A 70,572-nucleotide genomic window follows, 5' to 3' on the forward strand; every position below is an offset into this window, starting at 1 on the left:
CCTAGTCGATAGTCATACAGCTGAAGCAAAGTCATATGCCGATGAAATCCAATGAAAGCGTCGCGTACGAACCACGCGCAGAAAGTCTACTGCTCGAACACATCGTGATCTCCAAAAACCAATGTTGACCCACGAACCAAAGTCAAGAGAAGATTCAAGATGCAGATACTATCCTGGTGAGGTGACGATTCGGGGGGCAAAAGAAAAAGGGCTTACAGAAACGAAACGAAACGAAACGAAACAGTGGTCCCCTTGAAATGCCCATTAGAGATGACGAACCGAATCCAATAGAACTTGAACGTTTATAGACAATTTGCTCATCGAAAATCAATCAGAACCTTCAAATTTCCATAAGACGATGAAAACTAACCCTTTTCCCCTCCGACGAACGAGGAGAGACGATCCGGAGAGAGAGAGAATTTGGATGGAAACTCTCGATCAATCCGTCCTCCCCATCTGCTAATTGTTGTGGGTATTGCCGGAGGACGTGCTGTCGTAGCGGGAGCCCACCATCATCATCACCTTGAACTCCTCGAAGCTGATCATGCCGTCGCCGTCGCTGTCGACGCCGCCGATCATTTTCCGGCACTCCGCCAGCGAGTTCTCCTCCCCGAGGCTCCGCATCACCTTGTGCAGCTCCTCCGCGGTGATGGACCCGTCCCCGTCAATGTCGTACACGGAGAACGCGTCCCGCAGGTTCTCCATCGCCTCGGCCGGGTCGACCCCCTTGGTGTTCAGCTCCACGAACTCGTCGAAGTCGATGAACCCGTCCCCGTCGGAGTCCACCTCCCGGACCATCTTGGCCAGCTCCTCCTCCGTCTCCGGGTGGCCCAGGCTGCTCATGATGGACCCCAGCTCCGACGCGGAGATCTTGCCGTCCCCGTTGGCGTCGAACTTCCGGAACACCTGCTCCAGCTCCTCGATCTGGGACCGGCGGCCCATCGACGAGGACCGCGACCCCAGCGGGGTGGCCGCCGCGGAGGCCCCCGGCGGCGGCGACGGGGAGGTGGGTTTCTTCCTACGGAACAGGGATCGGAGACCCATGATCGGAATCGAGGGAACGGAGGATCGGAATGGGGAATGCGGTATCGATCGATCGATTTTCTTTTTGTGGGGGTTTCGTTGGGAGGGAATTGGTTTTGGGGAAAGTGAAAAACAGAATCCCGATCGGTAAGCCGGTGTTCGTTGGGAATTGGAGGGGGAATCGTGCGGTTTTGATACGAACTATTTTTGGAGGAGGAGGGAGCTGGGCATTGTTTTTCGGTTTCTCCTCTCTGTGTCTCTGCGCTTGTTTGTGCCGGTGATTGCACTTCCAGATCTCGGTTAGGAATTGTTGTGTTCGTTGTATAAAGTCCGTTTTAAACATGCCGAAATGGGAGTAGTAGATCCATTTTTTTTTAACACATCATGTAACATAATAAATGGCTAATAAATGATTTTTTTTTTTTTTTTTTTGGGGGCAAAACCCAAAGAGTCTTGGTGAGTCTAACTTTACCCTTATTAAAAATATCAAGACAACTTCATTTCCCTTTATTATTATTATTATTATTATTATTATTATTATTATTATTATTATTTAAATTTTTACTCTCTCATCCCCAAAAGTTAGCCCAATAAGTAAGACTTTCCCTCGTATTTATAAATCGACAACCAATCAAATATGCTATCAAAGCCAAGGTTTGCCATCAAGTTTGGATCCAAACAAAGTTCTATGGGAGAGTTAAGGGTTGTTGTGTCTTCGACTCATGCTTGATATGTGAGGAGGAGATTGTTAAGATTGTTATATATTGATTGTTGAAAGGGTGGTTGGTTAGTTTATAAGTGTGAGGGAAAACCTTACCCCTTGAACTAACTTTTGGGGGTGAGAGAGGCTTCAAACCACTTAACAATATACAACCTAGATTCCCTAGTAGAAAGAATCCTCTCAAAGTGCTAGAGCTAATCAAGTCTAATATTCTCTTTGATAATATCACAAACCTCGTGGGAATATCAATATAAAATCTTCTAGATAAATAATGGGCCGAGTCTTCAATCACTTGGTAGGCCATCAGATTATCCATTCCTTCATCCTTTAACATGTCCCCCAAATGATGAATTTTTGGAAGAATTCAAATGGTTTTATTGGTGTGCATTTAATTGTCATAATTTTGCTATTCAGTTCTCAACAGCCAAAATGCCAAGTATTATCAACCAAACAATCAGAGATATTGTTGATTGTGGAAAGTACTACCATTTTGCAGAAATGATTTGTCAGTTTAAATCCTTAGGAGTATGGAAAGCTTTTTTCACAGAAGAGCTAAGCACATGTAGGGTGCGTTTTGGGAACCACTTTTGGGGAAAGCGCTTTAGGAAAATGCAAAGACCTTTGAGTTAAAGATGTTTTCCAAAATGTAATTGTGTTTGGTAAATTATACTTTAAAAGTCAATTTTGAAATAACTTTGGGAAAAATAGTGTTTGGAAAAACTACATTTACAAAGGTCTTGGTGATTAATAAAAAAAATAAAATAACTATAAAAAATAAAATAAAAGAGTTCCCTGGAGAGAGGTAGGCGCCGTCGGCCCTCGGGCGCCCTCGGAGACGACCGGCAAGGGCCGCCTAGGTCGGGCGACCTCCCGGCGAGGGTCGCCCGAGGTCGGACGACCCCCAGCAGCCCCTTTCGCGGAGGTCGCGCGACCTCGCGGCGACCCGAACTGGTCGCGGAGGTCGCGCAACCTCGCGGCGACCGATCAGATCTGGGTCGCGCGACCTCCGGCGACTGGATCTAGGTCACGCCGGTCGCCGCGAGGTCGCGCGACCTCCGACGATCTAGATCTGGGTCGCGCGGTCGCGCCCGGGCTGCGCAACCTCGCGGCGACCGGATTTGGGTCGCGCCCATTGCCGCGAGGTTGCGCGACCTCCGCAACCTGATCTGGTCGCGCCTAAGGTCGCGCAACCCAGAGCTGGGTCGCGGCGACGCGACTCGCGGGCTGTCGCTGGGACTCGCAAGCGGTCGCCGCGACTCGCCGGTGATGGTCGCCGCGACCTCGCCAACCTCAGCCAAGTCCATCGCCGGCCTCTCGAGCTCGTCCACGTCGCTGGAGAAGAAGTGAACAAGACACATGTGAACAAGTGACCTCCGGCCTTCCGAGAATCTTGAGCCCAAGGCGACCCTAGACCTCGCCTTGGGCTTTCAAACATTGCCAATGCCAACTTCCCCATAAGCCCCTTCGAAAATGGTTCCCAAACACCTCCACTTTGGCCCAAACATCTTTAGCTCCCCAAAGCCCCTTGAAAAGGGGTTCCCAAACGCAGTAGGCCAGATCCAAAGCTGCATACAACCATTTTCTATTAAAGGCCATGGGTGTTTAACAAACCATAAAACAATGTTTCTTGGTACTCGGCAGACATAGGAGTTTTGACCTATAAAGCTTTGCTAGGCTTTATAAACGCTTTCATGTTGTATTGGAGTCAATCCATGAGAGTACACGGAAATCCACTAAATCTCTAGTTAATGCTACTTTAGTAGAATTCAGAAAGGATAATTTGGATCAACTGTTATTATCATAGGACCCATGGGGTAGAACTCTCTCAAAGATCCTTTTGATTTTGAACTGTCATTAAGTCTAGGAAAACACACGTATCTCTTAGTGTGTAAGATTCTACAATGAACTTAGACCCAACGGATATTCCATTATGATCTAGAGATGTCTCGCCGAGTTCTTATTGGATTTTTGCGACCTACAGAGAAAAGTATAAAAGAAAAACAAAAAAAGATGAGAGTGAGAAGCTACTATACGCTATTCAGAAAAAGACAATATGATTAATGATGTTTGAATGAGTCACAATGTCATAAATGATTTTGGATGAGTCACGTTGATGACTCATATAGTAATAAAATGTCACATGATGACTTACGTGTTATTAATATTTTAGGATGAGTCATGATGATGAGTCATGATGTAATTAATGTTTTAAGATTTTTTTTTTTGGCCAGTCCAATTCTATTCCTACTCTACACTTACTCTCAGACTTTTGCCCGCTTCGTACATGGCGTGGAAATCAAAACCCATTATTGAAACTTACGCATCCCCACCTCATTCCCACCTATCCTCTAGAAGAGGGGGATTTGAACCCTTCACCCTCCTTTCCATATTGGAAGGGTGGCTACTGGAACGAATCCCAGTGGTTATGTTTTAAGATAACTCATGATCTTATCCTAGGTGTCTTAGTATGTTTTTATGAGGCATTAATATTAGATTAAGATACAACCTTGAACGTTTGGAATATTTTTTAAGCCGTTTCCCTTCCCTTTATTTCCCTATGTGGTACTCTACCCCCAACTCTCTCTCTCTCTCTCTCAATTGGCCTCTCGACAGTCGAGCAAGTCGAGTAATTTGGCGACCGGCCGACCTCAGTCCGGACAAGGTCCGAGGTGGTAATCGTCGTCAACCCTCTAATGGGTAAAATGGAAACGGTCGCGGCCGTCCTCCGAGTGAAGAGGCTAGACGTGCGACCAGCAGAGGAAGGAGGGGCGTGGAGACTGGTGGGCACGTCCGGCGAGGATGAGCACGAGATACGGCGACGGGAACGAGACGGTAGCAGAGTGATACGAATTTTTAATTGGGAACCACAATTCTGTCCCATGTGCACTGGTGACGGGTATTTTTTTTTTTCTTTTCCTCTTTTTGATATGCTGCAAAATCATGAAAAAGAAAAAAATGATAAGAACTTTTGACACGCCTAAGCGTCCATTACTCAAACGACAAGATGTACCAAATGACGTGGAAAAAAGCAACTGCGTCTCTGATCATTTCAGGAAAATTTGTGGTGTATCTCAAAAATGTTTTCCAGAAAAATAATAACATTATCCGGTATTTGATTGAAACTTGAATATTTTCCTCTATGGTGCATCTAAAATATTTTCTGTCATTTGATATGGCAAATTCGATTTGATTTTCCTAAATGCATTCATTTCTTTTACTTTTTATTTTATTTTTATTTTTTAATCGAATTTTTAATCTTTTTTTTTTTTTTTATTTTTTCCTTTTATTTTTTTCCTCCTCGTTCTTCTTCGATTGTTCGATCGTTCAATCGTCGGTGACAATAACTAACTAAAGGCGAGCTTCAACTCGCTAGCCTTAGGCCTCAAGCTAAAGGCATGTGCTCACCAATCTGCGAGTGGTCGCCTCAGCTTTACTCGAGACCAATGAGCTAGATGGTTGCCCATGATCGGTTGTTGGTCATCGCCATGGTTGGTGATCGCCTAGAAAGAAAAGAAAAAAAAAAGGAAAGAAGAAGAAAATAATAAAAAATTTGATTTTTTTTTTTTTTTTTTTTTGTAAAGAGGGGGGCTAGTAAGGCCCCGTTTGTTTGCGTTTCTTTTTTGTTTTTAAACAGTTTTTCTGTTTTTTGTTCTCAAACAAAAGGAACAAAACGCATTTGGGTGCGTTTCTGTTCCTTTTTGTTCTTTTGTTCCCGGAACAAAAAGAAACAGAAACAAGAAACACAAATTTTGTGTTTCTTGTTTCTAACACAAATGAGAAACACTTTTTTCTTTTTCTTTTTCTCTTATTTTCTTGTTCTTTTTCTTTTGGCTCTGGTCGCCGGCCTCGGCCATGGCCTTCGACCGGCCGACGAGGGCCGGCGGCTCGCCCGGCCACGGCGAGGCTCGCGCCCCCAGCGAGGCCGACGCCGTCGTCCCCGGCGAGGCCGACGCTCGCCGTAGCCGGGCGAGGGTCCGCCTCGCCATGGTCGGGCGAGCTCGAGCTCGCCCGGCCATGGCGAGGCCGACCTCGCCGGCCGGGCGAGCTCGATCTCGCCCGATCCGCGAGGCCGAGCTCGCCCGGCCGGCGAGCCTCGGCCTCGCCCGGGCGGTGGCCCCGAGGCCGCGCCGCCCGCCGCTGGGCGAGCTCCGCCTCGCCGGATCTGGGCGAGCTCGAGCTCGCCCGGCCATGGCGAGGCGACCTCGCGCGGCCCGGGCGAGCTCGATCTCGCCCGATCCGGCGAGGCCGAGCTCGCCTAGCGGCCGGCGAGCCTCGGCCTCGCCCGGCGGTGGCCGGCGAGGCCGCGCCTCGCCGGCCGGTCGCCGGCCAAGGCCTTGGCCGGCGACCGGCCAAAAGAAGAAAAAAAAATGAAAAAGAAAAAAAGAAAAAAAGGAAAAATAAGAAAAAAATAGAAAAAAATAAAAGAAATAAAAAAATTATCTAAATTTACCAAACATGTTTCGTTTATTTTTTATTTCCGAACAAGTTTACTAAACGCGTGTTTTTTGTTCAAAATTGTTCCCCTCTAACAAATACTTTTTTTATTTCATTCCCTAACAATTTTTAAATAAACACAAACAAACGCGCCCTAAGGGTGTAAAGATAAGAGAGAGTAAGTAGTGAAAATATATTCCTCCACTTGAAAAGCATATCAAATTTTCCCATATTTTTGAAGATTTTCTTTTATTGATGAAAAATATTTTTTCTAATTAGTTTATGTTTTGTGAAATAAACATAAAAAAATTTATAAAATATCTTTCTGAAAATTATTTTTCGTGAAATGAAGAATCAGAGTACTTTCGGTTTTCCACCGTTCCCCTCCAAGTGAACTGGCGTAAACCGAGAGAAGGGGAAAAGAGGATTTCTTCAGCTCTCCGCGAATCGAGAGAGTTAAAGACTGGAGCGGTGAAAAGCTTTTGTGGGGGTCGAGCGCCGGCGAGAATGGCTGCTTCCAAGACTGCCATGGCCTCCCTCATCCACTACCGCCCGCTAACCTGCGCCGCCTCCGCCTCCGCCTCCGCCTCCCAACCCGCGCGCCTCGTCCCCCACGCGCCGGACCTGATCAAATGGGTCCGGCGGGAAGGCGGGTTCGTCCACGAGGCCGTGAGGATCGCCCAGGACGAGCTCAGTGGCCTGGGCTTGGCCGCCGCCGACAAGATCCCCAAAGGCTCCGACTTGATCGCTCTTCCCCACCATGTGCCGCTGAGGTTCCAACCGGACGGCTGGGCCGAATCCGTGCTGGCCGACTTGGCGAGCAAGGTCCCAGGTACACGCCCGAGAATTGGGTCCTTGCTTTTAGCTGAGTCCGGTGAAGTTACCCTTCTTGATTGTGGTTTGTATTTTTAGGTTGAGCTGAGTCCGGTGAAGTTACCCTTCTTGATTGTGGTTTGTATTTTTAGGTTGAACTGTGTGTGTGCGCGCGCGCGTGCGTGTGCGTGCGTGCGTGCGTGTGTGTTTTAATGGATTTCTCTTTGCCTTTTTAGTTGGTTTGTCGTCTAATATAAGCTTGAGTTGATTCTTGATATGGACTTTATTTTGACTGGGTTCTGAATAAAAGACAAGTAAGTTAGTGAATTCCGATGGTGGTAATGTAGTTTGTGCTTCGAGGCGATGGTGAGATGTTGCATTTTCGTAAGAGGTTGCCTTTTTGAGTTTTAAGTCTGAGGCTTCATGTTGTGAGATGAGGTGAAGATTGTTGTTGCTTCGTTTATTACAACTTGCAATGCTTAGCTAAGAATGTTTCCTTCAGAGTGTTTCAAGATTGTGTGTAGGTCGAGTATGAATGCTCTGGATGGTAGCTGACAATTTGCGGATGAGGCATTTCTTTGCTTTTGCTGTAATATATCTCTCAGTCTAACACTCTGTCATTCGCATTTTTGCCATCATCTTGTGCCTAATGGATGTCACGATGTATCTTTATTGTGTCTTGAGTGTTGAGCAATGTGATCACTAGTAGTTGTGATCTATCAAGTGCAGTGTGAAGGCTTCATTAATTAACTTTTTATCTCTCTTCCCTTATTTTCCTCAGTGAATGGTTTGAACTTCCGATATTTTGGTTCTCTAAATATGTTACCTCCCTCTCTTATTGGAACAATTCTCTTTAATGTAAGTCTGTGGATAAAATCTTGGACAAAGTTAGTTTTCATGATGGATGGTGTATTACTAGCTCATTGACACTTAAGGCTGTGCATTTGGTAGACATTTTGTTTTTCATAGGATGTAGGCTGCGTCCATGCTACTGCATGACAGCTTATAGATTTTCTTTGCTCAACATATTTTGGTAACTATAACTTTTGAAATTAGGCTGTACTGAGTTTTGAATGAGTAAAATGGACATTGTGGGAGCATTGGCAGAGGAATTATGGGCGATGAAGTTGGGTTTAAAGCTTCTTGGAGAAAGAGCAAAGATTGGCTCCTTCTGGTGGCCCTACATCAGCAATCTTCCTGAGACTTACGGTGTACCCATTTTCTTTCCGGGAGAGGACATTAAGAACTTGCAGTATGCTCCTCTACTTTATCAGGTAGTCCTCCAAAATATTTTTGAAATCGAAAAGAAGTGGGCCTCCATCCCATGCTTGTGATTTGCAGTGTTTACTCATAATATGAAGTGCCTAAAAAACTGGGGAACTTTTACCACTGGACATGAATGAACTTAATTCTTCTGTACATGAAGCAACTCAGGAGAAGGTATCCGAGCCAAATTTTGCCTTGCTACCAAAGAAACAAGTAACCCAGAGTTAAAAAGTTTTGGATCCTGCTAGCTGCACCGAATCTTTCAACTTTTAGATTGCAGGGATGATAGGCATAGGCTTCTTGGAACGGGATCTGGTCAAGTTCCACCCTAGCAATCACTACTGAATTTTCTTGGTTGTATAGCAATAACACTGAGGGATAGTTAGCATTCTGTTCTTTCTGTGACCTATTAAAAGATTGACCTCTGTTTGTACATGAGGCAGAAACTTAGCATTTTACCTGTGAAACTGGTAGCTGCTTCTTCTTCTGAGAAATGATCGGATGTTGTGTTATTCGGACATCATGACCTTACATTAGAACTCATAGCATATGTATGTTCTTGTTGACCTTGGTGATGCCTTACACAAGGTTTCTTCTTCTGTAACAGTCATGTGATAAGCCTTTAATTCATGCCAGGTAAACAAGAGATGCCGATTTCTTCTTGATTTTGAGAAGGAAGTTAAGAATGCCATCAGCGATTTTAACATGATGGATCATCCTTTTGGAGGACAAGATATTAATGCATCTTCACTTGGATGGGCCATGTCAGCTGTCTCATCTAGGGCCTTTAGGCTATATGGAAAGAAGTCCCTAACAGGGGCCTATAGCGATGTGCCTATGATGCTTCCTCTTATAGATATGTGCAACCATAGCTTTGATCCAAATGCACGTATTGTCCAGGAGCAAGGTGAAGAACAACCAGAAATGCTAGTCAAGGCATGTTTGCATATTCTCGCTTTTGTTGTCAATTTTGCTTTCTCTGTTCCTTCTTTTTTTGGTGGGAAAAGGTTCCGTTCACTTATGGTCCCTAGTTTTTCTAGCCGTTATGTAGTTATGATAGTATTCGGTCTTGGTCTCATGTGTCACAGCTCTCTCCAGGTTGTTGCCGAGAAAGAAATCGGAGCAAATGATCCTTTGCTTCTTAATTATGGTTGTTTGAGCAATGATCTTTTCTTCTGGATTATGGATTTGTTATACCTTCAAATCGATATGACACTATCGAACTTAAGTATGACGGAGCTCTTCTAGATGCTGCAAGTTTGGCTGCTGGGGTTTCGTCACCAAATTTCTCTTCACCGGCTCCATGGCAGCAAGAGATCTTGTCCCAGTTAAATCTATATGGAGACACTGCAGATCTCAAGGTTTTATCCATCATCATATTTTTATTATGTTCCAGAAGAGTACTTTAAGTGATCAAACCGCTCGCATTTCAGAATTCATTCCCAAATTTGCCTTAACTTTGAGAATCAAGGGATGCCACATGACTATAGATGCATTTCTCTTACCCTTCTATTTGTAAGATCTTGTTGGCATCTATATTGGCTTGTTGATTCTGATCCTTTCTGACAATGTGCAATTTCTTTGTCGATTTTTCTTGAATTATAGGTAACTCTAGGAGGTCCAGACTTGGTAGAGGGCCGCTTGCTGGCAGCTCTGAGGGTACTCCTCGAAAGTGAAAATGAATCGGTGCAAAACACGACTTGAGCACTCTTAAATCTATTTCGGCTGAGGCTCCATGCGGAATTGTGACGGAAGTGGCCGCCTTTCGTACCATCATTGCTCTCTGCGTGATCGCATTGGAACATTTTCCCACCAAAATAATGGAGGACGAATCCATGTTGAAGAAAGGGGTTCCTGATACAACGAAGTTAGCTATCACGTTCAGAATTCAAAAGAAGTCGCTCATCGTAGATGTGATGAGAGACCTGTCGAGAAGAATAAAGTCGCTGCTGTCGAAAGAAACAGTCTCTGCAAAAGGCTAAGCGAAATCGTGACTTAAAGAGTTGTCCTCATCCTCGGCCTTTCTTTCAGATGAAAAGGAAAATAGCTTCTAGTTTTATTTTTCTAGGAATTCTTTTCTGGGTTCATTTGATTATGTGATGGTACTTCGCGCTAGTATTTTGGTGCAGATGATTCCTTGTAATGTCAAATTTCCTGTTCAAGTCTCCCAGTTTGAATGTTCTTACTGTCATTTTGCCCTTCGCTCGTCTACACCGGACCACCGCTAGCACTACATTATGCACGAACAACCGGTATCATACACCACGAGCAAACCTAGACGAGCTTCTGCCGGCTGCAAGGGACCCTGCCGTTGTCGGTCTGTCTCCGAGCCCCCACTGCTATCTCTCTCTCTCTCTAATCGTGCATCGAGTGTCGAGTCTAACCCGGCCATGCTGCTGACATTGCTGAGCCAAGGCCTGACCTAGCGAATGCCTTATACAATGCCGAAGGGTTGTGAAAATATTACATACGACAGTTGTGCCGGAGAAAATATTGGGACAACAGTGGCACGGTGGCGCTGGTGTACCGTTGGCAGAAAGAGAGAGAAGTGGGGAGAAAAAGTGGGGTTGCAATCTGTCTAATTGTAATTTCAAATTTGGATCGGAATCCTTCAAGATTACGATTAACTTCAGCTGATAAACCTATTCCTTTGGGCCAAAATGTCCCCATGTCTTTGGGCAATGTAATTTGGCGCGAGATTTCTCCTTCCACAGTATGCGAGTGATAGCCTGTCATTGCGTCAACTTCCCAAACGTCCAAACGCGAGCCCTTCCGTGCCCATCTGCAGCCAAAGCTCGCGTCCTCTCAGGCTCAATGCACAAGCTCTTCCCAACAAGTCGTTGGCATCTGAAAAATCACTTCCCCAACCTCAGATTCGTCGTTACCTCCGCTCGTTCCCGCCAGTACACCGATGCCCCGAACCCCGATCCCGAGCTCGACTTCTCTGGCAACGATGTGCTTGGGGAGCTCGAGTCTTCGAAACCAATCAACCCATTTCCAGAATGTGGAGTTGGGTCCGAAAGGATCGAATCTCATTAGAACCGCATGCCTGAATTTCGCCCGCGACAGATACGACGTTATGAGGTACTGAAAGTGATGACCCTTTGGTTGGTGCGCTTTACCTGTTTGATTTAATTACAAAGACATTGGGCTTTGGTGATGATGGTGAGGTATAGACCTCTGTGCCTTCTTGGGGAGTATATATTTGTGGGTAGGTAGGGAAGGGATTGCTCATACGAGCTTCAAGAAAGCTCAGAGTTTTTCCAGGTTCTTGTTAGATTTTGCATACCCACCATCATATTGTCATTTAGAGATCTAACTGTGTCACGTTTGACCGTCTTTCCTGGTCAATTTATATTTCGCTTGCTTTGACGCCAAGAGCCTGCTCTCTGTAGGAAACGGAACTCCACCCACTTCAAACCAGGCCAAGAATCACAACACTATGAAGGAAAGGAGTTTTCTTCTTTCTTTGTTCGTTTTGAAAACCTGAAGAAGAGAGAATAGATAGTTTTCCTAGGAGCTTGTGAATGGTCATGTTGTTTTGGATAATATCACCATGTTGTGTCAACTATGAAGTGATGGCCTATTATCATATATCTACAGATTTGTAATTTGTTTTTTTTTTTTTTTTTTTATGAACAATGAATGATTTAGAAAATATTTTCTTTGAAATGATTGTTTGTATCGTTTGAAATTATTAGTCAATGATAAATATTTTCATAATTGATAACAATAAATATCTAAATATTTTCGTGGATGATGAAAATATTTTCTTCATTCATTTTTGTAAGTGATACAAGCGACCATTTTTTAGAAACTAGACATTTTCTCCTGAGCTTTCTTTTATCCAGAATTCTGTTAGTAAGCTAAATGTAATATTGTTAAAAGCACCTTTGTTGGCATCTTAGTCCATCTTTTTCTGCATAGTGGCAACAACATGGTGCCTTGTGTGCATCCTCCTTTACCTAGAAAAGAGAATCCACAGGACTTGCCTTTAGGTTTCAAGCTTGCCCATCCACTATCAGGCCTTTCTATGTTACTATACCTTTCTCTCGAAATGAAGTATTTGACTAGAACCTGGAGCCAAAGATTTTCAATGGCACGTAACCTGAAAAGAGGCAATTCATATTACATTGGGCAAGTGATAATAATACATATTAAGAATTTAGCTGGTGATCAATTTGATGGTATGCATTCTGATTTGGAGGTTAGCTATTCAATGTATCTAATGACTGTCCAATGCAATATCATCACCAAATAGGTATCCGACAACATAGCTTTACTTGAGAAACCGGAGGTTTCCTCATTTGCAAATAGAAACAGTCGCTTAACTCATAGTCAGAAGGTTTTAACAAGACATTCCCTGATAGGTATTTGTCAAAGAAACATATTCAGGTCATAGCAGGGTGTGGATGCCCCAGCACTGACAGAAAGTGGTGAACTCTGCTAAGCGCTTGAGGGCACATGTGGGCATCGATGAGGGAAATGTGCATTCTCTTCTTAAAGACTTCCAGTAATCATTAGATTATATAGTTTCATCAGTCATACTCATTAGAGACAGTTGCTTTGCCAGGTTTGCAGCTCCTGCAACTTGAGGGGAAACTGTGAGAGAGCATTTGTGAAGGCGCGTGAAGATGAAGGAGGGGGCACGGTTGATGTTATGTAAATCTTGTTGACATAAGGACTTGACCCCATAAGCGATACTGTGGAGAATAAACCATGCCTGACTAGAACAGTTAAGGAATCAGTCAGAGCACTGCTAAAGCAAATGACAAAGTATGGCACCGATGTACTTGGCTCTGATTTGTCGAAATCCACACCAGCTGGTGATTTATCCTCGCATTCAAGTTCGGAAGAGAGAGGCTACAAAGATGTTCCAATGAAACAAGGAGATTGGCATTGCCCCAAGTATTGCAATTGTTAACATCCTATTGATTAATTTGAGTTTTGCTCCGAATATTTGATATAATTCTGCATATGGCAGGTGCAACTTCTTAAACTTTGCTAAGAACATCAAATGCTTGCGATGCGATACTTTTTCTCAGGAAAGATTGAATCAACTACTGGAAGACCAAGATCATCTTCTGCTAAAGAAAGGAGACTGGATATGTGACAAGTGATTGCTTCTCATGCCTTTTCTCACTTGTTCACTGATTTGTGGTGAGCAGAGCTCCTTGCTTATAGAAACTGTTGCATTTTGCTGATGCAATTTCTTAAATTTTGCGAAGAATACTAGATGTTTGTGGTGCAAAGAGAAACCCGCCGGAAAGGCAACTCAATCCTGGGGAGTGGGAATGTGAATCGTGAGTTCTTGCTAATCCATTATTTTAGTTAATTCCTACATCGAGCAGTTATAGTTGTTCATGAGCTGTTCTGCCCTTATGGTTCTGTGATTGGTAGGTGCAATTACATCAACTTTAGAAGGAATATGGTATGCTTGAAGTGTGATTATAGAAGGCCTAAAGCATCAAATTTAAAGGGCTTGTCTCAACGAGAGCATGATGCTGGAAATCACAATCAAGGTCATGGAGCCGTTGAAGATAGAAATTCTATGGGGTCTCTGAGGAGAAATAGTCAATTGCAAGTCACAAATAGGTGGAGATTTGTGGATGGAGAGAATGGGGTCACTGAGAAACCAAAGTTAACAAACTCATCGAACGAGGTTTCTGGAATTCTTGATTTTCCAATTGCAGGAGGCATGAGCGATGTGTCTCGTGACACAGAAAAGAGGGAAATGTGGAAAATGAAGATGCTGGAAAGAAGCAGAATGACTGCAGAGGAAAAGGCAAATCCAGAGGAGCCACGCTCATCCAGAATTTATAGGAAGTCCGAATCACCAGACTTTGAGGATGATGAAGAAATGGCTGAATGGTTCGGCAGTGGGAAGACGTGAGTATAGATGCCTGTACATGTAATTGGCAAGAATCAAATTCATTTGTTTCGTTGCCTCTATAGGTTTTCCAGGATACTGCCTCTTATTTTCCAGTGGACAGTAAACTATTCATCTCGTGCAATCTTGCTGTTGAGTTCCCATGTCTGTGATTGGTTCAGTCTCTGTGGAATGAGTTTAGTGAATCCATCGCACAAGTTACTGTCTCACAAGGAATATGCAAACGCATATTTTCAAATTAACATTATAAGAACAACAATTACACAAGGTTTAGTAGAGTTTAGGGGAAGAACCCAGTATTACCTTCAGTATTACAAGGAAGCATCTTATTCTTTTATCACCTCTTTTGACCTATGCACCTCTTCATCATGCTCTGAAGTAATTTATTAGACTCTTCCCATCCAACCCCTTGGTAAAGAATCTCCTCATGTATTCGTCGAAGGTGAACTGCCGATAAGCAGCGGGCTTATCTGAAGACACAAGCTCTGGGAACGGTCTGAACTCTTTCTCGTGATTGTTTGGGTAGAAGAAAACTGCTATCGACACACGTGGCTCTTGGCTGGGGTTGGCCAACACTCGGTGGTCCCCACTTTTGTACTCATTGTTGGACATGATCTGGAAAATTCAAAACTTACATAATAAGACTTCATTTCATGGTCGAATGTTAACCTAACTTAGGAGCTTTGTAGAAAGTCCTAGTCTTCGACGGGAGTTCACCTGGAGGATGTCACCGATGTTCACAACAAGAGCCCCTGGGATAGGCGCCAGATCCACCCACTCATCGCCATGCTTCACTTGCAACCCACCGATCTGGTCTTGCAGCAGCAATGTGATCATTCCTGAGTCTGTGTGGGACGTCAAGCCGACTGTCAGATCGGGTTGGGGACAGTATGGATAGTAATGCCCCACCATGACCCTCTTCTCCAAGCACTTCAATTCCTGTAGCTTGCCGAGACTTAATCCCAGCCCCTCGCTCAACAACCCCAAGAGGAGGCTCCCCAGCTGTTGAACCTGCTGATTCCACTCCAACACCTTGTTTCTGCACACCTCGGGGATCTCTTCCACGTCCGCTAATTTTGGCCCCAGCACTATACGGAGCGTGTCCCTGCATTATTATTATGAGTGAGTAGTTTTAGGTTCCATAAAGGTTAGAACCTGGAACCTCCTCATTTTTATTTGCCTTACATATCCTAAAATTTACTTTGTCATAGGTTTCGGAGTCAGTTCGAGGATCTACCAAGATTCCATCTGAATTATTAATTCAATATTTACAATGAATCATTACTTTTAATAACCACTACTTATTTCTGCAATCCATTAACCACAATTTATATTTAAATATATGAAGAATATGAAATATTAACAAAATAAAAAGTCTCATCATAAAATGAAAGCTTAGACTATTGCTCTCATCATCAGACACCACGGATTAAAGACAAAGATAAAAAAATTACTTAAAATTATTTCAGGTTCCATGTTTTACCTATTTAGAATTTGGGTTTCCAATTTTTAGAATCTAAAGCCTATCCTTGGAATCTAGAATCGAATAGATTGTCATGAGTCTAGTTCTCAAGTTATAGCTTCTATCCTAGAACCTTGTTCACCCCTAAATTCCGTGCCTTGATTGAACTAATTCTTTTCTTTGGTTTGTCATCGTCTTACTTTTAGTCATATATGATATATTAGTTTGTCTCATTTGCTAAACACTCGACACGATCGTATTGCTAATTGAGCTTTTATACAACTAATTATCATCAAAATCATGAAATAGTACGAAATCAATTGAAGTGGTTCGGGACCGACCTCCAGCTAGCCGCTTTGGAGAGGAACAAGTCGATGTTGGAGAAGAACGACACGCCGGTCCCCATCTCCCTCCGGTAGATCTTTGCCTTCGCCTCCATCGGCTGCTCATGGAAGGCCTTCACTGCGGCGATCGTACGGTCCAGGACCTCCGTCGGCACGCCGTGGTTGACCACCTGGAAGAAGCCAAGCTCGCGAGCTGCACGCCCCACTTCTGCAACGACGGAGGGCCGCCGGAAGGAGTCGCAGCAGGAGAGGTCGATGGTGGGGATGGAGTCGGGCCTGGGGCGGGCGGGCTTGAGAGTGGATAGGGTCTCGGGCGGGTGAATGAAGAGGGGGGGAGGGAGGTGAGGCCAGAGTCGAGGAGACCTTTGACGCCGAGCTTGGATTCTTCGAACCGCTTGAGCTCTTGGGCTCGGTCGAAGGCTTGTTGAGTGGTGTCAGTGACGTCCATGGATGGAGTCTCCGCGTTCTGGTTTGAGCAAGGTTCTGGGATCGGGTTGGATGAGGACGTCGCGTCAGGAAAGGGAAGAAGGAAGAACGAAGAAGCGAGGTGAGGGGGACATGAAGAGACACCTTCCACTTATATTTGAAAGATAGAGAGAGAGAAGTGGGGAGCAAAAGTGGGGTTGCAATCTGTGTAAATGTAATTTCAAATTTGGATTGAAATCCTTCAAAATTACGACTAACTTTAGCTGATAAACCTATTCGTTTGGACCAAAATGTCCCCGTGTCTTTGGGCAATGTAATTTGGCGCGAGATTGCTCCTTTTACAGTATGCGAGTGGTAGCCTGTCATTGCGTCAACTTCCCAAACGTCTAAACGCGAGCCTTCCGTGCCCATCTGCCGCCAAAACTCACGTCCTCTCAGGTTCAATGCACAGGCTCTTCCCAACAAGTCGTTGGCATCTGAAAAATCACTTCCCCAACCTCAGATTCCTCGTTACCTCCGCTCGTTCCCGCCAGTACACCGATGCCCCGAACCCCGACTCCGAGCTCGACTTCTCTGGCAACGATGTGCTTGGGGAGCTCGAGTCTTCGAAACCAATCAACCCATTTCCCCGATTCGCTCCGGGGATGGAGAATAACTTCCATCGGACGGAGTCCTCTTAGTCGACGGCGACGACGGCGGCGGCGGCGGCGGCGGCGGCTGCTCAGATTTCGCATCCGTGGCCCGAGTGGGTGGATTTGATGGTGCTTCTGTCGAAGGGAGGTTGCTTTGATGCGGAGGGCAACCCGTTCCAGAGTGTGGAGTTGGGTCCGAAAGAATCGAATCTCATTAGAACCGCATGCCTGAATTTCGCCCGCGACAGATACGACGTTATGAGGTACTGAAAGGAATGACCTTCGGTTGGTGCGCTTTACCTTTTTGATTTAATTACAGAGACATTGGGCTCGGGTGATGATGGTGAGGTAATAGACCTCTGTGCCTTCTTGAGGAGTATATATTTTGTGGGTAGGCAGGGCTTCTTCGGAGCAGAGTTCGTTATAAGCCTCGTTCTGATCGTTGTGAATGTATTGCTCATATGAGCTTGAAGAGAGTTCAAACTTTCTCCAGGTTCTTGTAAAATGCTGCATTTAAATACCCACCAGCATATTGTCATTTAGAGAGCTAACTCTGTCACGTTTGACTGTCATTCCTGGCCAAAATTTATATTTCTCTTGCTTTGAGGTTCAGAGCATGCTAGTTATGGGAATCGGAACTCCACCATCTTCAAACCAGGCCAAAAATCACAACATCGCGAAGGAAAAAAGTTCTCTTCTTTGTTTGTTCATTTTGAAAACATGGAGAAAGAAAAGTATGGAGTAGTTATTTGTGAATGGTCAAGTTCTTGGTGATAATATCACCATGTCGTGTCAACTATGAAGTAATGGCCTATTATCATTTATCCATAGATTTGTAATTTGTTTGTTTTGCAAAAAATGAATGATTTGAAAAATATTTTCTTAGAAATGAGCGCTTGTATCTTTTGAAATAATTAGTCACTTGTAAATGTTTTCATAATTGATAACTATATATGTTTAAATATTTTTGTGGATGATGAAAATATTTTTCATCATTTATTTTTGTAAGCGATACAAGTGACCATTTTTTAGAAATGTAGACATTTTCTCCCGAGCTTTCTTTTATCCAGAATTCTGTTAGTAAGCTAAATGTAATATCGTTAAAAGCACCTTAGTTGGCATCTTAGTCCATCTTTTTCTGCATAGTGGCAGCAACATGGTGCCTTATGTGCGTCCTCCTTTACTTAGAAAAGGGAATCCACAGGACTTGCCTTTAGGTGTCAAGCTTGCCCATCCACTATCAGGCCTTTCTATGTTACTATGCCTTTTTCTAGAAATGAAGTATTTGACTAGAATTTGGAGCTGAAGATTTTCGATGGCACGTAACCTGAAAAGAGGCAATTCATATTACATTGGGCATGTGATAATAACGCATATTAAAAATTTAGCTGGTAGTCAATTTGACGGTATGCATTCTGATTCAGAGGTTACCTATTCAATGTGGCTAATGACTGTCCAATGCAATATCATCACCAAATAGGCATCTGACAACATAGCTTTACTTGAGAAATCGGGGGTTTCCTCATTTACATATAGAAAGAGTCGCTTAACTCATATTCAGAAGGTTTTAACAAGACATTTCCTGATAGGTATTTGTCAAAGAAACATATTTGAGATAGCTAGTACGAGTACCTAGAGGGGGTGAATAGGTATACACAAAAATTTCTCGATGTTTGCACGATACTTAAACAATTAGAGACTTTGCAACAGTTGAAAATTCAATCGCAAGACTGAGTAAGGGAAAGAGAGAATTGAACACTCGGTTTATAGTGGTTCGGCTTGATTCAAGCCTACGTCCACTCTTACGCACCGACAGCCGATTGGCTGGATTCCACTATGATCAAAGAGTTGTTACGTTGTTGATCTTCCTTGATTTCTAGGTGTAGATGATCTACCACACTTGCTCAAGGCGTCACCAAGTATAAACACTCTCGGTATACAATTTCGCTCGCCTCAACTAACAATCAAAGGATCTTCGAGACTCTGGAATTTTTCTATCGATCACACACTTAAAACAACTAGAACGTCTTCCTTTTATACTCCTTCATGCCATCATAGCCGTTGGCACTTACCAAAGGAATTCCTCCAATCTACCCGTTGGACGGAATCAATCAAGAAGATCATCCGAGCTATATAAGGAATCGATGATAGCCCATCAATCTGTTCGCCCATACAATCGGGATCTCGGTTTCCAAGAATAGAATAATCCAAGATTATTTCGTCGACCATCGGATCTTCAATCGTTCTTAGATAAGATATAAAGAATCCGAAATGATTATCCAACCAAAGAATCTATCCCGAGAGGATAGGATCAAATCCTCAATCATAAACCTCGACTTTGGATTTCCTTCAACACTGGATTAGAAAGACGGGTGAGAATAACTTTGAGTCTTGAGTCTTGAGTCTTGAGTCTTGAGTCTTGAGATAACAAAGTCTTGAGACTATAAAATCTTGAGACTTTAACTATCGATATCCGACTTAGATCGATAGAAATGTTTTGTCGGCTTCAAAATATTCTGGAAAGATTTCTCCAACAATCTCCCCCTTTTTGATGGTGACAAAACTTTCTTGAAGATTTGAACAACTTTGACCTGCAAAAACATTTCTCAAGCAATATGGCTAACTCATAAAGATTAATAAACAACCAGACTCTGCATCCACAGCAAATTGGTTAGTCTTTCATGAGTAATACCATGTAACAATACTTGATATAAATGCAACCAGTCAAGCATCAAAATCCACAACCAATTCAGTCTAACACTCAAGTTCAAGTTCTCAAGTCATACTCAAAAATAAACATAACCACAAAAGTCAAATAAATAATGTTTGTTCAAATTGGTTCTCCCCTTTTTGTCATCATTAAAAGAGGGTGAGAAAGGAGTCATGTCCGCTTGGGAATGCGCACGATCTGGAAATCCCCAATGGACTGGACTACTCCTTCGAGCTTCTTCGATCTTCTCGCGAGATGAGCTACCTCTTCTCTCTTGGCATTGGCTTGAAGTTGTAGAGCGAGGTCTTTGTATTTTCTTCCGAGAGACTCGAAGATGCTTGTCCAAGACATGCTTCAAGACTTGGATTTCACAATCCAGAATATATATCTGGTTACGCATTTCCAGAAGAATATTCATGATACTACGAAGATCTACAGAATCATCCGTCTGTGTACTGGCATTGGCTTTCTCAGATGGTGTGTGTGCAGACGATGGCGCTTCTGAACGGTCTTGCAGATTTGGAATCGTCGTATCATCTTCTTCGGCAATTGGGAGACTGAGCTTCTTCGGGTCTTCGGAGATTTTCTTTGATCTTCAGCAAAGATGAGGTGGAGACCTCTCTTGCTCGCTAACTCCCCTGTCTCTAGGACATCGAAAGGGGAAGAGTGATGATCAATCTCTTGATTTCCCTTCTCTCAGTTTATCAGCAGACTGATCTTTTACTTCTTCTTTTTCTTCCTCAACTTCTTTCTCCTTCTCTCTCTCGTTCTTCTTCTTCTCTCGCTCTCGCTGAAGTTACGTCGAATAAGACACGAACGTCTTGTTCTTGTCGGTCTTTGGAATAGTGGGATCTTCATCATCATCATCTTCATCCTCATCCTCCAGGATAAGAATTCTTTTCCTCTTTTCGAAGAAGCACTAAATGCCTTCTTTCCTTTTCCTTTTGAAGCGACTGACTTTGAGATTTCACTTTGAATTTCTCCATTGCCTTAGAAAGTTCTTGCGGACGCATCTTCATTAACATTTTCAGCCCTACCACCATCTTATCACACGGTCGAACACAAAAAGTATGTGGCAGTTCAATATTCGGATGTCTGAAGATCTTGGTCACCGGACAGAGGATAAGGCAATTGTCCTTTGTCTTTTGACACAGTTCTGTACATATGGAAAAGAATAGTGTGCGGGAGAGAGAACTTCCGTCCTGAGTTGATCGCATACATCAACTTTGCTTCAGAAAGAGACACAGAAGTCTTTGAAGTAGACTTAGGTCTTAGACAATTGATCACAATCTTGTGAAGCACAATGTTGATAGCGTTCATTCTTGAATAGATAATTTTCTTATCTACATCCCTATCTTTGACAAGATCCGAGTAGTTCGAGCGGTGAGACTTTAATTGGGAGATAGCGTCCCCGTTCAACTCCAACTATGTCTGCCAACATATTCACATCTACCACATAGACTTTGTCTCGAACACGAATGAAATTCTATTCGCATCCAAAAGCTAAGATTTGAATAGAAATAAGCAGTCGATGATCATACCCGTCTCAGAGTCGGAGCGAAAGTCTCAAGTTGAAGCAAATTCAACTTCTCTCTTAGGTTCAAGTTGATGGAATCCGGGAAGTCAAAATCGACACTTCTAGGGTTGATTACCCCTCTTTTCAACAGACGTAATACACTTTTTCTTGATCCTTGGATTTAAACAAATCCATCCGATTTCCTTTCGCCTTTGCCGCCACACCCATTCTAGGTTCAAATTCAAGGAACATTTTGTCATCATCATTCGCGTCAATCGGATTTTGTCTCGGCATACGAGGATCTCTTGGAATATTCGCAAGAGCTTCCTCTGCTTTTCCTTTTGGGGCAATTCCCCATTCCTCCATTTTCTTCGAAAAAGATACTCATTCCCATAATTTTTGTCCTTAAGGAAGTCATCTATGTAGTTCAATGGAGTACACATGTGCTTTTCAATGCACAATAAAGTTTATACAAAAAGGAAGGCTTTTGAACTCTTCTTGGGTCGGCATCCTCGATTATCTCTTCTTCCAGTTATGACTTTCACTTTGTGGGGCGGAGATGCTGAATGACGTGGAGGAGAGCGAATCGGACTTTGTCGGCCGACCAGATAAGTCTTCTTCCTCGGTGAGATCGAAATGAGTCGGTCCCTTCTTCATTCTTTGTGGTCCCCCGTTCGCGATTCTTGATGATTTCCTTGAAGACGACATCTTTCTTTGTCTATTGGAGGATTCCTTCACTTGCTTTCCCAAGAAAAATGACCACTTTCTCGACGATGAACAAAGAGTAGAAACAAAAGATAGAGAAAGAGTGCTTTTTAGGGTTTTGAAGATTTGGGGAAAAACTGTATATATAACTTAGTTTTTGAAAAGGGAAGTTCAATCGGTGCAATGGAAAGTGAACGATTACTTCTTTTCAAAATCTATAACTGCCAAAATTATTAAACAAAAGATCGTACCTTTTCGACTAAATGACAATTAGTACCTTTTAGAAGAAATACAACTTACGGTCTTTATCCACGAATGTCCGAGTCTCGGGACTTAGAGTCTAAGAGATCGAGTCTTTAGAGTTGGTGAGTCTCTAGACTTTAACTTCTTCAAGCTTCAAAATGTTGAGTCTTGAGCGGATAAAGTCAAACCGATTCTTCTCCAAAGGCTTTGTGAATATGTCGCTAGTTGACTTTTGAATCAACAAATTGAATCGAGATTTCTCCATTTTGAATATGATCTCTAATAAAGTGATGTCGAATCTCAATATGCTTTGCTCTTGAATGAAGGATTGGATTTTTGGTGAGATTTATAGCACTGGTGTTGTCACATCTGATTTATGTGCATGAGTCTTCAATGCCAAAGTCTTGTAGCTGTTGTTTTATCCATAGAATTTGCGAACAGCAGCTTCCAATAGCTACATACTCGCTTCGTTGTTGAAAGAGCTACGGTGCTTTGTTTCCTCGAGAACCAAGACACCGTTGTTTCCAAGTAGTTGACAAGTTCCGTGTGCTCTTTCTATCGATTCGCAACCGGCCAGATCTGCATCCGAGTATCCTAGAAGATTAAAGTCTCCCTTCTTTGGATACCAAAGACCGATGCTTGAAGATGAAGCAACGTATTTGATAATTCGTTTCACGGCACGAGATGTGATTCTCTAGGATCCGATTGAAACCTAGCACGAGATACAAACACTAAACAAAATATCAGGTCTAGAAACGGTAAGATAAAGAAGTGAACCGATCATGCTTACGTACAGCTTTGATCTATTTTCTTCCCTTCTTCATCCTTGTCTATCTTCTCGAGAACATGACATTGGTATGTCGATCTTTTTGCATTTTCCAATCCAAACCTTTTGACAAGATCATTCGCATATTTTTCTTGATGGATGAAAGTTCCTTCCTTCATTTGTTTCACTTGGAGTCCAAGAAAGAATGTTAATTCTCCCATCATACTCATTTCAAATTCATCCCGCATAGACTTAGAAAATTTCTTGCAAAGACTTTCATTAGAAGATCCAAAAATAATGTCATCAACATATATTTGAACAAGTAAAAAGTTTTTGTTTTCCTTTTTGATAAACAAAGTAGTATCTACTTTACCTTTGACAAAACCATTTTGTAATAAAAACTTACTTAATCATCGTACCAAGCTCGAGGTGCTTGCTTTAGACCATACAGAGCCTTTTTCGGTCAAGACCGAGTCGCTTCTTTGGGTCTTCAAATCCAGCGGTTGTTCCACATAAACTTCCTCATGGATAAATCCATTTAGGAAAGCACTTTTGACGTCCATTTGGAATAACCTGAAATTTTTGTAACAAGCAAACGCAAGTAATAGACGAATAGCTTCTAACCTTGCAACGGGTGCGTAAGTCTCGTCATAGTCTATTCCTTCTTCTTGCGTATACCCTTTGGCCACGAGCCTTGCTTTGTTTCGTACGACTTTTCCTTTTCGTTCATTTTGTTCCCGAATACCCATTTGGTTCCAATAATGCTTTACCTTTTGGTTTAGATGTCAATTCCCGACATCATTGATGTTGAACTGTCTAAGCTCTTCTTGCATAGCTTCGATCCAGCTTTCATCGATAAAGCTTCTTCTATGCTTTTTGGTTCAATTTCGAGAGATGAGAGCCACGGACTAGATTCTTCATGCCTTTTTGATCCGTGCGGATTCCTTCATTAAGTTCGCCAATAATAAGATCTTTGGGATGACTGGATTTGTGTTTCCAGTTACCGGGTTGATGATCTCTTTCTTTATTTGATTCTCCATGATCGTCTTGATGATGGACTTCCCGAATCGAGATGCTTCTTGAGATGTAGACATTTGAAGATCTAGAGCGGATTCAGTCTCATCGTGCCGAGTCCGTCGGATTCATCTTGCACCGAGTCTTGGAATTTGACATTCATTGATTCTTCCACTGACTGGCTTTTTTGTTGTAGACTCGTAGGCTTTGCTTGATGTAGAATATCCAAGGAAGATGCCTTCATCGATCTTTCTTCAAACTTACCAACTCGATCATTTGCATTTTTCAAAATAAAGCATTTGCAACCGAACACATGAAAGTATGAAACAATAGGCTTCTTACCTTTGAACAATTCATAGGGGTTTTATCAAGAATAGGTCTTAAAAAGACTCTATTTATAATATAGCAAGCGATTGAAACGGCTTCAGCCCAAAATCGTGAAGAAATTTTACTTTCAATTAAAAGTGTTCTAGCCATTTCTTGAAGAGATCTATTCTTTCTTTCCACAACTCCATTTTGCTCTGGAGTATACGGAGAGGAGAACATGTGATTAACACCAGATTTATCACGGAATCTCGTAAAATCTTGATTTTCAAATTCACTTCCATGATCTGTTCTTATACTAGAAATAGCACATCCTTTTTCATTTTGAACCTTTTTAGCAAACTTTTCAAAGTACGAAAAGGTTTCTGATTTGTTTGCTAGAAAATATACCTGTGTAAAACGAGTAATCATCTACAATTACTAGACAATATTTCTTACCTCCAATGCTCGGGTTCTTGTTGGTCCGAAGAGATCCATATGAAGCAAATCAGTATTACATGATTAGTAGATACATGATTTATTTGTTTAAATGAATTTTTACCTGCTTTCCCAGAATGCATGGAGTACATAAGTCGAGACTTTTGGTATGGCGGTTTAGGTAGACCTCTAACAAGCTGCTTTGAAGAGATTTTGGCTAATTGCTTCTTGTTGATATGGCCAAGCTTTCTATGCCATAGAATTGCTTCATCTTGAATTGAAATTAAGCATTGTTCTTCATTTGGCTTTACATCAAGGAGGTAGATGTTTCCATGCCTTCGACCCATGAAAGACCGAGTCGAATCTTTGCTAATTCCAGAACAAATGCCTTCTTGAAAGAAGATCTTGTAACCGATCACACAATTGGCTAATGCTTTGAGTAGATTGTAGTTGAGTCCTTCCACTAGAGAGACATTGCTTATTGTGAGATTTCCAATTTTCGCAATTCCGAATCCCACAATACTTCCTTTGCTATTTCCTCCGAATGAAACTTTTCCACCATTCACTTTAATAAGCTTTATGAAACACTCTCAGTCTCCTGTCATGTGTCTTGAGCATCCGCTTGTCAAGATACCACTTTACCTTCTTTTGACAGAGACTCGCATTCAAAAAGAGTCTCAAGCTTTCTTTGGTACCCAAATTTTCTTGGGTCCTTTCATGTTAGTAGGATAAGCATTATTAGGCCATACTCTCTTCACGGGCTTCCAAACCATAGGACACTCTTTTTCAAAATGATCCCGATTACACACTTAGAACACCTTAAAGCATTTCGACCTACGGGCTTTACAAAAACTCTTTTGAAATGATTTTTATAAGCCTCTTTCGATGGTCTTTTCTTAATTCTTTCTTTTACTTTCGGAAAATCAATCAAAGGGATTGTTTCTTCTGTCATACCTAGACCCGACTTATTAAAGTAAGGTCTTTGGATTGAAAGAACTTTTTCAAGTTTTTCGGACCCTATTGAAAATTTCTTTGAAATATTTGATAAATCAGTTTTTAAGAAAGCATTTTCTTTTGAAAGATTGTCTTCACTCTCTTTAAGAGTAGAAACATTCAAGTCTAAATTTTTACCTTTTCTTCTAAAATGATTTCCTTTTGTTTTAAAACTGAGTTTTCCTTTTTAAGTTCGGAAATCCTTTTAAGAGAAGTCTTAAGACTAAAACATAACTCATTAATATATTTAGAGACTTTGACAGGGATTTTATAATTGCTTACCTCAAATTCACTGTGCGAGTCGATCCAGTCCGAGTCTGATTGCGCCATTAGACACGGGTTGGCATATTCCTCATCACTCTCTTCACACTCGTATCGCTCCAGGTTTCGGCTTTAAGAGCTTTTCGAAATTTCTCAGCTTTTCCTCTTTTCTTTTTCGAAGAGGACAGTTGGGTCGATGTGTCCCTTCTTTTTACATTCGAAGCAAACTACTTCTTTGTTTGGTTCCTCATCATCAACGAGACTTGGTCTGCTGTCTCCGAGAACTTTGTTTCTTTGGGATAAACCTTCTGCCTTTTCTATTCAGTTTTCTGAATCTTCTTATCATGAGGGCGAGCTCCTCATCATTCATATCATCTTCAGAATCTGCATCATCGAATCATCATTTGATTTCAGTGCAATAGATTTCTTACCTCTTGGATCTTCGTCTTCATTAATTCGTTCCACTTCGTAAGATCAAGAGTTCCAATCGGTTCGTCTACGAGATAATGGCATGATTCTTTGCGTCTCTCTTATTGAAGTCTTTATATGATTCCAATCCTTGGAGAGTCCACGTAGAAGCTTGTTCACCTTCATGGGATCAGAAATTTTTTGTCCTTGGTTCTCAAGACCATTGACAATATCTCGTAAAACGACTAAACATGTCGGTTATAGATTCTCCTGGTTTCATTTTGAAGGATTCATATTGACCAAGAAGAATGTTAATTCTGGTCTCCTTCACTCGATCTGTTCCTTCATAAGTGATATGTAACTGTCCCCCTGACTTCTTTTCTTGTGACACAAGAAGATATTCTGTTATATTCAGTTGGTGACAAAGCACAATATAAAGAATAAATTGCTTTAGCATCAAGTGCTTGTCTCTTGTTTATTTCTTCTTGAGACATTCCGCTGGTTTCAACGGTTTCTTTTCCTCTTTCAGGTGTTTGATGCAGCAGCAATAGTGATTCCTTTTTCCACTACGTCCCATTCCGAGGATCCTTTGATCGTAGGAAAGCTTTCATCTTGTTCTTCCAGATGTTGTAATCCTTTCCATCGAAGTAGGGAGGTCTGGTATTGCTTTGCCCCTCCATCAGCCCCGGTGCTAGCATACTAGCCATGGATCTTTTACTCTGAAGTAAAACACTTCAAACAAAGTAAGAACACGGCTCGATACCAATTGAGATAGCTAGTACGAGTACCTAGAGGGGGTGAATAGGTATACACAAAAATTTCTCGATGTTTGCACGATACTTAAACAATTAGAGACTTTGCAACAGTTGAAAATTCAATCGCAAGACTGAGTAAGGGAAAGAGAGAATTGAACACTCGGTTTATAGTGGTTCGGCTTGATTCAAGCCTACGTCCACTCTTTCGCACCGACAGCCGATTGGCTGGATTCCACTATGATCAAAGAGTTGTTACGGTGTTGATCTTCCTTGATTTCTAGGTGTAGATGATCTACCACACTTGCTCAAGGCGTCACCAAGTATAAACACTCTCGGTATACAATTTCGCTCGTCTCAACTAACAATCAAAGGATCTTCGACTGGAATTTTTCTATCGATCACACACTTAAAACAACTAGAACGTCTTCCTTTATACTCCTTCATGCCATCATAGCCGTTGGCACTTACCAAAGGAATTCCTCCAATCTACCCGTTGGACGGAATCAATCAAGAAGATCATCCGAGCTATATAAGGAATCGATGATAGCCCATCAATCTGTTCGCCCATACAATCGGGATCTCGGTTTCCAAGAATAGAATAATCCAAGATTATTTCGTCGACCATCGGATCTTCAATCGTTCTTAGATAAGATATAAAGAATCCGAAATGATTATCCAACCAAAGAATCTATCCCGAGAGGATAGGATCAAATCCTCAATCATAAACCTCGACTTTGGATTTCCTTCAACACTTTGGATTAGAAAGACTGTCGGTGAGAATAACTTTGAGTCTTGAGTCTTGAGTCTTGAGTCTTGAGTCTTGAGATAACAAAGTCTTGAGACTATAAAATCTTGAGACTTTAACTATCGATATCCAGACTTAGACTGATAGAAATGTTTTGTCAGCTTCAAAATATTCTGGAAAGATTTCTCCAACAATATTCAGGTCATAGCAGAGTGTGGATGCCCCAGCACAGACAGAAAAGTGGTGAACTCTGGTAAGCGCTTGAGGGCGCATGTGGGCATCGATGAGGGAAATGTATGTCCTCTTCTTAAAGACTTGCAGTAATCATTAGATTATATGGTTTCATCAGTCATATTCGTTACAGACAGCTGCTTTGCCAGGTTTGCAGCTCCTGCAATTTGAGGGGAAACTGTGAGAGAGCATTTGTGAAGGCGGGTGAAGATGAAGGAGGGCGCACGGTTGATGTTATGCGAATCTTGTTGACATATGGACTTGACCCCGTAAGCAATACTGTGGAGAATAAACCATGTCTGACTAGAACAGTTAAGGAATCAGTCAGAGCACTGCTAAAGCAAATGGCAGAGTATGGCACCGATGTACTTGGCTCTGATTTGTCGAAATCCACACCAGCTGGTGATTTATCCTCGCATTCAAGTTCGGAAGAGAAAGGCTACAAAGATGTTCCAATGAAACAAGGAGATTGGCATTGCCCCAAGTAATGCAATTGTTAACATCCTATTGATTAATTTGAGTTTTGCTCCGAATATTTGATACAATTCTGCATATGGCAGGTGCAACTTCTTAAACTTTGCTAAGAACATCAAATGCTTGCAATGCGATACCTTTTCTCAGGAAAGATTGAATCAACTGCCGGAAGACCAAGATCATCTTCCGCTAAAAAAAGGAGACTGGATATGTGACAAGTGATTGCTTCTCATGCCTTTTCTCACCTGTTCACTGATTTGTGGTGAGCAGAGCTCCTTGCTTATAGAAACTGTTGCATTTTGCAGATGCAATTTCTTAAATTTTGCAAAGAATACTAGATGTTTGCAGTGCAAAGAGAAACCCCTGGAAAGGCTACTCAATCTTGGGGAGTGGGAATGTGAATCGCGAGTTCTTGCTAATCCATTATTTTAGTTAATTCCTACATTGAGCAGTTATAGTTGTTCCTGAGCTGTTCTGCCCTTATGGATCTGTGATTGGTAGGTGCAATTACATCAACTTTAGAAGGAATATGGTATGCTTGAAGTGTGATTATAGAAGGCCTAAAGCATCAAATTCAAAGGGCTTGTCTCAACGAGATTATGATGTTGGAAATCACAATCAAGGTCATGGAGCCGTTGAAGATAGAAATGTTGGAAATTAATCCAGAGAAGACACACTATTTGTTGTAGTCAAACATCAATGTAAAGAAGATGATAACAATTTTATAATATCCTTCCTTTTACCAATCTTGGAGAAGAAGAAAATAAGATATCACTGAAAAATAACATAAAATTGGAAGCTCTATGCTCTCATCTATTTATAGAGATTTTTAGTTCATGTACAAAAGAGATACATGAATTAAATAGACGTATGTATCCACGAAATTCATGAATCAAGAGATACGCGAATCTAAAGGTACGTGAATTCAAGAGATTCGTGAACTCAATAAATACATGAATTAAAAGATATATGAATCTAGGAAATTCATGAATTCAATAGATACATGAACAGAAAAATTTAGGAATTCACAAATTCAAAAGAGATACGTGAACAAAAAAGACTATCTTAATTTATTGGCTTTCGTTGATCCATTAACCATAATTATAACCATAATTATAATAAGAAATTCTATGTGGTCTCTGGGGAGAAATAGTCAAATGTGATTCGTTGATCCATTAACCATAATTATAATCATAATTATAACAAGAAATTCTATGTGGTCTATGAGGAGAAATAGTCAAATGCGAGTCACAAATAGGGTGAGATTTGTGGATGGAGAGAATGGGGTCACTGAGAAACCAAAGTTAACAAACTCATCGAACGAGGTTTCTGGAATTCTTGATTTTCCAATTGCAGGAGGCATGAGCGATGTGTCTCGTGACACAGAAAAGAGGGAAATGTGGAAAATGAAGATGCTGGAAAGAAGCAGAATGACTGCAGAGGAAAAGGCAAATCCAGAGGAGCCACGCTCATCCAGAATTTATAGGAAGTCCGAATCACCAGACTTTGAGGACGATGAAGAAATGGCTGAATGGTTCGGCAGTGGGAAGACGTGAGTATAGATGCCTGTACATGTAATTGGCAAGAATCAAATTCATTTGTTTCGTTGCGTCTGTAGGTTTTCCAGGATACTGCCTCTTATTTTCCAGTGGACAGTAAACTATTCATCTCGTGCAATCTTGCTGTTGAGTTCCCATGTCCGTGATTGGTTCAGTCTCTGTGGAATGAGTTTAGTGAATCCATCGCACAAGTTACTTTCTCACATGGAATATGCAAACGCATATATTCAAATTAACACCATAAGAACAACAATTACACAAGGTTTAGTAGAGTTTAGGGGAAGAACCCAGTATTTCCTTCATTATTATAAGGATGCATCTTATTCTTTTATCACCATTTCTGGCCTATGGACCTCTCAATCACGCCCTGAAGTAGTTTATCAGACTTTTCCCGCCCAACTCCTTAGTGAAGAATCTCCTCTTGTATTCGCTGAAGGTGAACTGCCGAAAAGCAGCAGGCTTATCCGAGGACACAAGCTCCGGGAACGGTCCGAACTCATTCTCACTATTGCTCGGGTTGTAGAGAGTTGCTATCGACACACGTGGCTCTCGGTTGGGGTTGGCCAACACTCGGTGGTCCACGCTTTTGTACTTGTCGTTGGACATAATCTGGAAAATTCGAAATTTACATAATAAGATCTTCATTTCATGGTAGAATGTTAACGTAACTTACTCAGGAGCTTTGGAGAAAGTCCTAGTCTTTGACGGGAGTTCACCTGAAGGATGTCACCGATGTTCACAACAAGAGCCCCTGGGACGGGCGCCACATCCACCCACTCGTCGCCATGCTTCACCTGCAACCCACCGATCTGGTCTTGCAGCAGCAATGCGATCACACCTGGGTCTGTGTGGGACGTCATGCCGACTGTCAGATTGGGCTGGGGACAATATGGATAGCAATGCCCCAGCATGACCCTCGTCTCCAAGCACGTCAATTCCTGAAGCTTGCCAGCACTCAATCCCAACCCCTCGCTCAACAACCCCAAGAGGAGGCTCCCCAGCCGTTGAACCTGTTGATTCCACTCCAATACCTCGTTTCTGCACACCTCAGGGATTTCTTCCACGTCCGCTAATTTCGGAGCTAGCAATATCTGGAGCGTGTCCCTATATTATTATTATGGGTGAGCACTTTCAGGCTCCGTATAGGTTAGAATCTAGAACCTCCTCAATTTTTAAAAGTTGGGACTTACGTTACATACCCTAAAATTTATCTTGTCACAAGTTCCAAAATTAATTCTAGGATCAACCATTGGTTTCATATGTATTATTAATTGAACATTTATAATGAATCATTTTAATGACCGGCATTTGTTTATGCAATTAATTGACTACAACTTATATTTAAACAAACGAAGAATATGGAGCATTGACAAAATAAAAAGTCAAACCATAAAATGGAAGTTTAGACTACACCGCACCATCACACAAAGACATATTAAAAGAAACACAAAATTATCTCAAGTTTTATCTACCTAGAATTTGGACTTTACTTGTTCAAACAGGTTGTTAATTTTTGGAACTTCAAACATATCTTGCATATCTTGAAATCTAAAATTGGATAAATTCCCACCAGTTCTCAAATTCTAGGTCCTATTCTAGAACCCTACTCATCCCTGATTATAATTCCGTGCACCGGTTGAAGTGATTCTTTTCTTTCGTTTGTCATCGTCTTACTTTCAGTCATATATGATGTATCAGTTCGTCTCATTTGCTAAACACTTGACACGATCGTATTGGTAACTGAGCCTTTATGCAACTAATTATCATAAAAATCATGAAATGGTACGAAATCAATTGAAGTGGTTCGGGGCTGACCTCCAGCTAGCCGCTTTGGAGTGGAACAAGTCGTAGTTGGTGAAGAACGACACGCCGGTCTCCATCTCCCTCCGGTAGATCCTCGCCTTCACCTCTGTCGGCTGCTCATGGAAGGCCTTCACCGCCGCGATCGTGCGGTCCAGGACCTCCGTTGGCACGCCGTGGTTGACCACCTGGAAGAAGCCAAGCTCGCGAGCTGCACGCCCCACTTCTGCGACGACAGAGGGCCGCCGGAAGGAGTCGCAGCAGGAGAGGTCGATGGTGGGGATGGAGTCGGGCTTGGGGCGGGCGGGCTTGAGGGTGGAGAGAGTCTCGTGCGGGTGGACGAAGAGGGGTGGGAGGGAGGTGAGGCCGGAGTCGACGAGACCTTTGACGCCGAGCTTGGATTCTTCGAACTGCTTGAGCTCTTGGGCTCGGTCGAAGGCTTGTTGCGTGGTGTCGGTGACGCCCATGGCTGTAGTCTCCCAGTTCTGGTTGGAGCGTGGTTCTGGATCGGGTTGCATGAGGACGTCGCAATAAGGAAAGGGAAGAAGGAAGGACGAAGAAGCGATGTGAGTGGGACAAGATGAGTCACCATCCACTATAGTCACAAAAAATTAAATAAAAAAAAGAATTAAAACTTATCGTGACACCCACCCTTTCAATAATTGATCACTCATGATAAGTTATTATTTTTACGATATCCTAAGACTATTATATTAATAAAATCTGTTTGTCATTATCTTTACGATAACTTAAGACAGTTTTGCTTATAAAATTTGTTTGTCAAAATGGGATTGCGTAATCATAAATGGTTATGGCAAAAGAAGAAAATAACATTTGGGTCGTGGATGATATGAATAAATGACAAGGTGAAACATCATTGCAAAAATAAGAAAGCATTACAACAGTCTATTTTATTTCGAAATTTCTATTGAAGTGACGGCTTTATAAAATAACTACTTTCTCGTGCACTATTGCTCCATTTTCAAAGGATAGAATTGGACAATTACTTGGAGATACTAGGGAACGATGACACTTATGAAGACTACTATTTTTATTTTATTGGGAGGCTAGTGAAAGGATGAGGAAATAATGAACAAAAAAGGAACAATAAATTTATTAGACACTCTGAATCCTCAAAGAATTGGTTGGTTAGTCAAGTGCTTGATTGAAAATCAATAAATTTTTTTTTGGCGACTAATTCCGAACTTTTAATGCTATGAAGTCTTAAGTAAAGTTACGAAATTTAGGTGTCAACAAGTACAAGTTTTGAAATTAGAAATTATTAGGTTTATTTGCTATAAACGGATGGAGAGATCAAAATGTAAAACCACCTGTATTATAATATAGCAAATAAAAGGATGGAGAGATCAAAATGTAAAACCACCTGTATTGATAAGCGTAAAATTCATGGATTTACATTTTGATACCCTATAGAGAGTTACGTGTACTCGAATCATGATGCTGGACTCTTTTAATGCTATTAGATTGGAGCGAATAGTTTGTGATTAGATAGGTTGAAACATATTGAGATATATTTGAATGTTTTGAGAGTTAAGGATACCCTATAGAGAGTTACATGTACTCGAATCATGAGGCTGGACTCTTTTTTTTTTTTTTTGGTTAAGTCTCACAATAGTATGAAATTTTAATTGTTTTTTTTTCTCAAGTGACTTTTCATTGATATGATTTTTTTTTCTTATGCTGATAAACCTAATAATTTCTAATTTCAAAATTTGTACTTGTTGACACCTAAATTTCTAATAATTTCTAATTTCATTTTACTTAAAGACTTAATAGCATTAAAAGTTCAAAAGTTAATTAGTCGCAAAAAAAAAAAAAAAAAAAAAAACTTAAGGGTCGGAAATCGGGCTGGATCGGGCCTTGGCCCAGCCTACCCCCTTCCTTTTCCTTCCCCCGCGCGCGGCCCACCTGCCCGGCCCACCACGGTTGGGCCTTGACTACCCAACCAATTCTTTGACTTTTTATTAGAATATAGCTAATAAAAGGATGGAGAGATTAAAATGTAAAACCACCTGTATTGATAAGCATAAAACTCATGGATTTTCCATTTCATCTGGAAAGTGTAAACCATATGTAACCACAATTTAAATATTTAAACAAACCAATGAAAATGATGCAAACAACTTGTTTAGAGACCATAAGACTAATACACATTCTCTTTAATTAGATAGCAACTAGACATGTTTGGCTTAGTCATGATGCACGATAGGTGATGTTATGTACGTTCGATACATCATCCTTTTGCTGTTGTGAAATTTTATTGATAATCTAAGGGCAACAACTACTACTAATTAAATGAAAAAGAAGAGACAACACAACCAACTCATTAAGATAGTAAATTCATCGGGATTGGCAACAACTACTACTAATTAAATGAAAAAGAAGCAACAACTACTACTAATTAAATGAAAAAGAAGAGACAACACAACCAACTCATTAAGATAGTAAATTCATCGGGATTTCGGCGAGCATCAAATAAACGTTTCTTACTAAACACTCTTGGCCGACAAAAGTCGATGAAAGGACTCATTCAACGTTGCTTAGAATCACGTGGTTCCAAATTTCTTCCGAATTTAAACCAACATTATAAAGAAATAAGTCACATCGCACTAACTGAAGAAAACTTCCAGCTAATCAAATTGATTTTGGGTCGATTTTTCCAGGACGATGCTCAAGTTGTACCCAATTCATTGAACATCCATGGGAAAGAGCTCCTGTCCCGCGTTTGGGAAACGACAGGGAATTGACCGCTCCATCGTATCCGCATGAAAAGTCGACCGGGGCTGACCTGCTCATCTGAACCGTACGCTTCTCCCGCTTTGCCCGCAAAACGACAAAAACTGCTTTTAAGCTCAACATCTCCATAACTCTAGCCGGAAGTTTGATGAATTGTCTTAATGTTGGAAATTTTCTATAATATGAACTTACATTAATTAATTAATTTTTTATTTTAAATAATCGGATTAATGGATATTTCAATATTTATTGAACCCTACAGTGATTTGATTAAATTGGGTATTGACATCTATTGATAATGGGCCTAGTTGAGTAGCAAAGTGTAGGCAATTGTATTTAACTGAAGCCCATAATAGGAAGAACCCAATTGACGAATGTTAATTAGGGTTTGCTAGGTCCCTTCTATAACATATAAACCTATCAATTACTTTTTTTTTTTTTTTTTGGTTAGTCTTATTCTATTCCTACTCTACACTTACTCTCAAACTTTTGCCCTACCTCTTGCAGGGCGTGGGAGTTGAAACTCACTTTTGAAACTCACGCGTCCCCACCCCATCCCTATTGAGAAGGTGGGGATTTGAACCCCTCACCTCCCCCTTCCATGTTGGAAGGATGGCCACACTTATCAGTTGCTTTAATCCCATTGAAAACTGCTATATCGAAATAAATCATAGAGAGGAAGATCTAGTATTCCGATAGATCACTAATTATCAGAAAAGAATGGACCTAGACTTAGAACCGGGGAGGAAAGTAAGTATTTCTGCAGTATGCATCCCACATGGGCGAACAACCCCGTTCAAGCCCTTCAGGGACAGCCTTTTAGCGTAAAACTACTCGGCCCTTTAGTTCGAGCCTAGAGACACCCCGAGATGCCGGGATGGAAACGTTTCTAACCTACCCAAGCTGCATTTCTTGAAGGATCCTACCAGGCTGGAGAAGAAGAGAGAACTTAGAAAGCCATGGAAAGATTTTCACAAAGCACACACTTTACTTCAGGGGACTCTGCCCAAAACATTACACCCTCCTTGCCTTATATAGGCAATTAAGAGGTCACAAGGACACATAGGGACCTAGCTCACGGGTCCTGGAACAAACAAGGGCACCGAAAGGGAATTATTCGCACACTATGAACGAATCGTATGCGTGAACGGTACATTCCTAGCCTAGTGCTACAAGTAAAAGTGAACAAGTGGTTTGCTACGGTGAAAATGTACGGACTCAACGGTCTCGTCCGTCACGAGCATTGTAGCCGCACACCGAATCATCCGTGCTTTGTCTTCGAGGAGATGTGCCTCGTACTTACTTCAAGAGCTTCAAGGTCCTCTCGGTGAGAGGATTTGGTCCAATCTCGAGATGAGGATGTTTGTTCATGAGCCCGGTGTGATGCTTCTTCTTCAGCCCGTTTGTACTTTCATCTTCCCAGTCGGGAATTCTTGGTCAGGGGCCAATTGGATGGCTCTCATAGAAAGATGTGTCCATGCTTTGGAATTGTTCATAGGGATCCCGGGACGAGAGGTCCTCCAAAGCGTGCATAGGGGTCCCGGTGGACTGGACAATGTCATCTTCGCTTGTCATTTCGAGGCTCTTGGGACGATGTGGCTTGTCCGTATTGTCCGAGTGCTTCCTTAGCTTCGTGCTAGGTCATAATGATCCCACGTAGTGGGTGCATTATTCCAAATTTCTTCGGGAATGGTCTTGTTTTCCCGGCACGGGATTCTCCGGAGTTCTCGATATTCATTTTCACGAGTCGAACAGATGTAGGATAAGATCTATAAATCCTAGCTTCTCGATTGTTCAGGTTAGGTTTATAGGATGTGGTTCCTATTTCTAGTGGTGCATCGAGAATAGTACCATTATTTCTACAAAATTCCAAGGACGTCGAACAAACGGGATGGTGTGGACTTCGGGGTTTGGCGTTATCGATCTCGGTTCTCTTTCTAAGTCTTGTTTCCGGCATGTAGGAGGATAGAACCAATTTAGAAATTCTAAAAGATTTCTATCACATTCCTTTTGAATGTTTCTCCCGAGCAAGAATATCCTTGTGAGGTTAGCAATGAATTTTCTGGTTGGGATTTCAAAAGCTATCGATACTTATTGGTCAAGTACCATAATAACGTTTTGAGTTGTTCGGGGAAATCATCTTCCTTCCGGATAAGAGGATGAATGAATGGATAATTCATATTTAACCCGCAAGGATAAAGAATCGAACCTCCATTGAATCTGAATAGGTCTGTGTGGCTTTGCCACATAAGGTTCTCCATGTTTTCAGCAAGGCTATCATTACGAATCTGTGAATAATCTCCTGGGATATTTCCAGCTTTGTAGATCTCGATGTTCTCGATTTTGTATTTTACTCCATGGTTGAGCATATGAAAAGCAGGCCTTTTGATATACATGTTGATCTCGGCTGGTGCTTTTGGCCTTGATAGGAAATCAGCAAGTACATTTTTCTTTCCAGGAATATGCTTTGTTTCAAAGGAGTATTTTGAAAACCATTCTGCCCATCTAAGCAGTTGAGAATTTGGAATCTGTTTTTGTTTAAACTTGGTCATCCGAGGAAAGATGCCATGTCTAATTCCACCGGGAAGTGGTGGCCGATGAGATGAAACTCAAATTTTTTTATTCCATTTTTGATCGCTAAGATTTCTTTGAAAGTGGAATGGTAATGCATTTCAGCTTGGGAAAATTTTCCACTTTTATGGGCACAAAGGAGTCTCTTACCATCAATTTCTTCGAATAGAACGGCTGCCCAAGTATTCATCACGGCGTCGGTTTGAAGAATTCTTTTACCCGTTGATGGTATTTGTAGTGGCGGAGATTCCCGTGCATAATCTCCTTAAGCTCGCCGACTTGCTTTGGTGCGAGTCTTTCCCAAGGTGGGGAGTGCTTTTTTAGCATGATTTGCAAAGGGATCGAAGCTTTGCAATATTGGGGACGAAATCTCGAGATAATTAATTATCCCAAGAAATTGCTGGACTTGTTTCGTCGTGAAGTTGTCTTCAGAAACTTCGCAATTCTTGAGCAATATGTGGCCGGGGTAGTATGTACCTTTGTTGAGGTGCATACCAAGAAATTCAATCTCTGTTTGGGCAATGTTCATCTTTCTTTGAGAGAGCATAATGCCATGCTTTCTCGCGATTTCTGCAAATTGTTCAAGGAGTTGACAGTGTGACTGTTCATCCGGGCTGTAGAGCAGAATATCGTCGATATACACAGCGGCACTTGATAGTATTGGTTGGAAAATACGGCACATAGCCTTTTGGAAAAGGGATGGTGCTACCTTTAAACCAAAAGGAAGAACTTTCCACTTTGGAAGTGCTGGTTTGGGATACAGAATCCTGTTTTGGATCTGTCTTCAGGGTGAATGCCTAATTGCCAAAATCCTGCTTTGAGATCGAACTTGGAATAAATGTGGGCTTTGGTCAAACCAGTAAAGAGAGAGTCTCTGGATGGTAAAGGGAATTTGTCATCTTGGAGAAAAAGGTTGAGAGGTTGATAGTTAATCACTAATCTCATTTTTCCTCTGTTTTGCTCGGCTCGCTTATTGACATAAAAGGCTTCACAAGCCCATTGTGAATCGGAAACTTCAATAAGACCTTGCTGCAAAAGTTCCGAGCATTCCCTTTGAGCCAAAGCCAAATGTTCTGGTTTCATTCCCATGTGGCTAGCCTTGGTTGGATTTATGTCTTCATTTTTTGAAAGGAAGACGAACAAAGAACTCAGGTTTTTGCCATAAGGGATGAGAACATTTCTGGGCAAATTCTGAATGAGATTCGAACAAGATTCAAGCAACTTTTGCATGATTGGATCTAGTAAACTCATCTCAATGGAAAAGAGTCTTTGAATATTGACAAACTCAGAGAATTGGTCTTTAAATCTGAGACCTTTTCCAGGGATAATTCGAAGCTGAGAGATTTGAGTTATGATATCCCACCCAATTATCAAATCTTTATTGGGAAGGCTTGATCCAAAAATTCTTGTGGTTATGGAACACTGAGGAAAAAACTGGACAGTGACTGGTGTGGTTCTGACATTTGTGGAGAAAGTATCTCTGACGTGCACTGAAGTATCCGATGTAAGGAGTCCAATTCTTCGGGCGAACTTTTGTGTCTAGAATGGAACAACTTGCTCCCGTGTCGATAAGAGCAATGACGTTGACAGTTTGGCAAACTTCGAGGTGAGGATTTTAACGGGGAAATGGGGACAAAGTGAGTATGACTTGAGAATATGTCGGGATTTGGTTCTCAAGATGTGGGAGATATGTGAAAATATCTTGATTCCGAGTCGAGCTCGGAGTCACTAGCAGTTTGGTAAAAGGGATGGCACAAAGAGTTTGTTCGGTTGGTTCATCATCGCGAGAGAATAAGGATTCAATATCATCATTTTCAAGTGATAAACTGTTTCATTCTCTATTAGATGAATCGACCTTTTTCGCCTGAGGACAATTTTTGGCAAAATGTCCTTTTTTGTTGCAGATGTAGCAACGACTTGACTTCGTATGGCCTGTGCGATCCTTCCTTTTGCGTAGATATCTCCATTTCTTCTTTTTCCGAAAATGCTTGGAGCCATGTTTGGATTTCTTGATCAAGTATTTCTTGTAGTGCTTTTTCTTTCGGGAATACGGCCACAAGTACCATCACAATCTTGTTTGGAGCATTTGATCTTTAGCTTCTGAGAGGAACAAGCTCCTTCAAGACGCTTGTCATCTGTGATGTATGTTCGGACCATTCGACGTTTTAAGCATAATTCTTCAAGACATAGATGGACTTCTTGCTGAATTTCTCCCGAGGAATATCTTGTATTCTTCTTTGCTTTCCGAAGAAAGATCTTTCAACCATTTGTGATAGCTCCTTGGGGATAGAAGTAAGGAAGACATGCTTTAAATTTGGATCTGCTCCAATTTGGTAAAAGAGCTGAAGCATTAGTCGATAATGCTTATCAAGATGCTTTTTCTGAAGGGAGCAGCATCTTCTTTCGAAAAATTCTCTTCTTTTCAGCTCCTTGAGATCTCCCGGGGTTCCCACAAAAACATGATATAAATAAGTCAGGGCATGGCTGAAATTGGGTGACATTAGGAACGTAATTTGGTCTTGTTCCGAGAGTGACTGCCACCAGAATTTAAGGCTCCCTGTGAATCTTGTAACGAGTTGTAAGGACATCATTCATATCATGGTTGGTAATGGATTGTGTACTCAGCCAAGTATGAAATTCTTCAAGTCTTTCTGGCCATTTTGGATAAGGAATATCATCAATGGAGAAGAATTGTTTTGATGCCATAGACACATGTCCGGTGGAATCATTTCGGTGGGATTACTTGTCCGTCCAAATTGGATCGGCATAATTTGATTCCATTTCATAGTCATAGTCCGGAGGAGTGTCGCCATAAATATATGTGAGGTTGGTGGAACCATAGGGGGAGAATCAGTGGTATGATCTGAGAGGGATGGGAAAGAGGAAATGGATGATGAGTCTGATGTAGTAGAAGAAATTTGCTCAGCTAGCATAATCTGTTTTTCTGGGATAACAGTATCAGGCTCATGCTGTTGTGTATTAGGCTCAGTTTCTTGTCTACCCAAATCCTTCAAAAAGGATTCTAATGGATTGGATAGCATCATCTGGCCTGGCTTTTCCCTTATAACAATTGATCTTGATTCTGTTGGTGGCGTCTTTTGTTTCCCTTTTTCCTTTTGCAGGGCTTTGAGACGATTTCGTAATTCCACCATATCTGGTTCTCTTCTGGAGGTATCTTCTGGAATATTGGCAAAAACAGATACTTGTGGTGCTGGAGGTATGTACCCGGTTCGAACAGGAGGTGCCAGTGGATCAAAAGGTCTGAACCTTCCTTCCTCAAGAAGTTGAATTTGCTTCTTGAGCTTCTCTATTTCTGGTTTTGGGCTTTCAAGGTAGTGGTACCCAAGATGTTGTCTGATTCCAAGGCATGAAGCCTTTTACGAATTCAGAAAGTATCTTCTTGGTACTCTCATCATATTTTCGGAGATCTTGTTGCACATTTCCGATCTTGGAATCAATAGCCTTGAAGGCATTGTTTTGTGCTAACGAGTCTCGATTGCCGCTTTAGAACAACTTCGGCGGCGGAGGTTTTTTACTCCCATGTTCATCCACATCAGTAGGATTAGGAACTTTAGGAACATGGCGGTATCTGCCATGAGGATCAATAAACTCTTCCGTAGCAGGGAACGAAAGTTTTGATTCTTCCTTGACAAGAGGAGGAAAGTCAGTTTCTTGGAACATGGCTATTGAAGAAGTGGATGGTATTTTTGCTGGAACTTCAAGCGGGTAGGAATGTTTCTTGGCCCACTTAAGGATTGGCTTATAAAATGGAGAGAGAACTTGCTTTTGAGATGGTGGTGTTTTTGGTAGTTGTGGTGAGGCTTGAGATGTAGTACTAGACTCTGGTGGTGGAGGTGGTGCATAGGAAACCATGAATTGGTATTTGTCACATTCACCAAGAGTGTCAACGGATGAATCTCCGTCCAAGTACCTTTGGAAAATCTTATCTTTCGGCCTTTTCGTCGAGGTGGGGTCTTGTAAAGGATCTACCTCATCGGGGGAATTTGTACAATAAGAACATTGACAAAAAGGGTCCCAAAAGCAATGACCATATTTGTCTTTGTAGTAATGAACTCAAACAGTCGGTGTTTTACAATCATATATGGATCCAGTTTTCATGATTGATTAGTTATTCATGTGAATAATTTTCTACATGTGGTATCAGAGCGTAGTTATATATGATTGTTGAACCCAATTCTTTTTTTCATGGTAAGATTCAAAATCTTCCTCTTTGAGCCGAACATGGGCATTACTTTTTTATGTGGATTTTTTTCTCGATTGATCCTGAAACCATAGGGTTTTTGTTCTACACGTCGAGATCTTTCCAACCATATATAATTTGCAAAATTTTGTTGAGAATTGAGAGAGAATTTTAAATTTGAAATTCTAGAGTTTATACATGAAAAAGTTCTAGAATTTTCAAATTACTTGCAATTGATTGATGTTTGTGGTAAATTATTGCATTAAGGTAAGTTTTTTTTGGGCTTAAATTTGTGGAAATCTAGATTGTAGTCATGGGAGTGTTAGATCTGAATTTCTTGAACTTGAATATAGTCGATTCAGATTGCTCTTGATTAATTAGTTGTTCATGTGATCTCTCTGCGTGCTTGCTATGTTCCACGATCCGTCGGAGCGAATTAGGGTTGCGTGCGTTGGGCTGACCGTTTTCGTTGTGCAGATGACGATTCGAATGCTAGTCTGTGTTTCTTTCGCTTGCTCTCACGTGTGTATTCTATGTTCGCGGTGGATTGTTTCCCCGTCGTCCCTGTCGTCCCTCTGGGCAGATTGTGTCAATCGAGATGGGAACCGTGGTCAGCTTAGGTTTCCAGATAATTCCCCTAAAAAACCCCATGATTAATCGCGGCCCTAAGAAAAGCCCTCGATATCCTATCAACCCCAACAAAAAAAAAAAAAAGGATCGGACAAAGAGCTAGATCGAGGAGGAATTTGGCGATCTGTGCTTACTGCGCTTGATTTCAAGTTTTCGTTTTTTTTTTTGGTGGGTGCTTAGGATGGATTTTCTCTTTTGGAAAAGCGACGATAGTTTTGCTTTGAGTCTGTCTTCGGTATGGGCAACCAACTCTCCTACATGATTGTGTGATTGTGCGGGGCATCGATACGCAAGCGCATAATTGAATAATTGGCTGGATATTTATAGTAGCAATTCGTAAGCTTTGTGGCTGATTTTACTCCTGAAAGTGAAAGCTGTTCGTAAGCACTCGTTTTGTCTTTCTATGCAATGTGGCATCACTTTCTTATCGCAGTTTCTTGAGCTTTAATTAGCTGGGTTCTCCATTATCGTGCTTTCTTTTGCTCGTAAATCATAGAAAGTTTACCGATGTCCATTTTATCATTAGAAATATCGATCACGTGGACAATTTCTTGGATGAGAATGAACCAATCGAGTTTTTAAGGAGGACGGGTTAAATGGTTGAGCTGGAAACCTTATGGGTATTCCAGCATAATAATATTGATGAATGGTTCTCGAAAATGTGGAATGTTAGAGTTAGAAAGATGTCAAATTTCGGGAGGATCGGGGAACGGTAGTGATATTGGTGTTTCCAGGACGAGAAAGTGTTGCTGCTGTCTTTGATAGAAAGCTTCCATACACAAGAAAACTTTCCTCTGTGAGGCACTTGGATCGTAGTAGGAGGAATTGCTATCAAATTAAATGTTGAAAGACCGTTTGGCTATCTTGAATATAATGAGCATTTGAAACTAAATGGAACAATTTGAGCATCCTAAACTGCTTGAAAGGAGGGAAATACGAGATAGTTGTTAGAGTTGTCTAGGGTGTATGGATGCGCCCACTTGGAAGCAATTCCAATCTATCCTTCTTCAAATACTGTGTGCTGTAATGTAGAGATTGGGGAGTATGGCATACCGACTATGCATGTAAGATCTTAGGGTGCCAAGGCATTATGCGATATGTGTGCGGTGGCAGTCGCTAGAAATCGCAGTTGATGTGCGAAAGTCTTTTACGTGTACACTCTCTTTGGCCAATGCTCTTTGAAGGAGACTTAAAAGGTTTTGAATCCTAATATTCCATGGCATCCGCACTTTTATCTTATTGTCAAGTGTCCACATCTATTTTGTTTGGTGCTTTTAGATTCTTCTGCTAATGCTGGACTAGATCTGTGAAACATAGATGGTGTTGGTGTGATTTGGGCTAGATTCATGGGATTGAGCCTCATTGTGCAGTAGCTTTTGCTTTGACTGGAGGGCGTGTGAACAATTCGGGTTCGAGGGCTGAGTGGCTTGAACGTCTTCGGTTTCTCGTGTAGGTTCGCGTTTAATGATTCACATATGTTGGAATCAAGCGGCTAGTGTACTGATTTATGTGTGCTTTCATATCCTCGTTTGTGGAGGATTCAAGATCAGTTTTCTTTTCAATGAAATTTAGACGAATTCCATTGATGGTAATCGTGGGTACTACTTATGGATTGATGAACTTGGCTTTCTTTGATGGATGGTGAACTTCTCATTCGATTATGTCTCTATAAGCAATGGTCTGTAATAGTATTTTATGTGAACGATCACAGCATAGAAGAAAAGGGAAAGTAAGTTTAAGAGGGCAATTGGATTAGAGATCTTCTTCTATATCAATCTTGATTTTTGCTCGTAACAAGTAGTATTGCTTGTGCTATGCGCGGGATCTTACTTTATTCACACTCTCTTGCATAAATTGACATTGTGATAGCAGATATTGTAACTCATTATCATAGATTGAATTTAGAATAAATAAAAAAAAAATTGCGGAAGTGATGCTTTCTTTCATAACATATTGCAAATCTTGCTGCAGAATCAGCGTTCACTTTTCTATTTGCCATTTTGTCTTGGTCTCTTGCCTATATGTATTGGGATTTGACATGAGTGCTTAAGATTGCTAGTGGGACTTTTATTTATTAATTTAAACATGAGAATCTATTGGCTAAATGTGACATAATGGTGGGTTATTTTCCTTACAGTGCTTGCTTAGAGTGTTCTTCATTCTGTTTTAGTTGAGGTTGAATACGCAGCTTAGGTGCCATTCTTTTTCTTGTAAAGATTGTAGTTCCTGCCTCAGTGTCTTTATTTGGTATTTGGTGCACGAGTAATTTAAACTTAAATACGAAACATGCTGATTGAAGTGCTAGATGCACCTATCCTTTCTTTTGTTGGGTTAATTTAGTGATTTGGACTAAAACCGTTTTTCTGACCCCTATTTAAAAGAAAAAAAAATTGTGGCAAAAATTGTTGCTTGATAAATGCAATATGATCTTGGGCAGCACATGTCATAGAGTGCTTCATATTGTTCGATGAATTTTTGGGCATTGATTAAATGGAACATTATTTACAAATTGTTAAAGTTTGTAAATTGTTGAAGTTTCTTATTGATAAAAATTAGTATATACAAATGCTTGCCCAAAGGGGGTTATTGTATATATTAATTCGAAAATTGCATGAAGATAAATTCCAAAATTAAAAGATGGGGATGTACGACTAAAAAATATTTATTTTCCCAAAGGGGTTAATTTTTGAAAGTAATATGTAATTCCCCTCCATATTGATATATTAGAGATGAATGATAGGGATGTGTGACTTAAAAGGTTTATCTGCCTAAATGGGATAAATTTTTTAGAGTTATGTGTAATTCCCCTCTATGTTGAGATAATTGAGATATATAATTTAAAGGATTTTTCTGCCCAAAGGGGATTGATCCTTGAAGATCATATGTAATTCTCCTTTATCATCTCTATGTTGATATTATGGAGATGCATGATTTAAAGGATTTGTCTGTCCAAAGGGAATGGATCCTTGACAATTATATGTAATTCTCCTTGTTGTTGCTTTATAAATTTCATGCTGGGAAAAATAATGGTGTATTATACACTCTGCCCAAAGGGAAGTTTATGATGTACTAATTATTTTTGTTGAGCTACTTATTGCCCATAATTGATCTTATTGCATTATGTGTGACAAACAATTACTTTTGCTATAAATAACAACAATGCCACGGTTGAAATGTTAATTGGATCAAATATTATATTGTTAAGGACTTGGTAAAAAAGGGAGATATTGTGATTGAGAATATTAGAACTGAGTCCATATTAGTTGATCCTCTAACAAAAAGACTTACGACCCATTTTTTTTAATGAACATGTAAAGAATATGGGTGTCTTAGATTCTTTTGATTTTTTTTTTGTTAGTGAGAGTTATATAATTTGTATTTGTGGATATTATAGTTATATGTGGATTGATAATGCTTTTATGATGTCTATTAAAGCATTTATTTTTAATGATTGTTGTTATTGGTTCTATTGTTATCCTTTCTCCTATTGATTGAAAAATGGAAGTATAAAACAATATCTTTAAACAAATTTTAGTTTAAAGATGACTGGATGTCACTGATTATGAGATCTCATGTTGAATTGTGACATAGTTGAGCAATTTCATATTGTTTAGAAATTGCGTTAATGCAGTTTCATGTCGTTGAGAAATTGTATTGAAGACCGATAAGAAATAATATATATTTTGATCACATGTTGGCACCATTTCTTACTATACTAGTAGGCCCATGATCCATGAAAATACAATACTTATTATATGTGATTATAAAAGATCTTGTGTTGTGGTATTTTCTTAACACATTGATCTCCATAGTCTTATACTGAGGTTATGTAGGATTGAATTGGTTTTGAGATGCCATTATTGGAATATTATTTTTTTTAAAATTGTGGCCACGTAAAACAAAAATTTTCAGTTATTAACCCGATAGTGTCGTTTTCAATATAAAATATTTTTCAAAATAAAATAAGTTAATTAATGTAGCCAAAGTGGGAGAATGTTGGAAATTTTCTATAATATGGGCTTATATTAATTAATTAGTTTTCTATTTTAAATAATCGGGTTAATGGATATTCTAATATTTATTGACCCTTACAGTGATTTGATTAAATTGGGTATTGGCATCTATTGATAATGGGCTTGGTTGAGCAGCAAAGTGTAGGCAATTGTGTTTAATTGAAGCCTGTAATAGAAGGGCCCAGTTGACATGATGTTGATTAGGGTTTGCTAGGTCCCCTCTCTAGCCTATAAAATGGTAGGTTATACCTATCGGTTGCTTTAATTCCATTGAAAGCTGCTATATCGAAATAGATCATAGAGAGAAAAATCTAGCATTCCGATAGATCACTAATTATCAGATTGATATATTTTTCTTCAAGTGAAGCAATGGCTCAAACATGTATGCTTTAATTCTGCTGTATTTATTGATCTCAGTGTTTTACAATTATATATGAATCCGGTTTTCATGATTGATTAGTTATTCATGTGAATAATTTTTTACAGTTAAAACCAAGCCATAATCATCTTCATTAACCACCGCCTTGATGAGCGTGTTCATAATTTTAGAAAGGAACATATTGAATTATTTTGCATTTAAAAGTATTTGTTAAGGGTCTTTTGAATATGTTGATTTTTAGGGAGAAGTACACTATCAGTGCCATAATTTGTGTACGACACTCACTTTGGTACCAAAAGTTTCTGTTGGATCACTTAAGTGCCAAAAAGTTTCAAAAATGCTCACTTTGGTGCCAACTTTAATCTGGTTGGCTGGAAATCTGACGTTGCACCTTTTTATTAATTTTTTAAGCTGATGTGGCTCATTGGAGAGTATAGTCAGCATTTAAACAACAAAACGACGCAGTGGTGTCTTTCCTCCAAATTCAAAACTCTAAATCCCCAAATTAAGAGAGAGAAGGCGTCGTCTTCTTCTTCGAAGAATAGCACCAGCAACACTAGCAACGTCGAAGAACAGCACCGGCAATACCAGTAGTGCACCAGCATAACACTAGTAGTATTCTAGAAAAGAAACCACGCACTCGCCTCAGCCCTCCCCCAGTAGTTTTCCCCCATTTTCAATCACCTTGTCGACCTTTCAAATCCTCGAATCTTAACCCCACCATCGCCTTTTCCTAAGGAATATCGCCGGGCGCAGAGGAAGCGCGAGCTTGAAGAATCTCCAGAAGCATGAGTGATCCGGCCAATGGTAGCCGCGAAGATCTGGAATGCCATGGAGGTCGTCAGCGAAGCTAGCTGTGACGATGGTGGCGGCCGTGGCCCCGCCATCCCCTCCTCCGCCCTCGCCGTCGACACCTCCCTCTCCCTCGGGATTTTCTGTTTGTTTGTTTTTTTTTTCTTTTGTCTTGCTGTGGCAAGCAACTACGATGGAGGTCAAGGGACGGTGGCTGAGCGACGGTGGCCGAGGGATGGTGGCCAAGCGATGGTGGATGAGGGACGGTAGCCGAGCGATGGTGGCTGAGCAACGGCGGACCAAAAAAACCCTAATTTCAATCCTCGAATAAAAAAAAAAATCCCCAAATGAGTTGTGCGGCGTCGTTTTTGTGAGGCCATTCACGTAGGACGGCAAAACGATGTCGTTTCTTAAGGAAGACGGAATACGATGTCGTTTAAAAGGCTTCTCGATTTTTTTTAAATATAAAAGCCACGTAATCATTTTGGCCAAAATCTGTTGCTAGTGGCACCAAAGTGATCGTTTTTTCTCCGATTTGGCACTTAAGTGATTTGACGGAAACTTTTAGCACCAAAGTGAGCGTCGTATACCAGTTATGGCATTGGTAGTGTACTTCTTTCGTTGATTTTTGATGTTCGAAATTTGTGGACATGGGGTTTTATGTATTATAGAAAATATTAAGTGCTTGTTCAACGAAATCCAATTTAGAATAACTTTAACCTGAAAAAGTACTGATTACAAACAATGCAAGGTTGGTCGCTCTATCGAAATTGCCCGGTCTCTTTACTCAACTTTATCTAGGTCGGGCATTCTTAGAATGGCACGACATCGAAGAGTTAGAAGTCTCAATTTGAAGCATCATGTTTCATGATATTGCGCAATGAAATCTTTAGATGAATTGCAAAAGCTATAACCTAATTTCATCGTCTTGCTCTCTCTTACCAGCCTTTTACCAAAAGCTTTGAGCGAGAATGAGGGACAACAGGTTAGAATCTTGCATTTTTTATGAAATGTTCAATTTACTTAGTCTACTCGAAAGGACCTTGTTCGTGTAATTTACTTCAAATTAATTTTTTGATCATTAAAAATCTGTATGTGATACATTTATAATAAATTTATTATTCCTTGTTAAATCACAACGGAAGGTAAAACTTTAAAAGTGATACACCCATTAACTGTCACATGTTATTTAATTCAACAATTTGACAGTAAAATTTAATGAAAATTAATGAATAAAGTGTATTATTTTGTGATTTTTTTAATGATAGTAACTCATTTAAAAATTAGAGTCAAACTACATTACTAACTAAATTTCTTTCCCTGCTTATTATAAAGGAGGAAGCAGGGGTGGCGCGGTGGTGTCAGAGAGATGCACGACGATAATCGAAGGTCGGAGGGGGGGGGGGCAGGACAAGAAGATCCGACCGTCAACTCCGGAGACATTTCAGGATCCGGTCACGGCATGTTCTCCTCACCTCACTGGGCCTCCTCCCCCACCGACCACGCTTTTTGGAAGAACAACGGTTGTTAAGTATTATTATATGGTGGCGAGCAGTGTGAAATCTGCACTCGAGAGAGCGTTTCTGCTCGTTAAACTAAGCCCCGACTTAGATTCCTCGCTTGCGATGCAAGGCGATCGAGGCGCGCCTTTTGGTGAACTATCTTTGTTCGGACGAGATCTGCCTCGAGTTTTAGCTCGCACCTTGCTTAGTTAGTAAGGTCGGCGGAGTGATGGGTTCGAGAGAGCGAGACCAGGATATTCTTTGGTGGTCCGGCCACATTTCGGTGTTTACTAAAGGGTGTAGTTAGATCTTCTATCGTCCTTTGAGATATGGATGTGGAAATTTACTTCATTTCCTTAGGAAAAGGAAAAGGACATTATTATCGAGCTAGTGGGTTTTTGAGGTGAACGCCATAGGACAGGTTTACCTCTTGGACTTAGGTTTATTATAAATTTATTATAAATGTATCGCATACGGATTTTTAATGGGTCGGGCGTGGGCCGCATAGGCCGAAGCAAGGCCTTTGGGCCGGTTTAATATTAGATGTTCCTTTTGTGTTGGGCCATGCTTAGTTTACTTAGGTTTCTTTTTTCGAGTGGCCTCATTTTTAAGCCGGATCGGGCCCGTCGTTTAGGCCCAATCCTATTGGGGCCTGACAAGCTGGGTTAGGCCCGGTGGCTTATTGGCCCTCCCCAAACCGGGCTGAACCTAGGTTGGGTCAGACCAGACCCGACTTGGTTCGCCAATTTTTTGTAAATTAAAAAATTATTATTATTATTTTAAAAAATAAAATTAAAAATTAAAATTTAATAAAAAATATTTTTTTAAAAATTAAAAATTTCGAAAATTAAAAAATGTAGGGTTTGGTTGGGAATTGCCATGTCTTGCATTTTTAGTGTAATTAGGCCTTTATTTTCTTGCACATTGATTATATCACGTGTTTAATTTGCATATGTTATTATGTTTAATTGCACATGCTAAAGTTTATTATAATTAGGATTTTGATTGCGAATTGTTACTTTAATGATTGTGTACCCGCATGATCACCTCACATGTTAGTGGATAGGTATACAATCAATCCAAACTGCCCGGCAAAAATATTTTCTGTTAAAATGAACAAGATTCTCTAGTTACGAGGAAGTGAGGTACACTCCATGCCTCATTTGGTTTCTAGCCGATCCTAATAGGCTAGTGACGACTCTTTTTTGCAAAATTATTAAGTTACTCTAATGTCACACGAGGTATGGGCTTGGGAGAGCCCATGCCTAATCATGAGCCTTAGACTCGTTCTTTAGGCAATACTCTTAAGCCTGTTCCTTCCCCTCGAGGGGTAGGTCGTGACAGCTTGGCGACTCCACTGGGGAATAGTTTTAAACCTTAGTAGACTTAGGCCTAAATTTATCTTGTTCAAAAATAATTTTTGTTTGGCAGTGAAGATATCGGGTACGTCTCTAACATGGGTGTTAAATGTTTTTGTAGTTGGGAGTTAAAAGGGGAGGAGTGATTGTTAACCCCTTGTCTTGCAGATGTAAAGTTGTGAATGAATGTTCATGTTTTGAATTTTTGAAGTACTGCTTGTTTATAAATTGTTGTGTATGTATTTTTTGCATCACACTATAGTAGCACATATTACTTGCCACCGGACCTGAGCCGCATAGGATTTCTTAGGATGGTGTTGAGGTGGATACCACTCCAACTACAACCATGTAGTATGAGTTGCCTATCCCAACCCTGAAATTTCCTTCTTGATGTCAAAGGTCCCCACCCTGGTTTGCAACCATGCGACACGAGTCGGTTCTTTGACGAAGCTGGAGTCATGGGTAACACAACCTAGCCGCGATCTTGGTGGTTCGGTCCGGTGATCCCATGGCTCCATTTTGAGCCGTATAGAGTAGAAATTGAACCACATCCCATGTGTATGTCTATGTAATTAAAAAAAAAAAAAGAAGAGAAAAGTTGTCCCCTACCGTAAGTATCATTCTTCTTTTTATTTGTTTTTTTTAATTGAATTTTCATTTTAAAATTTGTGGAAATTAATGGAATGCTCTTGTTGATGTAGGCTTATAATAAAAAGGATTCGCAAGCACTCTTGATAATGAACCTCGAATATAAATTTCAAGCCTATTTGATCTAGCCCCAATGAACATATGGCTTTGTCTAAATTTTCAATTATGGGCTCAAAACCACTTTTTATTTAGAAATTCTTTCAAGTTAAGATTGTATTTTGGGGCACAAAAATTGAGATCATATTTTCGATCAAATTCTTTTTTTCTTACATTCTGGGATTGAAATTCAGATAATATTTTGTGTACAGATTCCTCAAAATAAAAGTTACCTCATTTTTCTAGGAGTAAGATCACAAATTAATCTTTCAAAAATCAATGCCACCTTTGCATATGAAACTTTTGGAATAGAATGGACATTCGATTGATAGCCGCCAAATGATCTTTCTCTTACGAAAAATCTTGGTGAAATACCAAAATTCCATAATAGGGACTATGGGGCATGTACTGTCATTATGATTTTGCTGTAAGAGGTGACCTCATTGAAAGGTCAATTTTTCATTCACACATTAACATTGTCTTCTTTTCGCAGGTCATGCGTGATGACACTTCTTGACTTCGCTTGCTTGATCATGCCAAGAAGTCGACTTTAGAATTAGGATGAGAATGGATTTATACGCTCATATATGCAAGCGTGTTTTGTATGATATCATTGTCTTTATTCTTGGTAACAATCATATTTTCAGTTTTGAGTTTTGCATGCAAGCCCAATTGGCACTTTTGTAAATCATGCAACTCACATTTTTGGGTAATTAAATTCAATTTCATGTAAAGAAACATCATTCTTTAAAAAGCACTTGAAGTTTTTCAAATGCACCCTTGGAGCTGAATCTTTGTACCTTAGCTTCGAAATGTTTTGAAGAAAGAGTTTCAAGAAGAACCTGCATAAAATTTTATCTCTTCACTTAGTCACTTTCTTGAGTTAGTCCATAAATGATACTTTGAGATGGTAAGGTTGTAATCGTTCCAGTAGGAACTTCTGGTATAACAATTCATTCGTTTATCCACTTTTGTTAAATTAGTAAAATAAAGGGATCATCTAAAATTGCCAATCACATCTTCTAAAGGACAAAAGTGTAGGCTCATGGAACTCAAGGAGTAAGCATGCATCGAGGCTTCGTCGGCGCCAATCTTCCGTAGAGGCGGAATGAAGTTAAATTCCATTATGGGAAGTTTCTTTATTTGGAGATGCTTTATGTCACGCCTCGAACCCCGAGCGCGCGCACATCCCACTGCGGTCGATCAAAAATGCGACATCCTAGGATATGTCGCCGACCCATTCATTTATTTACGCATGCGGAAGCGAAACAAATCCCCTGACAATAAAATACGGGATAAAAAAGCAGGAAGCAAAATCACAACATAACACTTCCATAAATCAACAGAATTACAAACAGAGGTCTACGGCCAAAAGTCTACAAAAGACCGGCTCTTAAAAAAGAATTGTCCTACAACCTACAAGTCGGACACGTTCTCCAATCTTATGACTTCACCTCTGCAACTCCTCAATGCCAACCAAAGCTATCTGGCCGCTCCGTTCACCGGGGACCTGAAATGGTTATTCAATAACCACTGAGACAACGTCTCAGCAAGTTCAACCCCCTAAACCCCTATTAGAAAGAAAATACGCCCAAGGGTGGCCTAGCCACATCACATAGAAGACTTACCTCGCCTCAGCCTTCATCTGCAAGTTAGCACAATTTATATAATTCAACCACGTACAATTATGATAACCAAACAATCATGGCTCAATCACATTATCAAAACAATTCAACCACTTGGATCGTTTCAGCGATCAATCGACTCGGCCGATTACATGTCATTCTAGCAAATCAATCATTGCTCTCAATCACGGTCCACTAGGCCAACATTAGAATCAGTGGCATCACGGCCCCACTCGGTGCGACCTTTATCAGGTGGCAATTCACGGCCCCACTGGGCGCGACCTTTATCAGGTGGCATATCACGGCCCCACTGGGCGCGACCTCTACTAGGTGGCATATAACGGCCCCATCGGGCGCGACCTCTAATAGGTGGCATATAACGGCCCCATCGGGTGCGACCTCTAATAGGTGGCATATCACGGCCCCATCGGGCGCGACCTCTAATAGGTGGCATATAACGGCCCCATCGGACGCGACCTCTAATAAGTGGCATATCATGGCCCCATCGGACGCGACCTCTAATAGGTGGCATATAACGGCCCCATCGGGCGCGACCTCTAATAGGTGGCATATCACGGCCAATCGCCCATCAATTTCCACACTTAGAAATTTATAAAGAATCCATATATATCGAAATCACATTCAATTCGCCACAACCAATCATAAATATCAAATTCTAAATGCACAAAGCAGCGATCGGCACGAAATTCGAGCAACCGGGTCAAAAATAATTTTTCTGATTTTTTTTTATAAATAATAATATTTTAATAATTTCGGATTATAATATAATATTATATTTTCCAGAATTTCGAAGCACTTAAATAATTCAAAACAAAAATCATTTTGTGTCACATCAAGGCTTAACTTTAAATAAACCCTCTTAGCATTTAATTAAACATACTTTAGATTAAACAAACATCTTAATCTAAATCATAATTAAATTAACTAAATTAACCACCTAAGCTTAATCAACTTAAGCTAAGCACACCTAAAGCATAATTAACCCTCTAAGCGAGGTTTAATGAGCTAAACTCACCGGATTAGCGAGCCGAGCGGACCAAAACGACGAGCACGACGCGAGGATCGACTTTCCTCAAAGCGGGCCGAGCATCCGGGCTCGGGAAGGCGGCAAAAGCAGCCAAACGTCCGCTGCATACCCATTTTCCAACTCTTTGCTCGCTGCTGGTTGGGGCCGAAAATGAGCAGATCCGGGGCTGGTTGGGGTCGGGAGTGGGCGGAGGAGCTACGGCGGTGGCTGGTGGCGACGAACGGCGGTGCACGGCGGCGACGAATGAGCTCCGGCAGCTCTTGCGCGAGCTGAACAGCGCTCGGGACGACGAGCTGGGCAAAGCGGGCGGAGCGGCGCGCGGCGCGGGCTTCGCGCGGGCGACGGTGGTAGCGGCGAGCTTCGGCGACGGGCCGACGGCGGTCGGGCTGGGCTACGGCCAGCCGACACCTCCTTAGATCTGCTGGGTTTTCAAGCGAAAACCGGAGCCGGAGAAGAGAGGAGAGAGGGCGACGGTGGCGCGGCCGGTGGTGCGGGCGGACGGCGAGCAGCTTGACGGTGCAAACGGCGGCGACGAGCGGCGAAGGAGGCGGACGGCGAGGGGCTGCCTCGGCTTCTTCCTCTGCAATTTTTCTGGTCTTTCGCACAAAGAAGATGGAGGAGAAGCCAACGGAAGGGAGAGAGGAAGGAGAGAGAAGGAGGAGAGAGAGATGGGACCATTTTTCTTTTCTCTTTCTTTTCTTTAATCCCACCAAATGGCCCACCATGACCTAGGATGACATCACACTCCACTATCTCCCCACAACCTCTTCCAATGGGTTCACTTGCAATTTCCGCCGGGGTCCAATTCTTGTACATCAAATTCTTCAATTATAATCAATCCACTTCCAATTGAGTCCAAATTGAAATCCATACAATTAATCCAATGTCACCACGTTTCAATTCACATAATCACTTGACCATAAAACCAACTTAAGTCCCAAAAGCGCGACCAAAAGCGGGCCTACTAATTTCTCGAGCCAAATTAGCCATACCTTGATTAATTTGCCGAAAAACTCGGCTTGCATGAAAAATCTTCCGAAGATTAGTCAATATTCCTAAAATGATTTGTGACACACCCAGACTTCCAATTTCTGAATTTAATCTCAATTTCACGGTAAATTTCACTTTGGCACGATACTAGCGCGGCCCAACCTACCGGGTAGCCTTTAGAAATTTTCATGCATTTGACCTGTGGTTGATCATCTCAAGCCACAATGTACATCTTTGAAACATTTGCGACTTTCGGTTGTCGAGGAAATCTCAAGGTTTCAAATACGAACACAGGTACCCAATCGACGAAAAGTCGGTCCGGTGCGATCAACAAGAATTGTGCGATCTGGTGGAATCACCCACACGATCACATGCCTCTGTCGAGTCGACCTATCTCGATCTCTAATCGATTTTTAATTGTGCCGTAATGACCCTTGCAGATTAACTCGGTCGAAAGATCACTTCCTAGTCAAATTCTCGAGTCTGATGCATTGGAAACTCTTAACAGCTTCACCCGATAGACTAGTTTCCACATGAGTGGCCGACTCAAGGAAAAGAACTATATGTGTGCCAACGAAATGCCCGTCTCAATTTATTGAAAATAGAATTGGAAAAATCGGGATGTCACACTTTAGGTGCCAAAATAGTCTATCGATCTCGTTCACTTTGCTTGATGAGACAAATGAAGGAAGTTGCCAAGCATCCAAAAGGCGAATTCGAAGGAAGAGTAAACTGTATTGATTCTAATTATCAATTTTTGATATCGTTTCTGACATGATTTTCTTTTCCATTGTCAAGGATACATCGTGGGCGCCAAGTCATATACCATTCCAACAAAAGCGAAGGAATATTCTTATAAGGGCAATATTTCTCTCCAATAAGACATGACAAGACATCCAATTTAGTACAAAAGGGAGTATTTCGTTCCTAAATGAATTGTGTCGAGTACGGAAATAACATATCACATTTCTTCTTCCTTGCAGATGATGAATGGGGGAAATGGTGCACCTTGATTGCAGAAGTATCGCCTTCTAACAAGAAAGCATGCTGAGACTTGACCATCCATTTGGTGTAAAAGGATGTATATAGTTCCTAAATGATTTTCAATCGAGTGTGGAAGTAACATGTCCAATCTTTTCTTTACAGGGAATAAATGGGGCAAAGCATCTAAAAAACAATATCATCAAATGTGGAAACAAGGAGCAATCCCTCTCATTTCAAAGCAAGATCTTGAAAAACACATTTAATGATTCATATTTAAAATTTTCAAGTTCTTTATCAATTAAACGTCTCTTCGAAAAGAGCATTTGAAAAAGCAGGAATTGAACTTTGTAAATTGTTGTATGCAATAAAGAAGTGCTTTTCATGGATAAAATTAGGGCCACATAGCCATTTTTCAATCAATTCTAGCCACTTTAGGCAAAGTTCATACCTGAAGAACGGAAACATGTGAAGGGTAAATGGTGTCGATTCCAATTGCTCATTTTGATAGCGTCTCTGACATGATTCTTTATTTCCTTTGATAGGAAGACATCAGACACTTAAAGGCAAATGCAAGTGAAGGGCAGTATCGAGTTACCAAATATCCATGAGGGTGAACTCAAGAAATGTTAGCACCCAAATGATAAAAGTGAGTGAAGGGTAATAATGCATAGTTTCCAACATTTCAATCCCTAAAGATTTTTGCACTAACACATTCTTTTACATTCTTTACAGGGTTACTGAGTCACCATACCGCAGGTAAGTACCCTTCTTCTCAAAATTAATGAAAAAAAATGGAGAATTTCTATTACAAAAAGAACCTTTGGCATTTTTCTAGAAACAAGCACAAAATTGAATAATTGAGAAAAAAAGTTTCTACAAACTTTTTGAACATCCTTTTTGTTTCAAAATTGTTTTTTTGTTTTGTGGGTTATTCATTTTGAATCAAATTTTCCTGTGGAGATTAATCTACTCAGACAATCTCAATAGAGTGAAATGGAGACGTTAACCATGCCAAATAAGAAGTGCTTAGGATGGAGAAAGGTAAGCTATATCCAAACACATCATTCAAACACTTTTGAGAGTTGAGTGAAAAATGATATTCTCTTAAGACGAATGATTCATTCCCATTGAGCGCAAAAATCGAAATGATAAAGGCGTTTCCTTTATCAATCCCAAGCACCGTACTAATCTCTTGCTAGCCCTTTGGGCCAAATAAAGATGATCCTTCAAAGTACCCCTATTGAGAACGACCCTAAATTAGGGCAACATAGGAGGTTACGGTCGTGTTGTAAAACGAAAGATTAAGAAAAATTCTATTACTTTTACTGGAATCAATCTTCTGGTGATAGCTTCAGAGGAATTCTCATAAGAGCTTGATTCATCCCAAGGTGAAGAAGAGCATTTCATTCTCTACCCAAACACTTATACTTGTTGCTTTAACCAATTTGGGCTCGATTGTTCATTTCTGAACCTCGAGCGGTGATCAACTTCCTTCACTGGGGCAAGGTATAAGGATTGACCACATATAATTGACATTTACGAGAAAACGTGAAAAGTATCTCGAAAGTCATAAGAGCTCCAAAAATTCAAAAAGCAAAAAGTTCGACAAAATTAGGGGCATGAAAAAGCAAGTGGTAAAAGCAAGGCCAATGCCTACCAAGAAAAAGAGCCGAAAGGCTGAATCTTATGTGAAAGAAAAATTATCAAAGTCCAAGTGCTTGCGTAAAAAAATCATCGGAAGTGCTAAGGAAATTAGAGAGATGAGCAAAGCTCCCATACAGAAATGATTAGTCAAGTAACTTTCGAGATACGTTGTGTTTCAAAGGCCAAACGATTTCGAAAGATCGAGTGACTTGGTCACGATGCCATGATGATCACTCACTCTTAAAAACCCTCTTGAAATTTTTTTAAGCCTTTCGAGCTTCTCCCAAGCCAACGTTACAACTCTCTTTCGAAGTCTCTTCTGATTGGGACGGTTTGAGTGAAAATGGGAATGCCACAAAGAAGCTACTGCTTGAAGGAGTGGAGGTGATTCTATCTTGTCTTATCTTCCAAGTTCTCGACTTATAAACCCGAGAAAGATAGTGACAAATGTTCCTTTATTGGCCTCAAAGCAATAATTCCTTTGTGTAATCCCACTTTTTATTATTTCTCAAATATAGTTTTATAATAGTGACAACTTACCCTTGATAGGTTTTTCATGCTGGAAATCCTACGTGACTTTCCTATTTGTCCCGACCTGGAAAAAAAATCAATTAGAAGGCACATCTGAGTTTTTAGATAGGAGACCCTCAACGATGAATTTAGGATTTGATTGCATGTTCTTTCTTGAGCGTTAACAATAAATTAACCAAAATCAAGCTTTAGATACTCAAATGAGTCATCATCAAAATGTTAAGGAGTAATTCCACACTCTTCATACTACAACAAGCTAGTGCCACCTCCGCCAAACCACATCAGAGTAGCCTGTCCATAGTTGTCGAATCTCTCTTTAATGTTGATTACACACTACTCAAATTCATTGCCCGAAGAAATAAAATTTCTTTTTATCCATCTAAAGATTACATGTATAGTATATTGGAAATGGACATAAGGCATCGATTAAAAAGAAATTTTTCAAGTCATAAAATAGCTTTACAATTTACGACTCCAAGCACAAGATTATGACCAAATTTTCCCTTTTTCCTCCCTTTATTATTTAAACCCGTTAAACGGGTGGGTCGGGTTGGGTTTGGGTCGGGTCATATATGGTCCGACCCAAATCGACCCATTTAACCCGTTTATGACCCGTTTATTGCAATGCAAAAAATTTGACCCATACCCGACCCGACCATACCCAATCCATACCCGACTCATTTAATTAAACTTAATTTATTATATATATATATAGATATATATATATATAAATTTAAAAAATGGTATTGCTAAAATAATTTAATACAACACAAATTTAATGTACAATTTTTATAATTTTTAAAATAATTATTTTAAAAAATCAATTTTAATTATTTTTAAATAAAATTTTAATTTTTAAATATAACTTTTCTTTTTCTTTCTTCTTCTTCTTCTTTTTCTTTTTCTTTGGCCGGCAGCCCACGATGGCGGCCAGCGGTCGGCCACGACGGCGGCCGGCGGTCGGCCACGAGCAAGCCTCGAGCTCGCCGGCTCACCGACGCCGGCGAGCTTGAGGCTCACCGGATCCGGCGAGCTCGAGTCTCGCCCGGATCGGCGAGGCTCGAGCCTCGCCGGATGTCGCGAGGCCGTCGCCTCACCCGGATGTCGGCGAGGCCTCCGCCTCCCAAATCCGGCGAGCTCGAGGCTCGGCGGCGTCGGCGAGGCTCGAGCCTCGAGGTCGCCCGGCCGGTCGCCCGGCCATCGCCGTCTTTGGCGACCCAGGAGGAAGAGGAAAGAAAAAAAAAAGAAAAAAAAAAAAAAAAGAAAAGAAAAATAAATGGGTTGCACAACCCATCTTTAGATTTAATGGGTTTGTAAATGGGTTTTAAATGGGTACCCATTTAAGACCCATTTATTTTAGTTCTTTTATTTTAAAACCCATCAGGGTACCTTATTTCTTAAAGCGACCCATTAACGACCCATTTATGCTTAAATGGGTCCATAAATGGGTTGCACAACCCATTTAACACCTCTACTATTTATTTTTTAAAATCATACCCAATTTAGAGCAAAACATTTTACAAGAAAATTTCCTTTTTCCTCATTTCCTCCGTTTTTTTTTTCTTTTTTAAATTTTCCAACGGGAATCCACCTTAAGTACGGTTGGTCTCGCCTCTCAAATGGCTAGCCCCCTTCTTTTCAATTTGAATCTCTTCAGAAAGACAACGCTCCGGAAGAAACGAAACGCTTCCCCCATTTTATTATTTCTCAAATACTCAGGGAAGGCATCCGAGCCAAATTTTGCCTTGCTACCAAAGAAACAAGTAACCCAGAGTTAAAAAGTTTTGGATCCTGCTAGCTGCACCGAATCTTTCAACTTCTAGATTGCAGAGACGATAGGCATAGGCTTCTTTGGAACGGGATCTGGTCAAGTTCCCCCCTTGCGATCACTACTGAATTTTCTTGGTTGTATAGCAATAACACTGAGGATAGTTAGCATTCTGTTCTTTTTGCGACCTGTTAAAAGATTGTTCTCTGTTTGTACACGTGGCAGAAACTTAGCATTTTACCTGTGAAACTGGTAGCTGCTTCTTCTGAGAAATGATCGGATGTTGTGTTATTCGGACATCATGACCTTGCATTAGAGCTCATAGCATATGTATGTTCTTGGTGACCTTGGTGATGCCTTACACAAGGTTTCTTCTTCGGTAACAGTCATGTGATAAGCCTTTATTTCATGCCAGGTAAACAAGAGATGCCAATTTCTTCTTGATTTTGAGAAGGAAGTCAAGAATGCCATCAGCGATTTTAACATGAAGGATCATCCTTTTGGAGGACAAAATATTAATGCATCTTCACTTGGATGGGCTATGTCAGCTGTCTCATCTAGGGCCTTTAGGCTATATGGAAAGAAGTCCGTAACAGGGGCCTATAGCGATGTGCCTATGATGCTTCCTCTTATAGATATGTGCAACCACAGCTTTGATCCAAATGCACGTATTGTCCAGGAGCAAGGTGAAGAACAACCAGAAATGCTAGTCAAGGCATGTTTGCATATTCTTGATTTTGTTGTCAATTTTGCTTTCTCTGTTCCATTTTTTTTTTTTTTGGTGGTGGGAAAAGGTTCTGTTCACTTACGGTCCCTAGTTTTTCTAGCCGTTATGTAGTTATGATAGTATTCGGTCTTGGTCTCATGTGTCACAGCTCTCTCCAGGTTGTTGCCGAGAAAGAAATCGGAGCAAACGATCCTTTGCTTCTTAATTATGGTTGTTTGAGCAATGATCTTTTTCTTCTGGATTATGGATTTGTTATACCTTCAAATCGATATGACACTATCGAACTTAAGTACGACGGCGCTCTTCTAGATGCTGCAAGTTTGGCTGCTGGGGTTTCGTCACCAAATTTCTCTTCACCGGCTCCATGGCAGCAAGAGATCTTGTCCCAGTTAAATCTATATGGAGACACTCCAGATCTCAAGGTTTTATCCATCATTATATTTTTATTATGTTCCAGAAGAGTACTTTAAGTGATCAAACCGCTCTTGCGGCATTTCAGAATTCATGCCCAAATTTGCCTTAACTTTGAGAATCAAGGGATGCCACATGACTATAGATGCATTTCTCTTACCCTTCTATTTGTGAGATCTTGTTGGCATCTATATTGGCTTGTTGATTCTGATCCTTTCTGACAATATGCAGTTTCTTTTTCAATTTTTCTTGAATTATAGGTAACTCTAGGAGGTCCAGAGTTGGTAGAGGGCCGCTTGCTGGCAGCTCTGAGGGTACTCCTCGAAAGTGAAAGTGAATTGGTGCAAAAACACGACTTGAGCACTCTTAAATCTATTTCGGCTGAGGCTCCATGCTGAATTGCGACGGAAGTGGCTGCCTTTCGTGCCATCATTGCTCTCTGCGTGATCGCATTGGAACATTTTCCCACCAAAATAATGGAGGACGAATCCATGTTGAAGAAAGGTGTTCCTGATACAACGAAGCTAGCTATCACGTTCAGAATTCAAAAGAAGTCGCTCATCGTAGATGTGATGAGAGACCTGTCGAGAAGAATAAAGTCGCTGCTGTCGAAAGAAACAGTCTGCAAAAGGCTAAGCGAAATCGTGACTTAAAGAGTTGTCCTCATCCTCGGCCTTTCTTTCAGATAAAAAGGAAAATAGCTTCTAGTTTTATTTTTCTAGGAATTGTTTTCTGGGTTCATTTGATTATGTGATGGTACTTCGCGCTAGTATTTTGGTGCAGATGAATCCTTGTAATGTCAAATTTCCTGCTCAAGTCTCCCAGTTTGAATGTTCTTACTGTCATTTTGCCCTTCGCTCGTCTACACAGGACCACCACTAGCACTACACTATGCACGAACAACTGGTATCATACACCACGAGCACGCCTAGACGAGCTTCTGCCGGCTGCAAGGGACCCCACCGTTGTCGGTCTGTCTCCGAGCCCCCGCTGCTATCTCTCTCTCTCTCTCTAATTGTGCATTGAGCGTCGAGTCTAACCAGGCCATGCTGCTGACATTGCTGAGCCAAGGCCTGACCTAGCCAATGCCTTATACAATGCCGGAGGGTTGTGACCGTGGTGGTTGTTAATTTGGTTGGGAGTTTGCGACCCATCAAGCTGTCTGTTCTATAATACTCAACGGGGGCAGAGGAAGAAAGAAACGACCTTAGCCGACACCAAATTTGGCATCGCTCCAGGCTAGGTGGTGACGCCAGGGGTTCGTAACCTCGGCTGGGGCTGAGGCAGAGGGAGAGAGAGAGAGAGAGAGAGAGATTAGCTTTGTGGGGGCAAGCAATAGTGATGGGAGGCCTGGGTGGCGAGGCGCGATATAGAAAATATTACATACGACAGTCGTGCCGAAGAAAATATTGGGACAACAGTGGCACGGTGGCGCTGGTGTACCGTTGGCAGAAAGAGAGAGAGAGAAGTGGGGAGAAAAAGTGGGGTTGCAATCTGTCTAATTTGTAATTTCAAATTTGGATCGAAATCCTTCAAAATTACGATTAACTTTAGCTGGTAAACCTATTCCTTTGGGCCAAAATGTCCCCATGTCTTTGGGCAATGTAATTTGGCGCGAGATTTCTCCTTCCACAGTATGCGAGTGGGTAGCCTGTCATTGCGTCAACTTCCCAAACGTCCAAACGCGAGCCTTCCGTGCCCATCTGCCGCCAAAGCTCGCGTCCTCTCAGGCTCAATGCACAAGCTCTTCCCAACAAGTCGTCGGCATCTGAAAAATCACTTCCCCAACCTCAGATTCGTCGTTACCTCCGCTCGTTCCCGCCAGTACACCGATGCCCCGAACCCCGACTCCGAGCTCGACTTCTCTGGCAACAACGATGTGCTTGGGGAGATCGAGTCTTCGAAACCAATCAACCCATTTCCCCGATTCGCTCCGGGGATGGAGAATAACTTCCATAGGACGGGGCACTCTGAGTCGGCGGCGGCTCAGATATCGCATCCGTGGCCCGAGTGGGTGGATTTGATGGTGCTTCTGTTGAAGGGAGGCTACTTTGATGCGGAGGGCAACCCGTTCCAGAATGTGGAGTTGGGTCCGAAAGATTCGAATCTCATTAGAACCGCATGCCTGAATTTCGCCCGCGACAGATACGACGTTATGAGGTACTGAATGTGATGACCCTTTGGTTGGTGCGCTTTACCTGTTTGATTTAATTACAGAGACGGTGGGCTTTGGTAATGATGGTGAGGTATAGACCTCTGTGCCTTCTTGAGGAGTATATATTTGTGGGTAGGTAGGGAAGGGATTGCTCATACGAGCTTCAAGAAAGCTCAGAGTTTTTCCAGGTTCTTGTTAGATTTTGCATACCCACCATCACATTGTCATTTAGAGATCTAACTGTGTCACGTTTGACTGTCTTTCCTGGTCAATTTATATTTCACTTGCTTTGAGGCCAAGAGCCTGCTATTTGTAGGAAACGGAACTCCACCGTCTTCAAACCAGGCCAAGAATCACAACAGTGTGAAGGAAAGGAGTTTTCTTCTTTCTTTGTTCGTTTTGAAAACCTGGAGAAGAGAGAATAGATAGTTTTCCTAGGAGCTTGTGAATGGTCATGTTGTTTTGGATAATATCACCAGGTCGCGTCAACTATGAAGTGATGGCCTATTATCATATATCTATAGATTTATAATTTGTTTTTTTTTTTTTTTTCACGAAAAATGAATGATTTAGAAAATATTTTCTTTGAAATGATTATTTGTATCGTTTGAAATTATTAGTCAATGCTAAATATTTTCATAATTGATAACAATAAATGTCTAAATATTTTCGTGGATGATGAAAATATTTTTCTTTGTTCAGTTTTGTAAGTGATACAAGCAACCATTTTTTAGAAACTAGACATTTTCTCCCGAGCTTTCTTTTATCCAGAATTCTGTTAGTAAGCTAAATGTAATATCGTTAAAAGCACCTTTGTTGGCATCTTAGTTCATCTTTTTCTGCATAGTGGCAACAACATGGTGCCTTGTGTGCATCCTCCTTTACCTAGAAAAGAGAATCCACAGGACTCGCCTTTAGGTTTCAAGCTTACCCATCCACTATCAGGCCTTTCTATGTTACTATGCCTTGCTCACGAAATGAAGTATTTGACTAGAACCTGGAGCCGAAGATTTTTGATGACGTAACCTGAAAAGAGGCAATTCATATTACATTGGGCATGTGATAATAATACATATCAAGAATTTAGCTGGTAATCAATTTGACGGTATGCATTCTGATTTGGAGGTTAGCTATTCAATGTGGCTAATGACTGTCCAACGCAATATCATCACCAAATAGGTATCCGACAACGTAGCTTTACTTGAGAAACCGGAGGTTTCCTCATTTGCAAATAGAAACGGTCGCTTAACTCATAGTCAGAAGGTTTTAACAAGACATTTCCTGATAGGTATTTGTCAAAGAAACATATTCAGGTCATAGCAGAGTGTGGATGCCCCAGCACAGACAGAAAAGTGGTGAACTCTGGTAAGCGCTTGAGGGCACATGTGGGCATCGATGAGGGAAATGTATGTCCTCTTCTTAAAGACTTCCAGTAATCATTAGATTATATGGTTTCGTCAGTCATATTCATTACAGACAGCTGCTTTGCCAGGTTTGCAGCTCCTGCAACTTGAGGGGAAACTGTGAGAGAGCATTTGTGAAGGCGTGTGAAGATGAAGGAGGGCGCACAGTTGATGTTATGCGAATCTTGTTGACATACGGACTTGACCCCATAAGCGATACTGTGGAGAATAAACCATGTCTGACTAGAACAGTTAAGGAATCAGTCAGAGCACTGCTAAAGCAAATGGCAGAGTATGGCACCGATGTACTTGGCTCTGATTCGTTGAAATCCACCCCAGCTGGTGATTTATCCTTGCATTCAAGTTCGGAAGAGAAAGGCTACAAAGATGTTCCAATGAAACAAGGAGATTGGCATTGCCCCAAGTAATGCAATTGTTAACATCCTATTGATTAATTTGAGTTTTGCTCCGAATATTTGATATGATTCTGCATATGGCAGGTGCAACTTCTTAAACTTTGCTAAGAACATCAAATGCTTGCGATGCGATACTTTTTCTCAGGAAAGATTGAATCAACTGCAGGAAGACCAAGATCATCTTCCGCTAAAGAAAGGAGACTGGATATGTGACAAGTGATTGCTTCTCATGCCTTTTCTCACTTGTTCACTGATTTGTGGTGAGCAGAGCTCCTTGCTTATAGAAACTGTTGCATTTTGCAGATGCAATTTCTTAAATTTTGCAAAGAATACTAGATGTTTACGGTGCAAAGAGAAACCCCCGGAAAGGCTACTCAATCCTGGGGAGTGGGAATGTGAATCGTGAGTTCTTGCTAATCCATTATTTTAGTTAATTCCTACATTGAGCAGTTATAGTTGTTCCTGAGCTGTTCTGCCCTTATGGATCTGTGATTGGTAGGTGCAATTACATCAACTTTAGAAGGAATACGGTATGCTTGAAGTGTGATTATAGAAGGCCTAAAGCATCAAATTCAAAGGGCTTGTCTCAACGAGATTATGATTCTGGAAATCACAATCAAGGTCATGGAGCCGTTGAAGATAGAAATTCTATGTGGTCTCTGAGGAGAAATAGTCAAATGCGAGTCACAAATAGGTGGAGATTTGTGGATGGAGAGAATGGGGTCACTGAGAAACCAAAGTTAACAAACTCATCGAAAGAGGTTTCTGGAATTCTTGATTTTCCAATTGCAGGAGGCATGAGCGATGTGTCTCGTGACACAGAAAAGAGGGAAATGTGGAAAATGAAGATGCTGGAAAGAAGCAGAATGACTGCAGAGGAAAAGGCAAATCCAGACGAGCCACGCTCATCCAGAATTTATAGGAAGTCCGAATCACCAGACTTTGAGGACGATGAAGAAATGGCTGAATGGTTTGGCAGTGGGAAGACGTGAGTATAGATGCCTGTACATGTATTTGGCAAGAATCAAATTCATTTGTTTCGTTGCCTCTATAGGTTTTCCAGGATACTGCCTTCTATTTTCCAGTGGACAGTAAAATATTCATCTCGTGCAATCTTGCTGTTGAGTTCCCATGTCTGTGATTGGTTCAGTCTCTGTGGAATGAGTTTAGCGAGCAAACTTCATCCATCGCACAATTTACTGTCACCCATAGAATGTGCAAACGAATATATGCAAATTAACATTATAAGAACAACAATCACACAAGGTCTAGTAGAGTTTAGGGGAAGAACTCAGTATTTCCTTCAGTATTACAAGGAAGCATCTTATTCTTTTGTCACCTCTTTTGACCTATGCACCTCTCAATCATGCTCTGAAGTAATTTATTAGACTTTTCCCGTCCAACTCCTTAGTAAAGAATCTCCTCATGTATTCGTTTAAGGTAAACTGCTGAAAAGCAGCGGGCTTATCTGAGGACACAAGCTCTGGGAATGGTCCGAACTCATTCTCACGATTGCTTGGGTTGCAGAAAACTGCTATCGACACACGTGGCTCTTGGCTGGGGTTGGCCAACACCCGGTGGTCTATGCTTTTGTACTCATCGTTGGACATGATCTGGAAAAATCAAAAGCTCGTGAATTGACTTGTATTTCATAGTAGTGTAACTTTTCAACTTACTCAGATGCGAAGTCCTCAAAGGGAGTTTACTTGAAGGATGTCACCAATGTTCACAACGAGAGCACCTTGGACTGGTGTCACATCCACCCACTCATCGCCGTGCTTCACCTGCAACCCACCGACCTGGTTCTACAGGAGCACCGTGATCACTCCTGGGTCTACGTGGGATGTCAAGCCGATCGTCAGGTCGGGCTGAGGACAGTACAGATAGTAATGCCCCACCATCATCCTCATATCCAAACATGTCAATTCCTGCAGCTTGCCGGGACTCAATCCCAGCCCCTCGCTCAACAGCCCCAGCAGGATGCTCCCCAGCCGTTCCACCTGCTGATTCCACTCCAACACCTCATTTCTGCACACCTCAGGGATCTTTTCCACGTCCGCTAATTTTGGCCCCAGCCTTACTTGGAGCGTGTCCCTGCATATCATCATTCCGGACATTAATTGAACTGGATCTTTTCGCTTGCCCAATTCTTTTTTCTTCAAATGATTTTTTCTTTCGTTGGTCAAAATGAATTCTCTAACCGTACGATGCATAATTTGTCAATACGACAGTCAACACATCAATATGTGTCTCTGCCTTCTTTTCAGACATAATATGATACATCAGTTCAGTAGTGTCGTTTGCCGATCTAGCTTTTACAAATCTAATTTTCATCAATTTCATTAATTTGATTGCACATGCTCGTGGCTTACTTACCTCCAGCTCGCCGCTTTGGAGAGGAACAGGTCGACGTTGGAGAAGAAGGACACGCCGGTGTCCGACTGTCTCCGGTAGATCCTCGCCTTTGCCTCCGCCGGCTGCTCGTGGAAGGCCTTCACGGCAGCGACGGTGCGGTCCAGGACCTCCGCGGGCATGCTGTGGTTGACCACCTGCAAGAAGCCGAGCTCGCGGGCGGCGCGCGCCACCTCCCCGACGACGGCGGGGCGGCGGGCAGAGTCGCAGCAGCCAGAGAGGTCGATGGTGGGGATGGAGCTGGGGCGGGGGCGGGCGGGCCTGAGGTCGGAGAGGGTCTCAGTCGGGTGGATGAAGAGGGGAGGGAGGGAGGCGAGGCCGGAGTCGAGGAGGCCCTTGACGCCGAGCTTGGACTCTTCGAACTGCTTGAGCTCCTGGGCTCGGTCAAAGGCCTGTCCACCGCTGTCCGTGACGCCCATGGCTCGACTCCGATTCCTGGTTCGATCGATGTATGCGAGGGCGGCGGTGGTGGTGGTGGTGGTGGGTGTGAGGAAAGATACTGGGGGAAGGAGGAATGACATGAACGAAGGACATAGCGTGATTGTTCATCGGTCAAAGTCAAACCCCGCCATCGCGTAACGAGGGATTTCACGCCGAAGGGAGAGATGATAACGCCGGGCCTCAACGCTCTCCCTCTCTTTTCCTTTTGAAGGTAGACAAGGCAAGATGCCGTAACGAATTACATAACAATTAGAAAATAAATTAACGAGTCAACCCATCTAGATTGCACAAGATAAATTTTTTCTAAATATGACAAGAGATCATATCGACTAATTATTGAACTATTATATTATAATCGTTCCATTGATTGTTATCACTTGATCTTACTCTGTCGAAAATATGATTATTTTTAAACAATGGTCTTTCTCCACTTGGGAATTTCTAATGTCACTTTGAGATAATGATGGATTTTCACTTTGATTAACTGTTCTTTTCCATAGCTAAAGATCTGTACTTTTTAAGTGTGGGATTCGACTTGCCTCTCTTGAAGTGAAACACACTTGGGCTAATTGTAATTCATAACTGGACCAACTTGAGTGCGATTTATGTGGACATATTTATTATGAAAATGCTCCTAATATGCAAATCAAGAATACGCAAAAATTTAGATATCAACAAAGCATTTTTACTCGAGTTTGACAACTTAGACTTGATCAATGCTTTAAGGAGTCTAGATCAGTTCCCTAGGGAAGCTCAGACTCTTATCATGAAATACAAGGATTTGTTACTTTCCTTCTTAAATATCTAGGTAGCCCATCATTTTAGAGAGGCCAACTGAGTGGCGGATTGGGTTGCCAAAACCTATAGGAGAAACACTTTACCTCTAAATAGGGCCTTGTCTCCTCCCCAAGCCCTTTGGCAGGTTTTATGTACTAAAGCCCATTTCTCAGGCCCTACTATAATTCCTTACCTTAATGAAATATATATATATATATATATATATATTTAAAGTGCCTCCAAATAAATTAATCTTTATCTTATGTTAGGCACACATGTTTTTGTTTTACAATTAGAGGCACCTCCCAATTTATGCTCAATTTGACTAAGTTATAGAAATTTGTTATAATCATAACATAGATGAGTAGCAAGTGGATTTAAATTTGGCATACCAAATAGATGGCTTGTTACTTGAATACTTTCCAAATTGGAATATTGAATTATTTGTTTTGCGACCAACTCGATGATTAAATAGTTTCCAAGTCAGAACCTTGGTGAATAGATATTCTGCATGTGCCATTACCACATGGACCATGTTTTATAGAATACTTTTGATTGCCTTTTGGAACAATGTCTTGTAAACGGGTACAATACACATTGGATTGTCCTAACGAGAGGTCACGAGGAAGTTCAGTCAACAAAAGCCTATAGAACGCAATATCCTTTAGATGGGGAACCTCAAGCCTTTAAAACTATTGTTTTTACGAGGTATTTTTCGGCTTTAATGATGACGTTGATTTTAGACCTCTAGGACAACCAATCACCTCCTTTATACAAATCTTAACCCAAGCTCACCACCTAATTTTGATTTTGTTGAGTGGTCTTGGCCCTTTCTCACTCTAAAAGCTAATTCAAAAGTTGAGATTTTCTCTTATACTTATAAACCGACCACTAGTCCATTCCAAAATTGATGTGAGATAACTCTTAACAATTTTTCCCTCACACATCGGGCCCTAGCTTGAAGTAGAAACAACCTATATCTAGGCGAAGTGGTTATTTGGTTCATAAAATCATCTTGGCATGAAACATTTAAATCATTAGTTAATAGAACCAACTTTTCAACATAATTGAAGTGATTACACACATATGTACCGAAAAAAGAAAATATGACTATATTTTTGTTAGGTTGTTTATGAGATTACAAGAATTCACTATTTTAAATTGAAATACGTTAGAGATGAGATAAAGCTGTTAATCAATACATTTATCCATTGATGGATTTTTTACAAAATAACTCATGTAAATAAGAAGTCTTATTTATTTTACATGAATAATTATTTTTTGCTTCAAAAGACGTAATTGACTTGCCCACGGTGTAAACGATGCCACATGATTGCAGCAGATTGTCCATTCATTGTAATGGAAATGTTGGGGGCGTCTTGTCTGTCATGCTTCTGGCTTATTAATATGATGAAAAAATTGACGTACCGTCGTAAAGGCTTAAACATTTTAAGGCTTGTTTTGAATCTCCATGTTGATAAATTTCTTCGTCTTTCCAATATCCCTAAACATTAAAATCATCCTCTTTTATATATACATACATATATAATGTATGAATGGTGATGTTGGAAAAATTTATCCTTTGTTCCAAATATCCCTAAACATAAAAATCCCGGCATTTTTTTTCTTTTTAGCTTAGAAAGCATCAATTCAGGAAAAATAACTACTGTCTTAAGCATCATTACTCCATATTTACCAAATATAAAATTTGGAAGAATTACTTGGAGACACGGTAACGACGACACTTCAAAGAAATCAAAAGACTATTGCATTTTCTTTTCTTGGAAGGCTAGAGAATGGGTGGGGATAGAACGGACAACGAGAAGGATTTGAGAAGCTATTGATAGGTCTAATATTTGAGAGCTGCGAATAGTGTACACCTACCCATGCTTGTACGTGACACGCAATGCCGATACGTGAACGATGACGTGACACAGTTTTATTAATTTTCCAAGATAATTAGTTCTTCTAAAAATTCTATGAAATTTCAATCTTATGAACTTTTTTGGTTTGGTATTTGGTTTGTATTATTCTTGCATCCGCAAAAGGCTCATGATCCATACTATTCACAAATACAAATCAATGAACATCAATTTGAATCAATGCCTTCTAACTTTAATGGTTGAACTCCTTAAAAACAAATTAAGTATTAGATTGGGCTAATAGCATATGGTTGGATACCTTCAAACAAGTTGAAATATGTTTGAAAGTTTTGAGAGTTAAAGGTCACCCTATAGAGAATTATATGCAATCAAATATGAGGTCGGATTCTTTCTGTTTTACAACAACATGAAATTTTAATTTTTATTTCCGTCCATGTGACTTCTGATCGGTATGATTCTTGATACTAAGAAAGCTTGT

The 70,572-nt window shown here is 41.1% G+C and overlaps 5 protein-coding genes and 4 pseudogenes across 5 annotated transcripts; 5 read left to right on the plus strand and 4 right to left on the minus strand.

Moving 5' to 3' along the window:
- Positions 1–456: 456 nt before the first annotated feature.
- Positions 457–1,348, minus strand: LOC120290301 (probable calcium-binding protein CML25). The gene has a single exon (XM_039306225.1). The coding sequence runs from the start codon at positions 1,042–1,044 to the stop codon at positions 460–462; it is 585 nt and encodes a 194-aa protein (XP_039162159.1). The 5' UTR covers positions 1,045–1,348; the 3' UTR covers positions 457–459.
- A 5,209-nt stretch (positions 1,349–6,557) lies between these two features.
- Positions 6,558–10,423, plus strand: LOC104433038 (actin-histidine N-methyltransferase). Its single transcript, XM_010045657.3, is given in 7 exon segments — positions 6,558–7,010; positions 8,099–8,265; positions 8,894–9,193; positions 9,356–9,422; positions 9,425–9,618; positions 9,863–9,944; positions 9,947–10,423. Coding segments are annotated over 7 exon segments (1,428 nt in total). The 5' UTR covers positions 6,558–6,685; the 3' UTR covers positions 10,240–10,423.
- Positions 10,424–10,545: 122 nt separating this feature from the next.
- Positions 10,546–14,332, plus strand: LOC104433035 (annotated as a pseudogene).
- A 21-nt stretch (positions 14,333–14,353) lies between these two features.
- On the minus strand, positions 14,354–16,559 carry LOC104433036 (annotated as a pseudogene).
- Positions 16,560–28,069: 11,510 nt separating this feature from the next.
- On the plus strand, positions 28,070–29,068 carry LOC104435430 (zinc finger protein VAR3, chloroplastic-like). Its single transcript, XM_039306629.1, has 4 exons — positions 28,070–28,162; positions 28,249–28,583; positions 28,660–28,791; positions 28,879–29,068. Exons 2-4 carry the CDS (start codon positions 28,336–28,338, stop codon positions 29,003–29,005), a joined length of 507 nt encoding a protein of 168 aa, XP_039162563.1. The 5' UTR covers positions 28,070–28,162; positions 28,249–28,335; the 3' UTR covers positions 29,006–29,068.
- A 1,260-nt stretch (positions 29,069–30,328) lies between these two features.
- On the minus strand, positions 30,329–32,479 carry LOC104433037 (1-aminocyclopropane-1-carboxylate oxidase homolog 4-like). Its single transcript, XM_010045656.3, has 3 exons — positions 31,948–32,479; positions 30,849–31,236; positions 30,329–30,741 (listed from the first exon to the last, which is right to left on the minus strand). Exons 1-3 carry the CDS (start codon positions 32,448–32,450, stop codon positions 30,493–30,495), a joined length of 1,140 nt encoding a protein of 379 aa, XP_010043958.2. The 5' UTR covers positions 32,451–32,479; the 3' UTR covers positions 30,329–30,492.
- Positions 32,480–60,284: 27,805 nt separating this feature from the next.
- Positions 60,285–61,260, plus strand: LOC104435429 (annotated as a pseudogene).
- Positions 61,261–62,121: 861 nt separating this feature from the next.
- On the plus strand, positions 62,122–65,718 carry LOC104433034 (zinc finger protein VAR3, chloroplastic-like). Its single transcript, XM_010045654.3, has 6 exons — positions 62,122–62,767; positions 64,051–64,168; positions 64,255–64,589; positions 64,666–64,797; positions 64,885–64,983; positions 65,081–65,718. The coding sequence occupies exons 1-6, from the start codon at positions 62,244–62,246 to the stop codon at positions 65,571–65,573; spliced, it is 1,701 nt and encodes a 566-aa protein (XP_010043956.2). The 5' UTR covers positions 62,122–62,243; the 3' UTR covers positions 65,574–65,718.
- Positions 65,719–65,790: 72 nt separating this feature from the next.
- Positions 65,791–67,606, minus strand: LOC104435428 (annotated as a pseudogene).
- Between the last annotated feature and the right edge of the window lie 2,966 nt (positions 67,607–70,572).

The sequence above is a fragment of the Eucalyptus grandis genome, chromosome 2 (assembly GCF_016545825.1).
Source record: "Eucalyptus grandis isolate ANBG69807.140 chromosome 2, ASM1654582v1, whole genome shotgun sequence".
NCBI classification, from domain to species: domain Eukaryota; kingdom Viridiplantae; phylum Streptophyta; class Magnoliopsida; order Myrtales; family Myrtaceae; genus Eucalyptus; species Eucalyptus grandis.

What these genes read in the sequence shown, in the direction of transcription:
- LOC120290301 (XM_039306225.1), bottom strand. Translation starts at nt 1,044, where the DNA reads ATGGGTCTCCGATCCCTGTTCCGTAGGAAGAAACCCACCTCCCCGTCG.
- LOC104433037 (XM_010045656.3), bottom strand. Translation starts at nt 32,450, where the DNA reads ATGCAACCCGATCCAGAACCACGCTCCAACCAGAACTGGGAGACTACA. An exon ending in TCCAAAGCGGCTAGCTGGAG is followed by an intron (nt 31,237 to 31,947) that starts GTCAGCCCCGAA and finishes ATAATAATATAG; the next exon opens with GGACACGCTCCAGATATTGC. An exon ending in ACATCGGTGACATCCTTCAG is followed by an intron (nt 30,742 to 30,848) that starts GTGAACTCCCGT and finishes CGAATTTTCCAG; the next exon opens with ATTATGTCCAACGACAAGTA.
- LOC104433034 (XM_010045654.3), top strand. Translation starts at nt 62,244, where the DNA reads ATGCGAGTGGGTAGCCTGTCATTGCGTCAACTTCCCAAACGTCCAAAC. An exon ending in GGAGATTGGCATTGCCCCAA is followed by an intron (nt 64,590 to 64,665) that starts GTAATGCAATTG and finishes TGCATATGGCAG; the next exon opens with GTGCAACTTCTTAAACTTTG. An exon ending in GGGGAGTGGGAATGTGAATC is followed by an intron (nt 64,984 to 65,080) that starts GTGAGTTCTTGC and finishes TGTGATTGGTAG; the next exon opens with GTGCAATTACATCAACTTTA.
- LOC104435430 (XM_039306629.1), top strand. Translation starts at nt 28,336, where the DNA reads ATGCGAATCTTGTTGACATATGGACTTGACCCCGTAAGCAATACTGTG. An exon ending in GGAGATTGGCATTGCCCCAA is followed by an intron (nt 28,584 to 28,659) that starts GTAATGCAATTG and finishes TGCATATGGCAG; the next exon opens with GTGCAACTTCTTAAACTTTG. An exon ending in GGAGACTGGATATGTGACAA is followed by an intron (nt 28,792 to 28,878) that starts GTGATTGCTTCT and finishes TGCATTTTGCAG; the next exon opens with ATGCAATTTCTTAAATTTTG.